Source organism: Mauremys reevesii, unplaced genomic scaffold (genome assembly GCF_016161935.1).
Source record: "Mauremys reevesii isolate NIE-2019 unplaced genomic scaffold, ASM1616193v1 Contig49, whole genome shotgun sequence".
Classification (NCBI taxonomy): domain Eukaryota; kingdom Metazoa; phylum Chordata; order Testudines; family Geoemydidae; genus Mauremys; species Mauremys reevesii.
In genome coordinates this window covers 1-71188 of record NW_024100861.1, presented here as the reverse complement: position 1 = coordinate 71188, position 71188 = coordinate 1, and the positions used below count along the sequence as shown (strand labels likewise).

The 71188-nt window shown below is 49.0% G+C and overlaps 1 protein-coding gene across 3 annotated transcripts; it reads right to left on the bottom strand.

Moving 5' to 3' along the window:
- Positions 1 to 37675: 37675 nt before the first annotated feature.
- Positions 37676 to 67033, bottom strand: LOC120394300 (uncharacterized PPE family protein PPE40-like). 3 transcript variants are annotated; one of them, XM_039518552.1, is made up of 26 exons: positions 66986 to 67033; positions 66642 to 66762; positions 66180 to 66200; positions 64512 to 64568; positions 63454 to 63477; positions 62944 to 63000; positions 62011 to 62034; positions 61095 to 61151; positions 59945 to 59968; positions 59441 to 59497; positions 58576 to 58599; positions 56196 to 56252; positions 55192 to 55215; positions 54271 to 54327; positions 52678 to 52701; positions 51998 to 52054; positions 50903 to 50926; positions 49981 to 50037; positions 48839 to 48862; positions 48165 to 48221; positions 47070 to 47093; positions 41714 to 41770; positions 40924 to 40947; positions 40415 to 40471; positions 39741 to 39764; positions 37676 to 37848 (listed from the first exon to the last, which is right to left on the bottom strand). In XM_039518552.1, the coding sequence occupies exons 1-25, from the start codon at positions 66991 to 66993 to the stop codon at positions 39747 to 39749; spliced, it is 1035 nt and encodes a 344-aa protein (XP_039374486.1). In that variant the 5' UTR covers positions 66994 to 67033; the 3' UTR covers positions 37676 to 37848; positions 39741 to 39746. The 3 variants fall into 3 exon arrangements, with proteins under 3 accessions (XP_039374486.1, XP_039374487.1, XP_039374485.1); XM_039518553.1 differs by lacking the exons at positions 47070 to 47093; positions 48165 to 48221; positions 48839 to 48862 and adding exons at positions 42223 to 42246; positions 43316 to 43372; positions 44258 to 44281; XM_039518551.1 differs by lacking the exons at positions 40415 to 40471; positions 40924 to 40947; positions 41714 to 41770; ... (1 more) ...; positions 48165 to 48221; positions 48839 to 48862 and adding exons at positions 43316 to 43372; positions 44258 to 44281.
- Between the last annotated feature and the right edge of the window lie 4155 nt (positions 67034 to 71188).

The following is a 71188-nucleotide window of genomic DNA, read 5'->3' as shown; positions in this document are numbered from 1 at the left end:
CCCTTGGCAGTCTCTGGGGATGATAATCTCGCTCAATGTCTCTCAGCCCTTTCCGTCCCATCGTCCCCCTGCCATCCAGCTGGGACCTGCAGGCTGGGCGGCTAACGACCCCGGGGTCCTGGCAGGCTCTTGTCTGCAGAGAATGGTGCTGCCTGGGGAAAGGGCTGAACTCTGTGGCCGAGGAACAACTCCCACCTCGCAGAGCACAGACTGGCAGAGCCCCCAGTCTGGGCTGAGACCCATGAGCTGGGCCTAGTGGACCCCACGACCTTCCCCCTCATGGCAAATTTCAGCAATTTCAGGTTCTGCCCCAAATGGGAACCAAGCTGGGTTTTGAGCTAGTGCCAATGGCTAGAGCCAGTCTCCAGAACCTCCTCCTGGATTCCAATGAACTGGCCCCTGCAGCCCGGTCTGTGTCGGCCTCTCTTGGGCAGGGGGGCCGCAGGCTGCAGCAGGCTGGCTCTGGCAAGCTCTAGCCTCCACTGCCCTTCGCCCCTGTCACAGAGCTTCTGGCGATGAGCAGAGAGCGGGCGTCTGCACAGCTTTATTCGGACCCTGCCTGCAGTACCTTTGGCCACCATGGGCTGTTGGCGTGAAGTTGGTTTCTCTTCAGGGTAGATGAAGTGTCTGTTAAGTGGCTCCCCTCTTTTCTCTCGGAGTCAGCCTAGAGTATGGTACTAGCCACTAACCCCTCTGCCCCCAGTGACCCTGTGGGGTCTGGGCTGACCCCCACTCTGTGTGTGCTCTGAGGGACGGGGAGCTGATCTGAATCTCAGAGAGTGACGGGGACCCCGTCTGCCTGTGACAGGGGCCGTCAGGGGAGAACGACTCCAACCTCCATCCGTGTGTTACACAAGCAGCCCACAGAGGAGCCCCTCACTCTCAGAGACCCCATCTGCCTCTGACCTGGGCAGCCTGGAGAGGGGAACCGGGGGGCCCGAGGCCAGTGCTAAGTCTGCACCCACTTGTGCACCGCTAGCAACAACAGGAGATAGGGATGATGGTTCATTTCTACCCCAGGGTTTCTGTGTCTGGGGGGAAGCGGGAATTCTCTGCAATGTCTTTCTGGATGTGATGCCTGTCAAGGACTGACTTGTCTAGGGGCTGCTAGCCAGCAGGTGCCAAAGGGTTAAACAGCCGGCTGAGGGCAAAGCAGGAGAATGAGGGGGTCTGTGCCAGGTCTGGGCTGGGAGGACGGGTCATTAAAGGACTGACAGAAACTCACTGTGATGTTCCCCTGGTATTATCTGGACCGGTGATCTTCCAGGTCACTCCAATCCTTAACTCTGGGAGCCGGCCTTACCCTGCTCTGCTGTGAGACCCCCCACGCCTGGGTTCTCACAGAGGGGGTGTGCCAGAGTGAGGGTCATCGTGTTCAGGATGTTGGAGGTTTTCTCTATGATCTGCTCACTCTGTGTATTTTTCCTGCTTAAGTACAGGGCAATAGTGTGTTAGAATCCTATGCCAAGTCTGTCTGTGTTATTCATGCCTTATCCATAAGGTCAGAAGGGACAATTGTAATCATCTACTTTGACCACCTATATAGCCCATGCCATAAAACTCCCCCAAAATCATTACCAAAGCAAATCTCTCAGAAAAATATCCAATCTTGATTTACAATTTGCCTGTGTAAGGGGACTGTTACCCCCTTACTAACATTCAGTGGGGGTGTTTTGGTTGCTAGCTCCCAGCACTAAAAGTGGAGGGATCGATGGCAAATCAGGACCCTGAGACTAACAGTCCCCAGGAACAATGGCAAGAGGCCAATGCTCCAGGTCAGCCTGATTGACCGGCTAATCAGGAAGACAGAAGGCCAGGGTGAATCCCGTCCTCCGTGTGGGCAGGAATGTGCCGGAGGGGGGGCCGAGCAAAGGAGAAAGCAGGGGCCCAAGCTGAGCTGGAGAGCAGAGCCGGGCCAGATCCAGAGGGGCCAGAGACACAGCGCAGAGAGAGCAGACCCCGTGCTGGGAGCGGAGCTGGAGCCAGAGAGCCAGAGGCACAGCCCAGAGAGAGCAGACCCCGTGCTGGGAGCTGGAGCTAGAGCCAGAGGCACAGCGCAGAGAGAGCAGACCCTGTGCTGGGAGCGGAGCTGCAGCCAGAGGCACAGCGCAGAGAGAGCAGACCCCGTGCTGGGAACGGAGCTGCAGCCAGAGGCACAGCGCAGAGAGAGCAGACCCCGTGCTGGGAGCGGAGCTGGAGCTGCAGCCAGAGGCACAGCGCAGAGAGAGCAGACCCCGTGCTGGGAGCGGAGCTGCAGCCAGCGGCACAGCGCAGGGAGCAGACCCCGTGCTGGGAGCGGAGCTGCAGCCAGAGGCACAGCGCAGAAAGAGCAGACACCGTGCTGGGAGCGGAGCTGCAGCCACAGGCACAGCGCAGAGAGAGCAGACCCCGTGCTGGGAGCGGAGCTGGAGCCACAGGCACAGCGCAGAGAGAGCAGACCCCGTGCTGGGAGCGGAGCTGGAGCCAGCCGCACAGCGCAGAGAGAGCAGACCCCGTGCTGGGAGCGGAGCTGGAGCCAGAGGCACAGCGCAGAGAGAGCAGACCCCGTGCTGGGAGCGGAGCTGGAGCCAGCAGCACAGCGCAGAGAGAGCAGACCCCGTGCTGGGAGCGGAGCTGGAGCTGGAGCCAGAGACACAGCGCAGAGAGAGCAGACCCCATGCTGGGAGCGGAGCTGCAGCCAGAGAGCCAGGTGTAGTGAGCAACTGGGGCCAGCCAAGGGGGGACCTTGGGCAAAGGGCCCAGCGCAGGAAGACACCCCCAGCCAAGGGTCCATGCAGGCCAGGCTGGGAGGGGGACCTTAACCTGCCGGGGGGCTGGCACTGGAAAGAAGGATCCCACCACCCAAAGCCCGGAGGTGTGTGGTCACCACCATTTCAAGTGTCCCACCCACAGCATCCCTGCAGCACAGCCAGGGCCGGAGAAGGAGGCCTGGGGCCTACAAGGAACAGACTGCAAAGTGCCTTGATGTCCAGAGACATTGTTTGTAATGTTCCCTGCCGCAGAGCAGGGTGATGTGTTTCCCTGTAACCGTTCCCATTTATTCTTATTCTTTTCTTTAAATTGATTGTTAAGTAAACAACTTGTATTTGTTAGCCAAAAGGGCCCGCTTCTCCCCGGAGCTTACCCAATTACACCAAGGAGGCACGGAGACAGGAAGACGAGTACCACACCCTTTATTGATCGGTCAGCTGAGCGGGTGTTCCTCTCGGCTAGTGCCAGAGAAAGAGACACACCTTACATGGCCAGATGGGCTTACCTTTATACCCCGAAACAAACAACTTAGCCTACGTTTGTCTACGTCATTTGGTTGACCTATAGACCCTGTACATGTATCTATTAGGGGATAATTGGATGTGCAGGATACATATATCATTTTGTGGGGGCTACAAGAGACATACAGCTGTTGAGGATACATTTGTCATTCTGAAGGGGACACAAGATACATCCGTTGACCCTTTGTACTAGATACTTTGGATGCATACATGTGGACGCAGCTGCATACACTTGGGGAGCCAACATATACTTGGGGAGCCAAACAAAACTGATAAGCGAAATAGCTGACTTAGGTAGATACACGGCCTTCAGTCTAATGAGTTCTGTAAGCTTTCCAACACAGTTTGGACAAGCATAACATAACTTTGGTTTACTCAGGCCTAATACGGAAAGGCTTCATTAGCACTATGATTTTCCAACAACTCCCCCCTTTGAGAATACTCACCAAACCTTTTGGCTGAGTTTTCTCACACTTTGAGGCCAAAAAGCAATGAAGCTCTGCAGAAATATTTACAACTGCTCTTTTAAGCTTAGTCACCCCCAACCCAGGAATGAATGCATGGACAAAAGAGTGGAACCTTGTTCATTTAACAACTAAGGGATCGGGGCACTGACTATAACTCAGGTAGGCATACTCAATGGTTTAATTTCCCAGATGCCTCGGTGAATAATTTAGTCCCATATGCATCCTCCCCATGGACCCGGCAGGATTTGGTATGTGGTAGCCACACCCACCCTAACCGGTTCATATGCTTGGAAGGAGCACTGTAAATGTACACACTTTCATCCAGAAAGTGTCCAAATATGTTTCCATGACCACAGATCAGATGGTACTTCAGATGTGTCTGTAAGGGCAGTGGGCCAAGTCTGGTGCTCAAGATTACTCCAAATGGCCATCAGCTGGTCATTCAGGAAATCCTGGATTTCTAAACATACTAGATCCCACTGCAATGCCTTCCCAGCCTCAGTGATATTCAATACCATCTCTGTCAGTAACTTCTGGGTTATAGAACTAAGGGTGGAAATGACATGTAACTTACCAACTCCAGCCTATACTTAAGATAGCTGAGCTTCAAAAATAAGGCTAGTGGCCTTTTCTAGTTGGCCCAATTTCTTAGCATATTCTTGGCTTTGAAAAATAATTCAGATGACTGCAACACTATTGGCCCCAGCCCACAGGGATCTGGTCAATTCCCCTTTCTCCAGAGGAAATAACCCAGGCTCTTTGTTGTGCTAAGCTAATGGCAGCCCCTTGTGAGCAATCTGGGTATGTAAAAGTGATCTGAAAACTGGATAAAGACAATGTCATTTAAAATCCAATTAGGAAGGGCAATACATACTAAAGGATTTATCCAAAACACAGGGCGCAGCCTGTAGAATAAACCCCAAAATCCAATTAATTCCACATTCCCAAACATGGGTCCCACAAGTTTTTTTCTGCCAGTGTATAATTCCTCGGGTTTCTTCACCAGGGTCAGTTCTCAATGTCCTTTTTAGTCAGGAATTCCTGGACTTTGGCAATGTCAGTGGAGTGAGTGTTTTTTCTTCTTTCCCCAAACAGTTGTAGTTCAGCATTCTACAGGGGAGGGATTAGGAATACACCAGCCTGTAATGGTTTTTGATTCTTCTAGAAAAGTTCAAAGGCACAGTAGGTCTGTCAGCGGACAAGGGAGAGGTTAGCTAGCACGTCACCTTGTCCTTTTTCCCTGCTGTCCAGAAGCACAGTTGAACTAGAAGAAAGAATAGGCTAATCATATAGGAGAGTTCTCCTGATGTGGACGGGTCTTTTTGCAGTGAGAATCATGGGTCCAAGCAATCAGTTTTTGGCATTTCACAGCGGTGTTGGTAATCAGCAGGACTCAATAAGGGCCTTTCCAGCGTGGAGCCAAAGCAGTCTTTTGTTGGTGGACCTGTACATTGATCCGGTCTCCAGGTTCCATGGAGTGGCAGGGCTGCTAGGGTCTTCGGGTAGTGCGTCTTTACCTGTGTAAAAAGGAAACCTAACACATTGCATTAGTGTCTTTGCAGATTGTACAGCCCCCCTTTTCTGGTTGTTAGCCAAGTGTCCTTGAACGAAGTCAGTGTATTTTTTTTTTTTTTTTTTTTTTTTTGGACTGAGCTTGCTAGTTAAAGTTTTTCTCATTTAACTCGTTCTTTTTCCTTTCCCCTTTTTGGCTTCCTTTTTTTAACCTACAAAGGAAACTTTTACTTTTTACTTATACACCTTTTGTTAACAATGAACACATACACATTGCTGTTATACAGTACATTAGTCTTATTATTTAATGTATGCCACATATACCCTTCTACTAAAATAACCTTATTACAGAGCTTTGGAACAACAAGCCAGGACAAGCACACCCACTTTGATGAGTTCATTTAATACAAGCTCTAGTTCAATAGCTTCCCACCATCCCCAGCCCTCTGGCTAGAAATCTGAGGTAGCCAGAAGGATCCCATGTACAATATGGGGAGTGGGTTAACTTTTTATGTCCTTGCTTCCAAAGACTGTTAGTATGCAATTTGGCCAATGCAGTTTTTTCTTTTACTTAAGAAAATACATAAGACTTTAGTATATCACATTTTTCTGATGTATCCAAACACTTTGTATTTTAAGTTGAACAAAACAAATATCTGCATTTCAATTCAAGCCTTCTGCTTTATTTCAAACCAGACCATCCCATGAAAATATTAAACACAACAATTCTGGCCACTTGAGACAGACACCACAAGACAGAACATAGAACACAAAACATAATTTTTACTCTGCCAGTAAATCATGGTATGTTGTATGCTGTTTAGCTGGCATTAGTTTTCTTTGATTATCTGAAAGACAAAAGCAAAGGTCTACCCCTTCTGGGCAGTCAATTATTGCTTAAAATATACAAATACCCTTGTTGATTTTAGGCAAAACAGGGAATTACCCATATTTTCTTGTATATGTTTTATAGGCAGCCCAGGTTTCAGTGGCTTTTACCTTATCAGTTAGATAATTTGCATTAATACAGATGCTTTCTGGCTTGCTTTTACTTTTAACTCCTGCTTTTAAACACTGAAAGAAAACATCACCACTTATAGTGCCTTAGAGCCTAATAAATTTTCATTTACATAGCACTGTATACATTCTTCAGCTAATTCAACAAAATTGTTCATAGCCAAATGATTGCAATCTAATAATTTCTTTGCCTGAATTTATTTACAAACATTTAAAAAAAAAACACCAAGAACTTTTCTCTTTAGCATTTTTACAAAGTTCAACTACTACTCCCTCCAGCAACTACAGAGTTAACTCTTCACTCTCCTTCAAATCACTTGCTCTTTCCTTATATCACTTGCTTTGTCTTTCAACAGCCACTTACCAATTCAAATCGCCATTCCAAATATCCTCCTGAGTATTTGAAATCCCCATGCTTATACTCACTTACTTCTTCCTTCCACGAGACCCTGAAAAGTTTCCAACCTGTTCTCCAAGCTCTCTGTCTGTTGCCCGCCCGCCTGGGCCCGATCCTTTTTTTTTTTTTTTTTTGCGCTGAACCGTTTTTTTCATGGGCTTCTGCCCCCACCCTTCTGGTCTTTTCCCAAAACATTTTATTCACAAGACGACCCGAGTCCTCCCTCGTGAGGCTTTCCACCTGGGCAAAACGCATGGCCCACTGGCGTTAACTATTTAATTGCCTCTTGTAGCAAACACACTGCTGTTACGGCATATGCTGAGCACGAATGGTTACATTTTAACAAGTCCCTGAAGGACTGGTACTTGCTTAGCCAGGGCTTCCTTTTCTCCAACTACTCTATTGCCCAGTCCTGTTACGACTGGGGGTAGATCCTTTCACCTGCCACCCTTCCTGGTCAACCAGGGTGGAGAGAGGAATGCTAAACCCGTCTCCAGTTCTCAGACTTACTGCAGCTGAGAATGGGCACACCTTTAATTATGCAATCCTCAACATATAACACCAACAATACCAAACAGAACAAACATAAAATAACAAGGGTAAAACAAATAGATGGTGTAAATTCTGCAGGGTTCCCCCATTCTCTATTGCTCACCAAACTGTGACAAATTTCTGTTACCAATTTATGCCTCATGTCAGGTGATCAAACTGACACTGCAGGACGTTGCAGGAGGATAGAGAAAATACACCATATAACCAAATTTTAAAGCTTCATTAAAATGATAAAACAACAATGGAGAGCGTTGGGAACGCTTCCACATCACTCATAAAAAATACGAATGCCCCATACTTACACATATCCAGACTGGCCACGTCTGTATATAACATTCAGAAAAGGGGAATAGGTGGACGGGAGATTATCCTGTATACAGCTTGTTCAGAATTTCCAACATGCTTCCGCTCTTGGGAAGGCTGTTCTTTTACACCCTGGATTCTCCTGCGGTGTCTCCTTCAGAGATTCTAGTCCAGGTCAGCTACCTGTGGCTTCTCCAGTGTCACCAAGCCACACCAACACCGGCATCCGTCACAAAGTCAGACTGTTGGATCTCACCAAACAGTTAAGCTTTGCAAATGTAATCTCAGTTCTGTAACTTGTACTGCCTTTGGTTTGCTTGACCTTGAGCATAAAACAACTTTCTCTTTTTATCTCTGGGCGAAGCTGAGTTTTAAATTAACCCGTTTCTAGACAAATTGCTCACACTGTGTCAGAGGCTTTTCTTTGGTGATTAAAAGCTCCTCTGAGATATATGATCTTATCTAGATTAAAGGTACCTTAACCAGAAAGCTTTTACCCACACACCTTCCTATTTGTGGGTTCCTTTACCGTTAGGGGCCCAAGGTCCCAACCCGCACTTCGGGGGCGTTAATCCTCAAACCCAGGAGGTAACGCACTTACCACGCCCGGAGTGGCCACGTCTGGCAGGTGGACTCCCCTCTTCTGGTACTGTCTTGCCTCCGTGTCGTTTGGAGTTCTCTATGGAGGGGGCGTAGCCGTCCCGGCCGATTGCGGCGACCCGGAGCTCGAGCAAACCAATAGCTCAAGGTGGCCACTCTCCTGAGCCGTCCTCGGCCGCCGGTCACCGCCCCCAACAGGGAGAGAAGTCCCGGCGTGGAGTCGCCATTTGTTAGCCAAAAGGGCCCGCTTCTCCCCGGAGCTTACCCAATTACACCAAGGAGGCACGGAGACAGGAAGACGAGTACCACACCCTTTATTGATCGGTCAGCTGAGCGGGTGTTCCTCTCGGCTAGTGCCAGAGAAAGAGACACACCTTACATGGCCAGATGGGCTTACCTTTATACCCCGAAACAAACAACTTAGCCTACGTTTGTCTACGTCATTTGGTTGACCTATAGACCCTGTACATGTATCTATTAGGGGATAATTGGATGTGCAGGATACATATATCATTTTGTGGGGGCTACAAGAGACATACAGCTGTTGAGGATACATTTGTCATTCTGAAGGGGACACAAGATACATCCGTTGACCCTTTGTACTAGATACTTTGGATGCATACATGTGGACGCAGCTGCATACACTTGGGGAGCCAACATATATTTGGGGAGCCAAACAAAACTGATAAGCGAAATAGCTGACTTAGGTAGATACACGGCCTTCAGTCTAATGAGTTCTGTAAGCTTTCCAACACAGTTTGGACAAGCATAACATAACTTTGGTTTACTCAGGCCTAATACGGAAAGGCTTCATTAGCACTATGATTTTCCAACATATTTGCTTTAAATTGTCTGGAATAATCAGTGGGTCAGGGAGGTGCCCAGTGCAGAGAGGGTACCCCGGAGTGGGGACACCTTAGCCCCTCTCCTAGGTGGCCACAGCAGGTTTGGGGGTTGAGCCCCCCCCGGAATCCTGGGCCCAGTCTTGTTGGGGCTACGAGAACTCTGCCAGACAGGATAGTACTTAAGGGCAGGGAGGCCTCTGGGTAAAGGAAGTGGGAGCGAGGACTCAGATCCTTTCGCTAGCCCACTTCACCGGGGTAGCACAGAAGCCAGGAAAGTTCCCCACAATAGCGGGACCATTCCCCCGCTTACACCTGGCATGGAGAATCCACCATGACCCTTGACAAATTGTTCCAATGGACAATTACTTGCACTGTTAAAAAGTGTGTGCCTTGCTTCCGATCTGAGTTTGTCTGGTTTCAGCTATTAGCCATTAGATCATGTTACACCTTCAGGGCCGTCCTTAGGCATAGGCAGAATAGGCAGCCGCCTAGGGCACCACTAGGTCTGGGGGCAAGCCAGGACAGAGGGGAAGCAGTGGAGCATGTAAGAGCAGGCTGCTGGGTCCTAGAGAGAGCCGAATGCAGCACAGTCTGAGGGAGGGGATTGGCTGCTGGGGTCTCTGGGAAGGGGAGGGGGTAGGGGTTGGGGAAGGAGCTCACCTGTGAGTGTGACTCTTTCCCCCCGGCTGAGGTGAGGTGACGCAGGCTCTGCAACCAGTATCCTTTGTTGTCCCCCATAACATCCATTCTTCTCCCCCCTGCCCCAGGGAGCACCCCCTCCTTTCTCCCTCCTCCCCAGGAGCATTCCTCTCTCTCTCCTCCCTCCCCTCCCTCAGGGCTGGGTTGGGTGAGGTGCTGGAGGGTAGGTGGGGGGAGGAGGCTGGCTGCCTGCTGAGGAATGAAAGTGAAAGTAACTCACTTCCTCCACAGTGAGCCAGGATTGGAATGTCACACGGGGCTGGGCTGGGGTTAGCCAGATGTGTGAAAAATCAGGACAGGGGGTTGGGGTAGGGTGAGCAGATATCCCTATTTTATAGGGCCAGTCCCAATTTTGGGGTCTTTTTCTTATATAGGCTCCTTTTACCCCCCACCCCCACCCCTTGTCCTGATTTTTCACACTTGCTGTCTGGTCTTCTGTAACATTTCTGTGCTACCTTAATCTAGATGAAATGATTCTGTGCTGACTTCATTTTGGTCACTTTGTGCTTTACCTAGCAGTAAAACTAGGGTTATATTTTCCCACTGTTTGGAAACCCAGCTTATTAAACTGATTTTGCAGCCAAAAAAGCCAGAAGGATTGCTTTTAATTAAAAACAAATCTTTGTTTCAATACCTCTTCATATAAATTTCCAATAAAATTTTGACAAATTAAAAAAATTATATTATTTGCATCATTCTGTCAAATCAGAATTTTTTCTATAGGGCTACTTCTTTAGTGCTAGTGCATCAGCATGACAGTGTGCTTCATTAAGTTAAACTGGTTTTAATAACGTGAATGTGGCAAGTTTTCCAATACTGTATGCTTATATTTGTGTTGCTAAGAGCAGATCAGGCACAGGGGCACCAGTTTAATAGTCTCGCCTAGGTCACCATAAATCCTAAGGACGGCCCTGTACACCTTTCTCTGCTAGACTGAAGAGCTCGTTGTTAAATATTTGTCCCCCTTGTAGGTACTTATCGGCTGTCATTAAGTCACCCCTTAACCTTCTCCTTGGTAACCAAAGTATATTGAGTTCCCTGAGTCTTGCACTATAAGGCCTGTGTTTTAATCATTTAATCACCCTTGTGATGTGCTACATCCCGGGCCCCCTGAGAGAGTTAAACTGTACGGCTTGTGTTGTGTGTGTAAGCAGAGTCAGGATGAGCTCTACCCTGACATCTGGTGGTGAATTATGGGGAGTGTGTAAAGAATTTCAAAGAGAGGCAAAGATTCGCATTGCAATAGCCCATGGCAGCCTGGGATGGTTATTTTGACAGCTGGGATCCCCAATTTCTTTGTTATTGGGGCAGGAAGGGAAAAACTGCTGTCACCCTAATTATGTGAATGAGGAACTATGAGACTGCTTTATGCCAGAAATGACTCAACCTACATTAAATAGTACTTGCTAGACAAGGGACATGGGTTCCAAAACCCAGTGAATTGAGAGAGGGTGGGAAGTGGTGTTTGTATCTGATGGCATGGGTGCCTTTTGAGGGCTTGGAGCACCAATTGCACATCCTCCTCTCTCCACTGTTGAAGAGCAGAGCTAATTTTGAATCCTTTAGGAGTCCATCTAGAGGCTGCTGACCTGAATTAATGTTGGTCCAATGGTGCACCAGCATGGGGTCTCCCCTGCTACAAGCTGAAACCACTAAAAGCTGAAATTACTGAAAGAGCTGAGCTTACTGAGCCGAGATCATGGAGTGTTGTGTCAACTAGTGGGGGGAGCCTGAACATCTATCGCTAAGCGGCTGGCAGAGTGGAGCAGTCTGCAGCACGTTGGAGCAGCCCATGGAGCAGTGAGCAGTGTGGAGCGGTTTGTGGGGATGGCTGACGCGGTTCACGGGTCGGCTGGAGGAGCGGCACAGCTGGTGGAGTGGAGCCAGTCATGGTGAAGGCTGCAGCAGAACTCCACGGAGAAGCGGAGCCTTCGGCCCTGGCCCACGTAAGGTGGCCCTTTGCACCCTGTGTGGGTGACCCCCCCCCCCCATTTCCACCCAGGCTGGGGGGGTGAAACTCTGCAGATAAACTTTTGAACTCTGGGGTGGCACTGACCAGAGACACAGACTTTTGGGTTGTTGGACTTTGGGGTGATTGGACTTAAGACCCTACGGGGGAAAGGACACTGCCAAATGTACTTGGGGGTGGGTTTTTTTGCTTATGGTTTGTGTATAGTCCTGTTTGTGGTGTCTCTCCAACGTGATGCCGCATTGTTTCCCTTCTTTTAAAAGGATTTTGCTACACTCTGACTCTGTGCTTGCGAGAGGGGAAGTATTGCCACCTAGAGGCGCCCGGGGGGGTGGTATGTAATTGTGCCAGGTCACTGGGTGGGGGCCCGAGCCGGGTTTTCATTCCGTTATTGAAACGGAACCCCTGGATACTGAACCCGGCCCTTGTTGCTGCCAACTCAGAGGGGCAGAAGGGTTACATGTCTTCAGTGGGATTCTGGGAGAGGGTCTGTTTAAGATACAGCGTAAGTTGAGGGGGCAGCACTGATACCGGGGGGTGGGGGTTGGACTGCATTGCAACTCTCAACAGGGGGTGCTTGAGAGAGGATCAGCACCTCATAGGGAGGGACCTCCAGACGGGCAGTGCCTGGGCTCTGTTCAGACCCCAGCGGCTTAAAATATGGAAGGCAGCTGCTGGGACTCCCTGCAGCAATCTGGTGAGTGGCCAAGAGGGGGCGCTCAATCCAAGCTGTGACAGCTGCTCCCTAACAGGTTGTGTGGGTGTTGCCGCTTGTGCTGTCACAATCCAGGAGAGTGAGGAGAGGGGCTCTGGAAGGAGCTACCACTGTTTTTCCCATTAGTGTTCGACAGCTGCCCGTATTGAAATGATCCAAACAGCAGCCCTGCATCCATGTGTTTTGCAAACCATATTGTTCTACTGCCCTAGACTGGGATTTTCAGACAGGCCTAAGGAAGTTGGGTGGCCAGGTCCTTTTACTCCTTTATTCTCCTCTGAAAAATGCCACTCTAATGTCTTTTTTTTTTTCTGAAAAGATTTTGTTTGTCCTGTGAAGGATGAATAGTGCCGGTCCTGGCGTAGAGAGGGGGAGAGGATGAGGATGAGAAGCCAGTGGAAGGGGCTGAAGCCCAAAATAATTTAGAACAAATTAAATCTTCTCATAAGTTTGTGCCATAACTTGTGTCCTTTGAAGAAGCAAGACTGAGGTGCAGTTTCTGGGTTGTTTTGATGGCAGCGAATGCCTGTGTGATGTTCAGGCCAAAAGAGTGTAACTGTTCGGGAAAGGGTTCGTTTTACGGAGTGCAGGGAGACATCTCCAGACCTCTGGGGAGTATCTGCTGGAACATCTACCCTGAAAGGAAAATTGCCACTTGTTCTCCCAGCCACAGCCCTGGGAACTGCCGCTCTGGAGCTCAGTTGACAGACCCTTTTCCTTCCTGCTCCATTGGATTTGTGAGTTGCTCAATTATTTATTGTTTCTCGGTGCTTCCCACCCGAGGGAGAGGGAAGGATACTGGAGAGCACAACCTGTTCCCCCTGCCTCACCTGCACAAAGTTCAGAATTCTCCAACAGAAATGACAGCACTTGGGCCTGGTCTAAACGTGAGGCCGTTCACCTCAACCTAATTCTGTCAGTGTCCACACTGCAGCCTTGTCCCGCTGATGAAAGTGCCCTACTACAGCGACATCATAACCCCACGAGAGGCGTAGCACTTGTGTTGGTGTAGTTACGGTGACGCAGTGTCTGTGCAAACACTGTGTTACTTACATAGGCTGTTTGCTGTCTTGAGCCCGGCTACCCCGGTCCCCCACTCCCAGCCAGGCTGCTGCCCGGAGGCTCCCTGCTTCCCGTTCAGGGAGTCGAACCCTGGGCAGCTGGACCCTGCTCTCACTGGGGGTGATGGGGCGGGGGAGGCAACTGGGCTCCTGGAGGGGAGCTGCACGGAACCGAGAGCTTTGGCTCTCAGCCTCCCACCCTGCCCCTCTCTAGTGTGTGGAAGCGCTCCTGGTGAGGACACGCACCACCGACAGGAGGAGGGTAGTGTGGACATCAGCCACCACAGTAATTACTAACATAGGTCAACTTAGGGCTGTAGTGTAGACGTGCCCTGAGAATGGAGCAAATCCCACGCCAGTCTGGAAGTCAAATTAATTTACCGAGAAACATTTAAAAAACAAACAATCCCAAAGCTTTTATGTGCAGTTGCATTTATTTGTATTTTTGCAAAGCTCTTGGCATTCCCCAGGGCAACAGAGGGACAGAGCTCTTTGTCCCCTGTTACATCGAGAGACACCACAATCAATGGACAGCACAGTAATTAGTTAGAGTCCCAATCAGTCCGATTGATGATTCTCGCGTGGCATTTGATTGGTCAGGAGAGGTGAGAGGCAGCAGCACGGGAAGCGTAATGGCATCGTCGACGGTTCATCAAATCTGGTTTCATCAGCCTGTCTCTTATTAATTCATCATTCCAGGTCCTGCTGGGCCAGGGAGAGATGGCAAACAGCAATTACAGTCCCAGTAACCCACTGGGAATAAGACAAGTACCCTCCCCCATACCCTGAAGGAATTCCACCCCTTTCCATCCCCAGCCAGCTGGGTGCATCTTACATCAGTGCCCTTTGCAAACTGTGTTATTGATAGACTGGGAAAGGGAGTCAGAGAGGAGTCAGAGCCCCACCGATCAGCTCCTCCCTCTGCCCCAGCAGTGGGCAGCGGTGGGCAGGAGGTGCTGGGGGCGAGGGAGTGGGAGCGAGGGTGGTGCACGCGTGGGGGAAGGGGTGAGTCTGGCAAAGCCCCTAGTGCAGACTTCACATCAGCTTAGGTGAGTCACTTCCTCTCTGGGCCTTTCTTTCCTCTCTTTGCCTTCCTTCATTTCGTCTGATCGGTCACTGTTAAATGTACCAACATCACTTTACAGACTGTCAGAGCCTACTGCCTCTGGAGTATCTATGGGCAGAGCACCACCAGCAGGGCTCAATGTGCCCCCAAACCACTAGGCAGACAAGGGCAGGAGTGATTTAGTGCTGCTCTTTCTCCGATCTCGTTGAAATGATGCTGGTTTCGTGACAGTGGCTGAGCCAAGCAGCTACTGGGGTGGGAAATTCCCAGCTACCTGGTTGATTTCCGGCTTCTACTGAAATATTTCTTACATCCCGCATGCTTCATTGGCTTCTATGTTAGGAAACCATTTTTAAAATGGGATAAATTCTTTTCTGATGTAAATGGGCATTTCTCTGTTGACTTCAGTGGTGCAAGGCCGATTTACATCTGCTGGGAACTGCTCCTGGTGTAGTTGAGACCGTGTATATGAATGTCCCTGGTGGTGCTATTATCCCCAGTCCAAAGGTGCAGAATGAGAGGGGTCCCAGTGCATCACAGCTGCCAGTGTGTCTGATTCCGCTGGGAACTGGTTCTTATCATGGCTATAAAGATCAGAGCCCACAGAGACCCAACAAACCGGCTACGGGATAATGGGAGAAATGACGCTGCAAAGAACACCTGGATTAACTCAGACACCCCCTCTGGGATATCCCCTCTGACAACCCCTACTGAAATATCTCGTAGATGCCCCGCTTGGATGCTTCATTGTCTGCCATGGTAGGAAACTCTTTTCAAGTGGGCCCAATTCTATTCTGGTGTAAACTGCCACTACTCTATTGACATAGAGCGAGGCTGACTTCCACATGCTGGGACCTGCTCCAGTGTATAGTTAAGAGTGTTTCACTGTCCATGGTGATACTATTATCCCACGGCCCTGTGGAGCTGAATGCCATGGAGGCAGGGAATATCAAGTTCCGCCAGGGCTGGGGTCGGGTGGAGGAGGGGAGCAGCGAGATCCTCACAGGGCAGGGGTGGGGAGGGAGGAGAGTGAGCTTCCTGTGCCTCCACACCCAAAAAGGTCAAATTTAAATTCCTGCACATGCCCCCCTGCAAAGTGGCAAGTGATTCTTCAGATGGTTCTAAAGAACAGCCCACAGAGATGGAATGTCGCTGCATTAGAGGGGAAATGAAACTGGAAAAAACTACTGATTAACCCTCGGGGATTTGTAGTCTATTGCTCTTTTTGTCCCAGTTCCAGCTGCCCAGGCTATTCCAACTGACACTTCCGCAGGGTTTGGGTCATAAGAGGTGCTACACCCAAACAGCCTGACAACAAAGCAAATGTGATTACTCATCCCAAGAAGGTTTCTAGCTGGGTCTCCCAGAAGCCTGCAAGGAAATTGCGAGTTAATTGCTGCTGCTCTTCTCCAATGCCATCAGAATTCCCTCTCATTGTCCATAGCTTAACTCACACCCACGGCTACACTAGCAGCGCTGTGTCAGTATGGCGATCCCAGCGCATCACTGCACTTTGTCGGTGTAGTTTATTCTAGCTGTCTCTGAGCAAAATGATCTCTATGGCAAATGCACGATTTTGCTGCTATGAAAGTATCTCCACTAGGATAGCTAGCAAAGCCACTTCAGTCTGATGTCAACATCTGTCCCAAACCAACACCGCTTTCCAGCAGAAGTCTGTAGTAGATGTTCCAGATAGCTCTGTGATGGGCAAATGCTCCCACTGCCCTTCTTTCTGTGCTGGGATTAATCTCCAGAGTTTTACAATTTCCCTACTGCTCATGGATAAGAATTTAAGCTGGTTAGGAATTATTATGGATTATTTTCTGATTGACCTACAAGTATTAAAAGTACTGGGTGAACTTCACCCAATAGGATGATCAGATGTCCTGATTTTGTAGAGACAGTCGATATTTGGGGCTTTTTCTTTATATAGGCACCTTTACACCCCGCCCACTGTTCCGATTTGCCGCACTTGCTTTCTGGTCACCCTATCACCTGTAGATTCCTATGAGCCCATAACTTCTGTTCTATTTCTCGAGCATGACTTTCTGAACATATCCCATCGAGATTTGAAGACTTCTCGGTGATAAAGGCCTCTATCTCCATTACCATTTTCTGTTAAAATTTATGTGGCTCAGGTGTGGAAAACATCCCCTACGTGACATAAGTTTTCCCAGCACAGACAGTGGTGTACAGCGCTGTGTTGGTGGGAGAGTCATGCCTGTTGGGTGGTTTCATTACATCACGTATGAGCCTCCGCCTGTATAAAGCGGCTACACGAGATCTTACAGTGGTGAGCTTGTACGCACAGCCATGCCAGCTTGTAAGGTCTCTGGCAGACATTGTGAGAGACTCCATCACATCCCCAAGCACTGCTCCAAAGTAACGAATACTGTTAAAATTAGCACCTTTCTTTCATGCAGTTTGTCTAGCTTCCTGGCTAGATTATTGGATCTTTCTTCCTTTCTTTGGATTAAAGAGCCATTCTCATCAGAAGTCCCTTCCCTGCAGCGGTGTGTATACCAGGATAAAGTCACCTCTTAACTGTCTCTGTGGTCAATTAAATAAATTGCGCTGCTTGTCTTTGACTCCTGGGGCCTCTCTCTCAGCCAGCCTGGACCTCTGAGCTCAACTCTGGAGGCCAATGGCTTCCTATGCTTAATCTGATTTTAAGGTCCCAAACTAATGTAAAAGCCCCAAAGGAGAGTAAATTTGAATACTTACACCTGCAGGTTTTCCTTGGTGTCTCAAATTGTCCATCAACCTGGTACAGGAAAAAGTGTTATTAAAACATTAATTACTTGGCTGCTCTTTCTGGCAGCAGGAAATGAAAATGATGCCCTGACAGGAACTGGACCAGCTGCTGCTTGGGAAACGGGAGCCAGTGTGGGACCTGCAGGGCGAGCCAGCTGGGAGACAAGAGCTGGGGATCTGTTCTGGGCTCTGCTGTTGACTTTCCTAGTGACTTTAGATGAGTTGCTGCCCTGCCTGTGCCTTCTTTCTTTTCTTCTCTTTGCCTTCCCTTCATTTAGTGGATCGTCACAGCTAAATGCACTAGGAATCACTTTACAGACACTCACAGTCATGTCTTTGAAGAGTGCCCACCAGCAGGGCTCAATGTGAATTTTTTCACACTGACTTCTCCTGAATGACACAGGGCAGAGAATCTCACCCAGTGATTCCTGTTCATTCATAACTTCAGTTCTATTTGAGCATAACTTTCTCCCAAAGAGAGCCCATCAAGATTTAAAGACTTTCGGTCATTACAGGCCCTATCTACATTACTCATTTATGTCGGCAAAACTTATGTCGCTCGGGGCTGTGAACAAAATTCTGAGTGACATACGCTTCACCAGCATAAACAGCAGTGCACAGCGCTAGGTTGGAGAGAGCTGGACTCCCGGGCTCTCTCAGCTAACTCGCTTCTGATCGCACTCTCTGAGGCCAATGGGCCTTATGTTTAATCTGGATTTGTATACAATGTAAAAGCCCCAAAGGAGAGTAAATTCTGAATACTCAGACAATCACACTTCATGGCTTAAACTGAGCTCTGAAGAAAAAGAAAACAGTTGATAAAACATTGTTCATTTGCTGCTGCTCTTCTGGCAGCAGGAAATGAAAACATGCCCTGAAAGGAACTGACTCAAATGGCTGCTGGTTGGGAAATGGAGCCAGTGTGGTCTGGTGAAAAGGGAGCTGGGCTGAGACAAGAGCTCGGGGATCTGTTCTGGGCTCTGGCGGCTGACTTTCCCAGTGACTTTAGATGAGTCACTTCCCTCCTCTCTGGGCCAAGTTCTTTTTCTTCTCTTGTCTTCCTTCATTTCGTCTGATCGGTCACTCTTAAATGCAATTCAGAATCACTTGAGCAGACTCTCAGAGCCAACTGCCTCTGAGTATCTATGGGCAGAGCACCACCAGCAGGGGCCTCTGAACAAATTGCCCCCAAACCAAGCTAGGGCAGACAAGGGCAGGAGGATTTAGTGCTGCTCTTCTCCGAGTATCGTTGAAATGATGCTGGTTTTGTGTCAGTGGCTGAGCCAGGTGAAAGCTTCCGGGTGGGAAATTTCCCAGCTCCCTGGTTGATTTCCGTTTGGCTGAAATATTTCTTTACATCCCCACATGCTTCATATAGGCTTTATGTTAGGAAACCATTTTTTAAAATGGGACAAATTCGATTCTAATGTAAATTGGCATTTGTCTATTGACCCCAGTGGCGCGAGGCCGATTTACATATCTACTGGGGAGCTGCTCCTGCTTGCAGCTGAGTACCATGTATATGATTGTCCCTGGTGATACTGTTATCCCCACCCAGAGGTGCAGTAGAATGAGAGGGGTCCCAGTGAATTTGGCAGCTGCCAGTGTGTCTGACTCCACTGAGAAGTGGTTCTATCACTTGATTGTAGAGAGCAGAGCTCAGAGAGGCCCAGCAAAACCATCTACTGGGATAATGGGGGAGAACTGACACTGCAAAGAACACCTGGATTATCTCTGACACCCCCGCCTGGGATATCCTCTGACAACCCCTACTGAAAATATCTCGTAGATGCCCCGCTTGGATGCTTCATTGTCTGCCATGGTAGGAAACTTCTTTTTCAAGTGGGCCCAATTGCTATTCTGGTGTAAACTGTTACTACTCTATTGACATAGAGCGAGGCTGACTTCCACATGCTGGGACCTGCTCCAGTGTATAGTTAAGAGTGTGTTTCTGATTGTCCATGGTGATACTCATATTATCCCACGGCCCTGTGGAGCTGAGAATGCCATGGAGGCAGGAAATATCAAGTTCCTGCCAGGCTGGGGTCGGGTGGAGGAGGGGAGCAGCGAGATCCTCACAGGGCAGGGTGGGTGAGGGAGGAGAGGAGCTTCTGTGCCCCCACACCCAAAAAGGGTCAAATTTAAATTCTGCACATGCCCCTGCAAAGTGGCAAGTGATTCTTCAGATGGTTCTAAAGAACAGGCCCACAGAGATGGAACAAGCCGGCTATTAGTATTAGAGGGGAAATGAAACTGCATGTCATCTGGAAAAACTACTGGATTAACCCCTTTGGGATTTAGAAGCCCATTGCTCTGTTTTGTCCCAGTCCTTGCACAGCTGCCCAGGCTATTCCAACTGACACTTCCGCAGGGTTTGGGCTGCTAAGAGGTGCTGGGATAATCTAAAACAGCCTGACAACAAAGCAAATGTGATTACTCATCCCAAGAAGGCTTCTAGCTAGTCTCCCAGAAGCCTGCAAGGAAATTGCTGGGGAGTTAATTGCTGCTGCTCTTTCTCCAATGCCATCAGAATTCCCTCTCATTGTCCATAGCTTAACCACACCACGGCTACACTAGCAGCGCTGGGTTTTTCAGTATGGCGATCCCAGCGCATTTCACTGCACTTTTGTCGGTGTAGTTTATTCTAGCTGTCTCTGAGCAAAATGATCTCTATGGCAAATGCACGATTTTGCTGCTATGAAAGTATCTCCACTAGGGACATTAGCTAGCAAAGCCACTTCAGTCTGATGTCATTCAACACTAAAGTCAATATCTTCGGTCCCCAAACCAACACCGCTTTTCCAGCAGAAGTCTGTGGTGTAGAGATGTCTCCAGACAGCTCTGTGATGGGCAACGCCCACTGCCCTTCTTCTCTGTGCTGGGATTAATCTCCAGAGTTTTACAATTTCCCTACTGCTCAGGATAAGAATTTGCTGGTTAGAATTATTACTAAGGGATTATTTTCTTGATTGACCTCCTGCATAGCACAGGGCACAGAATCTCACCTAATAGGATGATCAGATGTCCTGATTTTGTAGAGACAGTCGTGATATTTGGGGCTTTTCTTATATAGGCACCTTTACACTCGCCCACTGTTCCGATTTTTCACACTTGCTTTCTGGTCACCCTATCACCCAATGATTCTGCAAGTAGCCCATAACTTCTGTTCTATTTTGAGCATGACTTTTCTGAACATATCCCATCGAGATTTAAAGACTTTCATGATAAAGGCCCTATCTCCATTACCATTTTTCTTGGCAAAATTTATGTGGCCCAGGGTGTGAAAAAACATCCCCACGTGACATAAGTTTTCCCAGCACAGACAGCAGTGTGTACAGCGCTGTGTTGGTGGGAGAGTCTCGCGGCTCGTTGGTGGTTTCATTACATCGATGGGAGAGCTCTCTCCGCCTGCATAGAGCGGCTACACGAGGGATCTTACAGTGGCAGAGCTGCATCGGTACAGCCAAGCCGCTGTAAGGTCTCTGGCATAGACATTGTGAGAGACTCCATCACATCCTGGGTTAATCGCCCAAAGGTTAACGAATACTGTTAAAATTAGCACCTTTCTTTTCATGCAGTTTGTCTAGCTTCGGTTTTAGATTATTGGATCTTTTCTTCCTTTCTTTGATTAAAGAGCCATCTCCATCAGGAAGTCCCTTCCCCTGCAGTTATGTGTATACCAGGATAAAGTCACCTCTTAACTGTCTCTGTGGTCAATTAAATAAATTGCGCTGCTTGTCTTGACTCCCTGGCCTCTCTCAGCTAACCTGGCCTCTGAGCCCACCTCTGGAGGCCAATGGGCTTCCTATGTTTAATCTGATTTAAAGGCTAATGTAAAAGCCCCAAAGGAGAGTAAATTCTGAATACTCACAGACAAATCACCTTCATGGCTTAAATCAGCCTAGAAGAAGAAAACAACTATTACTAAAACATTATTTACTCGTCGCTGCTCTTTCTCTGGGAGCAGGGAAATGAAAATGATGCCCTGAAAGGAACTGGACTCAAATGGCTGCCGGTTGGGAAATGGGAGCCAGTGTGGTCTGGTGAAAAGGGAGCTGTGCTGGGAGACAAGAGCTCGGGGATCTGTCCTGGGTTCTGCTGCTGACTTTCCCAGTGGCTTTAGGTGAGTTCCTTCCCCTCTCTGGGCCTTTCTTTCTTCTCTTTGCCTTCCTTCATTTCGTCTGATCGGTCGCAGCTAAATGCACCAGAATCACTTTACAGACACTCACAGTCAAGTGTCTTTGGAGAGCACCAGCAGCAGGGCTCAATGTGAATTTTTTTCTACACTGACCTCCTGAATGACACAGGGCAGAGAATCTCACCCAGTGATTCCTGTGTCTAGCCCATAACTTCTGTTCTATTTCGAGCATAACTTTCCTAAAGAGAGCCCATCGAGATTTAAAGACTTTCGGTCATTAAGGCCATATCTACATTACCATTTATGTCGGCAAAACTTATGTCGTTCGGGGCTGTGAACAAAATACCCGCGTGAGTGGCTTACGTTTCGCCAGCATAAACAGCAGTGTGCACAGCGCTAGGTTGGTGGGAGAGCCTGGACTCCCGGGGCTCTCTCAGCTAACCTGGCCTCTGAGCCCACCTCTGGAGGCCAATGGGCTTCCTATGTTTAATCTGATTTAAAGACTAATGTAAAAGCCCCAAAGGAGAGTAAATTCTGAATACTCACAGACAAATCACCTTCATGGCTTAAATCAGCCTGGAAGAAAAAAGAAAACAGTTGATAAAACATTAATTACTTGTTGCTGCTCTTTCTCTGGCAGCAGTGATATGAAAATGATGCCCTGAAAGGAACTGGACTCAAATGGCTGCTGGTTGGGAAATGGGAGCCAGTGTGGTCTGGTGAAAAGGGAGCTGGGCTGGGAGACAAGAGCTCAGGGATCTGTTCTGGGCTCTGCTGCTGACTTTCCCAGTGACTTTAGATGAGTTGCTTCCCCTCTCTGGGCCGTTCTTTCTTCTCTTTGCCTTCCTTCATTTACTCTGATCGGTCACTGTAAAATGCACCACCATCACTTTACAGACACTCAGAGTCAACTGCCTCTGGAGTATCTATGGGCAGAGCACCACCAGCAGGGCTCAGTGTGCAGGAGTGATTTAGTTCTGCTCTTTCTCCGATATCGTTGACATGATGCTGGTTTTGAGTCAGTGGCTGAGCCAGGCAGCTTCCGGGGTGGGAAATTTCCCAGCTCCCTGGTTGATTTCCGGCTTCCCTTCTACTGAAATATTTCTTACATCCCCACATGCTTCATTGGCTTCTATGTTAGGAAACCATTTTTTTAAAATGGGCTAAATTCGATTCTAATGTAAATTGGCATTTCTCTATTGACCTCAGTGGCGCGAGGCCGATTTACATCTACTGGGGAGCTGCTCCCTGCTGCAGTTGAGACCATGTATATGATTGTCCCTGGTGATACTGTTTTCCCCACTCCAAAGGTGCAGAATGAGAGGGGTCCCAGTGAATCGCAGCTGCCAGTGTGTCTGACTCCACTGAGAAGTGGTTCTTATCACCATTGTAGAGAACAGAGCCTAGAGAGGCCCAACAAACCATCTACTGGGATAATGGGAGAACTGACACTGCAAAGAACACCTGGATTATCTCTGACACCCCGCTCTGGGATATCCCCCTCTGACAACCCCTACTGAAATATCTCGTAGATGCCCCGCTTGGATGCTTCATTGTCTGCCATGGTAGGAAACTCTTTTTCAAGTGGACCCAATTCTATTCTGGTGTAAACTGCCACTACTCTATTGACGTAGAGCGAGGCTGACTTCCACATGCTGGGGACCTGCTCCAGTGTATAGTTAAGAGTGTGTTTCTGATTGTCCATGGTGATACTATTATCCCACGGCCCTGTGGAGCTGAATGCCATGGAGGCAGAGAATATCAAGTTCCTGCCAGGGCTGGGGTCGGGTGGAGGGAGGGGAGCAGCGAGATCCTCACGGGGCAGGGTGGGTGAGGGAGGAGAGTGAGCTTCTGTGCCCCCCACACCCAAAAAGGGTCAAATTTAAATTCCTGCGCACGCCCCTGCAAAGTGGCAAGTGATTCTTCAGATGGTTCTAAAGAACAGGCCCACAGAGATGGAACAAACCGGCTACTAGTATTAGAGGGGAAATGAAACTGGAAAAAACTCCTGGATTAACCCCTTTGGGATTTAGAAGCCCATTGCTCTGTTTTTTGTCCCAGTCCTTGCACATCTCCCCAGGCTATTCCAACTGACACTTCCGCAGGGTTTGGGCTTGCTAAGAGGTGCTGGGATAATATAAAACAGCCTGACAACAAAGCAAATGTGATTACTCATCCCAAGAAGGCTTCTAGCTAGTCTCCCAGAAGCCTGCAAGGAAATTGCTGGGGAGTTAATTGCTGCTGCTCTTTCTCCAATGCCATCAAAATTCCCTCTCATTGTTCATAGCTTAACCACACCATGGCTACACTAGCAGCGCCGTGTCAGTATGGCGATCCCAGCGTACTACTGCACTTTTGTCGTTGTAGCTTATTCTAGCTGTCTCCGAGCAAAATAATCTCTATGGCAAATGCACGGTTATGCTGCTATGAATGTGTCTCCACTAGGGCCATTTGCTAGCACAGCCATGTCGGTCAGAGGTCAAATATCTTCAGCTCCCAGACCGACACGGCTTTTCCAGCAGAAGTCTGTAGTGTAGAGATGTCTCCAGACAGTTCTGTGATGGGCAACGTTCCCACTGCCCTTCTTTCTCTGTGCTGGGATTAACCTCCAGAATTTGGCAGTTTCCTTACTGCTCGGGATAAGAATTTGAGCAGGTTGAAATTTTTACCAATACATTTTTTTCTAGACTGACCTCCCAAATGACACACAGCACAGAATCTCACCCAATGATTCCTGCATCTAGCCCATAACTTCTGTTCTATTTAGAGCATAACTTTCCTAAAGATATCCCATCTAGATTTAAAGACTTTCAGTAATTAAGGCCCTATCTCCATTACCATTTTTCTTGACAAAATTTATGTGGACCGGGGGTGTGAAAAAAACACCCCCCTATGTGACATCAGTTTTCCCATCATAACCGGTAGCGTGCATAGCGCTAGGTTGGTGGGAGAGCTTCTCCCACCGCTCATTGGGGATGTTTTAATTACATCGATGGGAGAGCTCTCTCCCGTCTGCATAGAGCGGCTACACGAGATGTTACAGTGGTACAGCTGCATTGGTACAGCTGTGCCACTGTAAGCTCTGGTGTAAATACAGCCAGAGACTCTACCACATCCTGGGTTAATCGTGCCAATGATTAATGAATACTGTTAAAAATTAGCACCTTCTTTCTTGATTCAATTGGTCTAGCTTTGGTTTTAGATTATTGGATCTTGTCTTTCTTTTGTGATTAAAGAGCTATCTCCCATCAGAAGTCTCTTCCCCCTGCAGTTACGTGTATACCAGGATCGAGTCACCTCTTAACTGTCTCTGTGGTCAATTAAATAGATTGCGCTGCTTGTCTTTGGACTCCCCAGGCTCTCTCAGTTAGTTTAACTTCTTAGCCCACCTCTGGAGGCCAATGGCCTTCCTATGCTTAATCTGATTTAAAGGCTAATGTAAAAGCCCCAAAGGAGAGTAAATTCTGAATACTCACAGACAAATCACCTTCATGGCTTAAATCAGCCTAGAAGAAGAAAACAACTATTACTAAAACATTAATTACTTGTTGCTGCTCTTTCTCTGGGAGCAGTGAAATGAAAATGGTGCCCTAAAAGGAACTGGACTCAAACGGCTGCTGGTTGGGAAACGGGAGCCAGTGTGGTCTGGTGAAAAGGAGCCGGGCTGGGAGACAAGAGCTCGGGATATGTTCTGGGCTCTGCTGCTGAGTTTCCAGGTGGCTTTAGGTGAGTTCCTTCCCCTGCCTGTGCCTTTCTTTCTTCTCTTTGCCTTCCTTCATTTCATCTGATCGGTCACTGTTAAATGCACCAGAATCACTTTACAGACTCTCAGAGTCAACTGCCTCTGGAGTATCTATGGACAGAGCAGTTGAAAATAAAGAAACCCGTCATGGGCTATTTTTAAAACTAGAAGAAAAGAAGAATCTCGAAGCTCTTTTATTTAATCTTCTCTCTCTTCCTGAGAAGAGCTGAGAGTCTTTCCTGACTCTTACTCAGGTTAGGAGGAGATTTTGAAAAGCTCAGTGAGCAGTTCTGCAGTATCGGACACAGTGTCTTTGTGATGACACGTCACTGGATAAGGAGGCAGGAAAGCTCGGTTCTAGTTCCAGCTATGCCACTGACAACGGCAATGAAAACTAGCAGTGTTTGGATGCTTACCCCCAAGCTCCATTCTGCGCTGCTTTCCTCTGGGCAAAGGATGGAGAGGAGGAGAGCGGCAGCCACGATCTGGAGCTTCATCTTGGATTCTGTTTGGTTCTTCCAGGTCCTGCTGGCTGCCAGGTTTAGCAGCTGTATTTATACATTGTGTCGTATATGACATTACAAGCTTGATTGCCCAAACTTAATGCCGGCATTATCGAGGAGACCAATCGCCTTTATCAATCAGGAAAGGGCAGAGATTTCATTTGTCACTAAACTCCACCATATGGAATCAACTCCCTGCTTCCAAAGGCTGGGAGCCAACTTCAGGCTGAAGAATGAATTGTATTATTCCCCTCTATGACGGGTCTGGAGATGACTCATCTTAGTGTCAGAGTACAGGCCACATTGTGCTTTAGCTGCACCTTTTATTCCCACCCCTACACCTGAAGGCTGGTAACAGGCAGGGAACATGGTTCATAATAAGCTTCATTTGTCTTATGCCCTTTACCCGATTGTAACACCAAGAAAGGCACCAGGGGCCGAGTCTCCAGTTAGTGTGAATTGGCCACTTCTCCATTGGAGTCAATGGGGATGGTTCCCCTTCTCTTGCAAGTCAGCTGTTGCTATGTTGGAGTCACGGAGGCCAGAATCCCAGTTGGTGTAAATTGCTCCATGGAAGCCAATGGGACAGACCTTGCTCCAGGGTAAACCACCGAAGCTCCATTGGAGACACTGGGACCAGTTCCTCAGCTCATGTCAATTGGCCGTTCCCCACAGGCTTCAATGGGGCAGAGCCCAGCTTGTGTAGAGGGGCCATACCTCCACTGAAGCCAGCAGGGCTAAGCTGATCCTTCCCAGCTGAATTCTAGCCCTGAGCCTGTTATTGTTATTGTCTGAGTGGCAGTAATGCTTAGAGGAGCCAACCAAGTTCAGGGTGGCAGAGTACGCACGAGTCTGGGAGTCAGGAGACGTAGGTTAAATTCTCAGCGCAGCCACCGACTTGCTGGATGATCTGGGGCAAGTCAATTCTCTCTTTGAATGCCTGCCCTCGGTCTGTTTTGTCTTATTAGATTCTAAGCTTTTTGTGGCAGGGTGTCTCTCTCGCTGTGTGTGCAATGCTGGCACAATGGGGCCCTGATCTCAGCTGGGCAGAGACTGTGTTTTACTGTGTGTCTGTGCAGCACCTGGCACAATGGACCCTGATCTCGGTCACATCTGGTCGGTGCCGGGTTAATAGAAATTATAACAAAAACCTACAGCAGGGAAGTGTGTGAGAGATCAGCAACTTTGAACAGTCGGCCCAAGTCGGGACGGCTACAAACAGAGCAGTAGTTCTGAACCTATTTATCAATGTGGGGCACATATGCAGTGTGTTACGTGGGCCGAGGTTGAGAACCACTTCCCCAACCTCCCCCCAGACCCCAATGCCCAGTGCCCCCACCCAGAGACTCCTCCACAGAGCGGGGTCAGGAGCGGAGCCCTGGGCATGTGGGGCCGGAGAACTGGGACCCCGGATCCAACCTCACGGCAGGGCAGCCAGGACCCCGGATCCTGCTGTGTAGGGCTGGGCCTTTAGCACACAGCTGGGCCACAGCTGTGTGCTAATTGGGCCGCCTTCAGGTTGAGAACCACTGAAACAGAGTTAGGGTGACCAGATGTCCCGATTTTATAGGGACAATTCTGATTTTTGGGTCTTTTTCTTATATAGGCTCCTATTACCCCCCACCCCTGTCCCGATTTTTCACATTTGCTGTCTGGTCACCCTGAACAAAGTCAGCCAAAATCTGTGGCCAACTTGGGAATGTATTGGCCCTTTATCTTCCAAGCGAGAGGGCTGGACTCTGGAAGAGTCACCAAGGCTATTAAAGGGGATGGGAGTCAGGATTCCTGAGTTCTCTCAACCCTACCATAATTATGCTACGCGTGTTATAGGCAACATTCGAGTGGGTTGGTAGCACCAAGCTAGTTAATATTGAGATGTGAATTGGGGTCGGTAGGAATGGCTGACATGGACTCTCTCTGACACAACCCCGTCTCTGCAGTGCCAGCACCCGCCCCTGCCCCACACAAGCTCTAGAAGGCGATGTGTCCCTTGTCCTCTGTGGGCCCGAGTTGGCGTGAGGAGCATGTTCTGTCATTCAGGGATTTGAACAGGTGCGTATTGTTCCTCCGCTGGGCTGCTGACTTGTTCTGAAGCTCAAGAAGAACAATCCAAAGCCCTTATCTGCCCTTATCAGCAGGAGATGTACAGCTGCCAGAGATGAACAAGGGGAGACATTCCTGATGGGTGGTTTCTAGGAAGAATTCTTGCATCAGAGGAGATGGCGGGGAGATGTCGCCTCACAGAGGGATTTGCCTCCAGTGACAAGTTAAATGTCCCATGAGGCAAAGTCAAAGAGGAGCCTCACAAGATCTTTGTTGCTTTAACATTGTTTCCTGATTGTGACAAATGGGCTGAGATGGACCCAACAGGAAGAGTCTTTGTCTTTCCAGATAGGTGTGTGAGGTCACGCAGCATGAGCTGCTCTGCATTTGTGACCCTGTCCGGGCCAGATCCCCAGCTGGTGTGAATCAGCCACAGCTCCATTGGAGTCATTGGGGCCCGATCCCCAGCTCATCTACATGGGCTGTCACACTTGTGCAGTCAATGGGGCCCGATCCCCAGTTCATGTAAATTGCCCCTTGCTCCACTGGACTCAGCGGGACAGAGCCCGCCTGGGTACATGGCCATACCTCTTGTGAAGTCAGCAGAGCTACGCTGATCTTTGCCAGCCTATGATCTAGCCCTGAGCCTGTTGTTACCATCTGAATGGCAGTAATCTAGAGGACCAGCCAAGTTCATGGAGGCAGGAGAGCTGGGTTTAATTTCTAGCTCAGGTTCTGATCCGCTGGATGATCTGGGGCCAGTCAGCTTCTGTCTTTCCCCTTCTGCCCTCTGTCTGTTTTGCCGTATCAGATGACAAGTTTTTGTGGCAGGGACAATCTCTTGCTATGTGTTTGTGTAAACCAGACACCTCCTAGGTGTGGTGCTTTGTCCTCTAGTGACACTGGAACCAGTTAGAGATTAATGAGTCTGCTCTACAGCCTTAGCTAACAGCCATGCGGCGTAGAGGCTCATGCATTTATCTCCGAGGTCCCAGGTTTGGCATGTTTGGTGACAAGGTGAAGCAACACCCTGGTGTGTCTCCTGCGAGTGAGTCATGGAATTGTAACTCCTCTGCTGGACAATGGCTGGTGATGTCTGTTCACACCCAATCGGGCATTAGCTACCTCCCTTGTTGGTGTTTCTGTGCAGCTAGTATCCGGGCGCTTCCCAAACCCACAGCATATTTTAGTGAAAACCATACAACACAATTCTTATAATTTCATATGCATTGGTGATATACATATTTAGATAGAACAGTGGGTTGCAGCACATCATAACCTGATAGCTCACATGGGATGATTTCTATGCAATATCACAATTATATATAACTGAGGAACATGGGGGTTACAGGGCGCTCCCCTGGAGCTATAGAGTGTCAGAGACACAATGGGGCCCTTATCTCAGCCGGGGCCTCTAGGTGCTAGGTGATCTCAGCTGTCTCTCGCTGTGTGTCTGTGCAGCACCCGGCACAATGGGGCATCAATCTCAGTTGGGGTCTCTAGGTGCTAGGTTAACATAAATTATAACAAATGCTACATCACTGAAGTCAGTGAGAGAGCAGCACCTGTGAAATCCTGGCCTAAGTTGGGACAGTTACAAACCGAGTCAGACAAAATCAGTGGCCAACTTGGCAAAGCGTTGGCCTGTATCTTCCAGACGGATGGACTTTGGAACAGTCTGAACGGCTATTAAAGAGGATGGGAGTCAGGACTCCGCAGTTCTGTCAACTCTGCCATAATTATGCTGCGCACTGCGCAAACACTGAGTGAGAGACAACCCCTGCCGCCAAAGGGTTTACAATGTACGTGGCCAAGGGAAGGATTATTATCCCCACTTTGCAGACTAGGGGAAACTGAGGCTCAGAGCGAAGCAGTAACTTGCCAAGGTCACATAGGGAATCTGTGGGAGAGATGGGAATTAAACCCAAATCTCCAGTGTGGTGATCCTGCCTTATCTACAGCCTCCTAATGTCAGGGCCCAGAGAGGTTGATTCTCAGTGACACAAACCACTGACAGTGATTGCATTTTACAGTCACTTTAAATGTCCCTGTGCGGGGTGGTCACCCTGCTCAGGTCCAGAGGGATTATAAACAGCCCTGGGACGGGGGCTGTGGCTGGAGAAAGCAGCTCTAAAAGCTGGGCTGATTGGGGAAGCAGCCGCAGCTGGGCCACGCCCCGATCAGGCCCCAGCTGGCCTGTATAAAAAGGCTGGGAGCCAGGAACCCAAACAGTCTCTCTCTGCCTGTAGAGGGAGAAGGGCCTGGCTGCAGGGAGCTGGACACAAGGTACCTGAGTGGAGCAGGGCTGGGGAAAGGCAGAGGAGCTGGGGAGCTCCAGCCTGAAAGCCCCAGGCTGCGGCCCAGCACAAGGCCAGCAGGTACTGGGGTTGCAGAGGGCAGCCCAGGGGTAGGCAAACGCAGCAGATCTAAATCCCCTTGCCAGTGCTGAGTGGCTGATACTGCAGCCTGCCCCAGGCGTGGGGGCTAGACAATGGCTGGCAGTGGGCGTATACTGAGGCAAGGTGGGGAGAGAGGGTGGGGGGTCCCTGGGGAGGGGAGACCCTGAGAGAAAGGGGTTACTGCCGGGGGGGGGGGGGGCACCGGGTCCAGGGACAGACACGGGTGGCCAACAGCAAGCGGTAAGGCGGATCACTGGCTGCGCTCTGGGCTGGAAAATGAGCCAATTCCCTGAGAGACCAGCAGGAGGTGCCCCATGGATGAGTCCACACGTCTACGGTTCCCCTTTACCCTGGCAGAGAGGTAAGGGGGCTTTAGTATATCTGAGGGGTGGGTTGGTAGCCCCACTCTAGTTAAGACTGAGCTGTGAATTGTGTTCGGTAGGGATGGCTGACATGGACGCTCTCTGACACAACAAGGAGTCGGTGGCACCTTAACAGATTTATTTGGGCATAAGCTTTTGAGGGTAAAAAAACCTCACCTCTTCTAAACAGCCAGCACCCGCTCCCTGCCCCACACAAGCTCCGGAAGGCGACGTGTCCCTTGTCCTCTGTGTGCCCGAGTTGGCGTGAGGCGCATGTTCTGTCATCCAGGGATCTGAACAGGTGCGTATTGTTCCTCAGCTGGGCTGCTGCCTTGTCCTTATCTGCCCTTAATCAGCACGAGTGGACGGCTGCCAGAGATGAACAAGAGGAGGTGTTCTCGCTGGCTAGTTTCTAGGAAGAGTTCTTGCATCAGGGGTGATGGCAGGGAGATGTCCCATCACAGTGGGATTTGCCTCTGGTGACAAGTTAAATGTGCCGTGAGGCAAAGTCAAAGAGGAGCCTCACAAGCGCTTTGTTTTTCTGTGGTTGTGACATGTGGGTAGTGACAGACACACTAGGTAGGTGTGCGAGGTTATTCAGGGTGAAAGGCTAAGCTGCTCTGTCAGAGCCAGACCCCCAGCTGGTGTGAATGGGCCATAGCTGCATTGGAGTCAATGGGGCCAGACCCCCAACTGGTGTGAATGGGTGTAGCTCCATTGAGTCTGAGGGTGCCGTTGCAGGGGAGTTTGCAGTCTGTGTTAATCTCCCTGACTAGAATCTGTACTTGGGGCAGAGCTGCTCCCTGGGAACTGGGCACTTGTGTTTGAGCTGAGATTACTGATAGAGGGGTTTGTCCGTGTGCTGTTTGTGACCATCTCTGTTCCAGTGCTGGTGTATAGTGTGTAATATACAAGTGGCACTAGGAAGATACCCAGACTCTGGACCACTGATTTCTTCCCCAGTGAGAAGCTGACCTGTGAGGCCCCAACATCTGCTTTTTCTTGGCCGAATGCCCGATGACTTTGGGCAGCTCATTTCTCCTCTTTGTCCATCTGGGTGTGTCCACACTGCAGTCGGGAGGTGTGATTGGAGCACAGGGAGTTGAGTTGTTAGCCACGCTACCACATCTGTGCTAGCTTCAATCTATAATAGCACAGATGTGGTAGCGTGGGCTAGCAACCCAAGTGAGTACCCAGGCTTGCTGGTGACCTTCAAGCTGCCAGAGTCCTCCAAGAAGAAGATAGAGGGTGGGTATTTATGATGGAATTCTGGGAGGCAGGAGGGACAGTTTCGTAGTTGGCAGTTAGTAGGCAGTGATGCACGAAACCATTGAGGCGGTGCTTGGTAGTGGAAAGATAACTGCTGATACTCACCGATCCTGCCCCGTTTGGGTATTTCTGCAACAGTGGAAAGAAAAGATGGGTGCTAATAACATTTGTTTTCAGCAGTCCACGAAGGTATCAGAACTTCTGTCACTTATAGAATTGTAGCAAAGGGACCCCCAGAGGTCATCCAGTCCCCTGCACTCGTGGCAGGACTACGTATTATCTGGACTATTCCTGACAGTGTTTGTCTAAACTGCTCTTAAAAATCTCCAATGATGGCGATTCCACCACCTCCCTAGACAATTTATTCCAGTGCTTAACTATCCTGACAGGAAGTTTTTCCTAATGTCCAAGCTAAACCGTCCTTGCTGCAATTTAAGCCCATTGCTTCTTGTCCTAAGGAACTTAGGAACATAAGAATTGCCTCACCGGATCAGACCTACAGGCCAATCTGCCCTGGTATCCCTCCTGCCTCTCTCACAGCAATGGGGCCATATTCTGGTATCCTGCCGCCTCCTGCCCTGGCCAGCAGCAGCAGTTCTAGGAGAAGGGGCACAAAGCTCCCCCTAGTGGACAATGTTGGAACATCATGGGGGGCGGTTTTCTCCTAACTCCCTTTAGTTAGAGGTTGATCTTACCCCTGAGCAGAAGGGTTTAGATCCCTTCCCAAACTCTTAGTTATTTTTCAGATGTCCTCATTATCCTAACGCTGGATGTTCTCATTATCCATATCAATGACTAGGGCATCTCTCCGCAGCCTGCGGCAGTGAGTCTCTCAGCTAGGGTTGCCAGCCCTCCAGGAATTAAAGATTCATCCCTAATTAACAATGATGTGATGTGATGAAACCTCCAGGACTACGTCCCACCAAAACTGGCAGCTCTGCTCCCGGCCCGGGTCGACAGATGTGGGCTTGCGGCCTCGCACGGCTGTTCTAGGAATAGTTGTGTGCGGATCAGGCGGGAGCTCGGGGTCTGCACCCACCCCTCTCTCTGGCCCTCGGAGCCCAGTCTCCAGCTGGCGCTGCAGTTTCAGAGCTTCGTTTACACAGCTGTCTTCAGAGTGCCGGCCCTGCAACCCCAAGGCTGCTGACCCTGGCTGGGAGCCTCGCTTCCACGGGCTGGGCAGAGGAGTGACTTAGATCCTCAGAGGTAGCTAGGTCTGGGTGTTGGGAGTCCAGGCCCCATTTTCCAAAGTGAATTAGGCACTTAAGAGCCTGATACTGAGCCAAAGGGCATTAGGCTCCTAAAGGGGCAGAAGGGCCAGCTACCCCATGACAGAAGGTGGCTGTATATGAGCTTCCTAAAATGCAGGTACCCAAAAATCACTCATCTCTCTGGAAATTTCTGACATGTTTCTTAGTTGTACAAAGGCCGCTTGAAACACCCTGGCTATGTAAATAGACCATGATGTGGGTGTAAATCACAGGTACGTGGAGCGTCACTGACCATCAGTGCCGCAGGCTGCGCTCTTCATTGCCGTCCCACAAAATCTCATGTAAACAGTTTGAATTGTAACACTGCCACCCAACGCAGTCTGTTGCGTGCGCTCAGCACGTGCCTTTAAAGGAATGTAAGGCTGAATTTGTCCCACAGCATCCAATGCTGCATCGTTAGAGCCAGGCCCGCCGATAGCAATTCCAGGCCCCAGGGCAGAACAGTCAATGGGCATCTTCTGGCTCGGCCAGGGCTTCCACATGCCCTCCCAGCTGCCTTCGCTGCCACCAGTACCACCTCGCGCGTGCCTAGGAGCCCTGTGGCCCACCCGGGCGATTTAAAAGGCCTGGGGCTCCCAGCCAGTGCCGTGGCAGCGACAGTGGCAGGGAAACCCCAGGGTCTTTTAAATCCCCTGGGCACTTGCCCCCCTTGTCCGCCCCCTTTGTCTGCAGGCCTGGTTAGAGCAGAAAACTGAATCAACAACCCTGAGCCTTGCAGATGAATATTGCCTCCTAACGGGCGCTGTCTCTGTAGATAGGCACAACCATAAGGACTTCTGCTAGGAAGCGTTCACTAAACTGCCTCTAAATCCAGTGGCTCTGACCCTTTCCAGAACACTGTACCTTCCAGGAGTCGGATTTGTCCTGTGTACCCCAAGTTTCACCTCCTCAGAAACGACTTGCTTACAAATCAGACGTAAAAATACAAAAGTGTCACAGCGACTAGTACTGAAAAATTGCTACTTTCTCATGTTTACCATATAATTCATTTGGAATATAACTACTGTACTTACATTTCAGTGTACGGTATATAGAGCAGTATAAACAAGTCATTGCCTGTATGACATTTTAGTTTGTACTGACTTTGCTAGTGCTTTTTGTGTAGCCTGTTGGAAAACCAGGCAAATATCCAGATGGGTTGATGTACCCCCTGGAAGATCTCTGCGTACCCTGGTTGAGAATCACTGCTCCATCACCATTCACACAGCATGGCTCTCTGACTCCCTCTGGTGGCTGGACCACATAGCAGCTTATGAGTCTGCTTTGAGCTAAGGGTACGTCTATACTACCTGCCGGATTGGCGGGTAGTGATCTATCTATTGTGGATCGATTTATCACGTGTAGTGTAGACGCGATAAATTGATCCCCGATTGCTCTCTCATAGACTGCTGAACTGCACCTCGGAGGAAGCAAAGTTGATGGGGGAGTGGCAGCCGTCGATCCCGCACCGCGAGGATGCAACGTAACTTATTCTAAGTCGATCTAAGATATGTCGACTTCAGCTACGCTCTTCTCATAGCTGAAGTTGCATATCTTAGATCGATTTCCCCAGGCCAAAGAGAGCTGCTGGGTTCTTTACCCCAAGCAGTAGAGACTCATGCTTTTATATGCTCGGGTACCTTGTAATGGGACATCCTTGGACGGGTCATTACCAGTGGGGATTAGATTTTAACAAAATACATTGTATCAGTCTGAAATGAAAACACATTTAAATGGAATTCAAGTTGAATTCATCTGGCAGCTAATGACAATCCTCTGAAGACCGTTGGTGGCTGTAAGGTATATACTACCTGAGCGAAAAGAGTCATAGCTGTTAAATAAAAGTCAGTAACCAACTAATAAATGTCTGTGTTGCCCCGCCTCTTGAAGGCGCAAATTCACACCTCATAAGTGTGACTAGGGTGACCAGACAGCAAGTGTGAAAAATCAGGGCATAGTGTGGGAGGTAATAGGCACCTATATCAGAAAAAGCCCTGACTATTGGGACTGTCCCTAAAAAATCGGGATATCTGGTCACCCTAAGTGTCAATCACATCTGCATTTTCTTTAGATTTTATGGTGGACCCCAGCTTTTCTGGCAAAATGTTGTTGTGGCTACCTAAAAAGTAGTATGGGAGCACTGCTTCTGCAGTCACTGTCATCTAGCATCCTAAGTTTCAGGAAAGGGGTTCGGGAAGCAGCTACCACATGTATTTCTGATAGGGTTTGATATTGCTCCTGCTAAAAGAATCCAAAAGAGCCCTGCACCCATCTGGTTTGCAAAACACATTGTTCTATTGCAGTGATTTTCAAAGGGGCCTGTGAAGTTATGTGTCCAGATCCACTAACTCCTTTTAGAGATTGCAGCCTTAATGTCTTTTGGGGAAAAGATTTGGTGTCTCACAGGAAGGATAGATGGTGATAGTCAGAGGTAGGCCAGAGGGTGGATGAGGGTGGTAAACCAGTGGAACGGGCTGGAGCCCAAACTATCTTAGAATAAATTAAGCCCTCTCATAAATGTGTCCCTTAACCTGTGTCCTTTGGAGAAGCCAGACTGAGGTGCCGTTTATGGGTTGTTCAGATGGGAGCAAATGCCTATGTGATGTTCAGGTCAAAAGCATGTCAGTATTCTGGAAAGGATTCATTTTATAGAGACACCTGCAGATTTCTGGGGATTATGTGCTGGAACTTCCTTTAAATTATTGTTTTTTGTAAAGCACTTTGAGATCCTCTGAGAGAAAGCGCTAGAGAACGACCAAGTAACAAGCAAAACATTTCCTTTTGGGGAAGGATTGGATCTAAACAGGGTTAATGAAAACCTCCCCAGACCCTGTCACGTTTGCACTGCTACCTAGGCCGTAGCCTTGTGGGTAGGTGGATCATAACAGCAGAGACAAGCACTGTCATTGCCAATGGCTTCAGGGTGCACTCAGTCAGTGCTGGAATTGAGCAATGAGGCAAACCCTCACCCTGTGAGATACCAACGTGAAAGAGCCTTGGAGGCAAGAGAACATCTGATATTTACCACAGCTCTTTTGTCTTCAAACCACGATTTGAGGAGTTCAATAACTCAGACATAGGTGAGGGGTTTGTTCCAGGAGTGGGTGGGTGAGATTCTGTGGCCTGCGTTGTGCAGGAGGTCAGACTAGATGATCATAATGGTCCCTTCTGACCTTAAAGTCTATGAGTCCAGCACTTTATCCACTACCTCTTTTGCAGATTTCTGCAAAATCCAACCTGGAGTTCTTTGTTTCTGCTCTATCACCCATATCATAGCAATAAAGTTGAATTAATTGGCAGAAGCATAGTGGGAGGCCCTGGGTGATAGCGGGAAGTAATTATTCCTCCTGGAAACTGCCACGTTTGGCACAAACATCTCAACCAAAGAGTGCTGCCTTTGGATAACACTGATGGTGCCAGGGATATCTTCTGTGGCCAGTGTCGTGGTGTTAGGTGTATTAGGAAGCGCCATGGAAGGGGCTCCAGGCACAGCTATAAAGACCAGAGAAAACCAGGCCACAACGATATGGACTATACACTAGGAACCAAAACTGCAACCTGCTCAAGGTTACACCAACTTTTTCCACAACCCGTTTGTTAATATCCTCTATCAAAATGCTGTCTCTGCAGGGAGGACTGTTCTGAACACTAGCTACTCTGTCCAAGGAGCGTTATTGCTAGGAATTGGCATAGCAATCAAGTCAGAAAAAAGAAGGGGACTAGAAGAGGCATTTGTGGAAGGTGGGACTAATTCAATACTCCTGGTTGAGAGAAGGATTAAATGTTCTATTTCTCCAGATTAATCTCAACCATCACTGCTTCCTACCTGAATCATTCCTGTGAAGGTCAGACACAGGAACTAAAACTACAAGGTGCACAGGGACAAAGTGTTATTTTCTGAGATTTACTTCATCTCTTAAGAGGTACCTAGGTTTCTCCTTCATCTGCTGATTGTCCTTCAGTAGCCGGGGATGATTCCATTGGTTTACTGTCGGGGGAGATCACAGTGCGTGGAAGCACCTGGGGAGGTCCAGTAATTACAGTTGTGGGGACCCGACTTCACTGAAACTCAGTGACCCCCCAGGTTATAAAGCAAGAGTTTACGGGAGTTTCCACTCACAACAGACTCACCATGGAGTAGATACTGATATCTCCCCAGTTGGGGCTTTTCTGGGAACAACTCTCCCCCACTGGTGTCATTGCCTTGGGAAGGAGAATTGTTGATGGGTCTGGCACAAGGATACCTAGGGGGCATGGAGATGGCACAGTGTACGATTAAAAGTCAAATAAGAGAGAGAAGATTCTGAAAGTCCAGCAGGGACCATTGTGATCATCTCGTCTGACTTTCTGCATAACATGGGCCAGAGAACCTCACCGAGTCATTTCTGCCGGACGGCCTGCACAAGGCTCAGCTCTCACTCGGGGCAGGGATTGTTCCTCACCGTGTGTCTGTGCAGCACTCGGCACAGCCTCCCATGGACTAGGGCTGTCTCTCTCCATAACGGTGCTGGGCCAGGTGCAGCGGGGCCCTGATCTTGGTTGGGGCTACTACCATGAATAATCGTTTATTCTGAGTGATTGTGAGGCTGTGGTCACAGAGTGGGGCAATTTTCATTGTGCTGCCATGGTGGTGGTGGGGGGTCCCTTTTCAAAAGCTTGGGAAACCGCTGCTCAAAAGCAGTTAGGACACTAGATGAGGATCTGAGTGGAAACAGGTTTATTTGCATTATTGCAGAGCCATTTGAGGGGCAACGGAAGGGTAAGAACTGCGACCTACAGTCAAATCATCGAACAGGGCAAAAGCAAATTCCACCGGAGCGTGCTGTGTTTTTCATGTTCAGGCTGAGATGGGTGAGAGCACGGGACAGAAAGCGTCAGGGCAGTTGTTGTGGTGGGTTTCTGGGAGCCTAGTACTGGGAGATAAGAAAAAAAGAAACATCCATCAGGACCAAAATACAGTGGGACCCCAATAAATTATCATAGATTTGAAGACCAAAAGAGACCAGTATGAACATCTAGTCTGAGCTCCTGCATTATACAAGCGAGAGAACCTCACCCAATAATTTCTGCATTAAGCCTGTAACTTCTGTTTGAGCTAGAGCATATATTTTAGAAAGATATCCAGTCTTGACTTAAAGACTTCAATCCACCACTTACCTAAGGAACTTGTTCAAATAGCTAATTCCCCTCCCTGTTAAAAAATGCACCTTATTTCTAGTCTGAATTTATCTTGCTTTAGCTTCCATCCATTAGGACTTCTTATGCCTCTGCTAGATTAAAGAGCTATCTACTACCAGAAGTCTCTTCCCAGAATAGGTAATTATATGCCAGGATCAAGTAATCTTTTAACCTTCTCTTGGATAAGCTAAATAGATGAAACACCCTGAGATGGTTTTTTCCAGGCTTTGAATCCATCCCAGGGCTCTTCTCCAAACCCTCTCCAATTATCTCAACATCCTTTCTAAAGTATGAACACCCGAATTAGACATAGTGGGGCCAATTCTCTACTGATGTAACTTCATTTAAAGTTAATGGAAAGTTTGGTCCCGTATTCCATTGCTGGCCTCATCAACTTCAGCTCCCTGCTACTGTAACATTGCAGTTGCTAGGCTCTGGTGAGAGAACCTCAGAGCAAAGGTAGTTTCTGATTCATAGATATCTAGGGCTCCTTTGTTATTGTAGAAGGAAAAAACGATGTGTTCTTCCCATTCAGATGACCTGATGCACATTTAATGTAATAGCAAAGGACTCAGCCAAAGCATCCTTCATAGGAAACAATTTACCTTGTCTGCATTCTGGGTGATTTTAGAGGACCCTCTGAAAGAGATTTCATGGGTACCCAAAAGAAATTATGGGACATGTCTCTCTAGTGGACTTGTGGGAGAAGAGGTCATCCTCCGATAAGGCCGTGGGAAATTGTCATGAGGCCCCTGCTGCCAGCTCATTGTATATTCTAGAATTCCTGGGACATCTCCCAGCTGCAATAAATTCCAGGTGATTTCAGAGGAACTTTTTGCGAAATGTTCCATGAGTACTGAAGGGAACTGCAGAGATGTCAACATCCCATCACCCCTGGCAATCTCCCATAACCTCCCTGGAGCTACTGAGGGTTCACTAGGAGACTGTTTGAGGTAACGCCCAGCAGCAATGACTTCTGGGTGCTACAGAAAGCTTTTTGTGTTCTGTGTCGTGGATACTGGGGGGTGGGGTGGGAGAGGAGGTCAACCTCCCGTAAGCCCTCTGGAGCAGGTGGTGTTTCCAAAGCGCCTTTGCAACATTGGAAAACACAGTCAATGCTCCTTACCTGGCAAATGTTACCAGACAACAAACCAGTGAAAACATGGTTGATTCACTAGATCTGTGTGAAGACAAATGACATGGAGAGGTAATCGCTGCCACTTCCACTGTTGCCTTTAAAGCTGTTGTCACTTACGGTATTGCTGTTGAAACTACCGAAGCCCAGCAAGCTGCGGAATATTTATGATGTGTATTTATAATTATGTATCATTGAGTCATTTGGTTATCAGATGACTCAGGGAAGCTATGGACTATTTAAACCAGCTGGGGATCTGGCTCCAACATTATTCTCATCCACTGCAGGAAAGGAATATAATCCTTGCAAAAGTTCATACTTCCAAAGGCTGCATAAATTATTTCAACACACCGAATTGATGAGATACAGGGCAACAGAAGTTGCCTAGAGCATTTTGCAAGCAAAGGGTTAGGCTGATAGTGAGCAGCGATGCAGGATACTCTTGAGGCAAAATATGATAGTCAGAAAGCAAAAATAATTGCTGATACTCACCGCTGACTAGAATTGGTTGTTTTTCTGCAACAGAAAGAGAAATTAGGGGTGCACACTGTTCAACTCCCCACCAGGGTAGCAGAGGTTGTAGCATCTAGTAACTTCAGAATAGGCCAAAGGAACTGTGGGACACTTCATGCCTGTCCAGTGGACTTGCAGGAGAAGAGATCATCCACCCATGAGGCCATGGGAAATTCTCATGAGGCCCCCAGTGGGGATGGGGATGTATCCCAAACTCTTGGGATATCTGCCAGGTGCAATGCATTGTGGGTGTTTGTCAAAGACCCTCCTGCAAGATATTTCATGGGTGGCCAAAGGAATTGTGGAGAGGATAATGTCCCATCAACCCTGGGAATCTCATATAAGCCAACCAATTATGTGCTCACCTGGGGACCCCTGATTAACTCCCAGTAGAAGTGCCTTCTGAGTGATGCCAAAAGGCCTCCTCTGGCCTGTCTCATTGCTACCCCGGGACTGTGGGAGAGGAGGTCAACCTGCTATAAGCCTCTGGAGATATTTATAAGCCCTTTGGAGTGGGAGGACTTTCCATGCTGCCTTCGCAACATGGGCAAACGCAGACAATGCTCCAGGCAGGCAAATGTAACCAGACATCCAACTAGCTGAGACGGGGTCCATTCACTACATGGCATGGGGAGGGAATCTCTGCTACTTACGCTGTTGTCATCAAAGCTGCCATCGCCCACGTTGCCGGTGTCTACGCTACCGGAGCCCTGCAAAATGGGGAATATTTATTATGTGTAATGTCGTAACACCTGTAGGGCTCCAACGGATATTCCATCAGCCCAGTGGGGCGATGGACAATTTATAGGATGTGGGGATGTGGCATACTGATTCCAGTGCTTCTCTGGATAATTTACACCAGTGGGAACCTGACCTTGTTGATTTCTCTGAAGCTATGGTAAATTTACATCAACTGGGGATCTGCCCCAACATCATTCTCATCCACTGGTGGAACCCAAGAGAGAATCCTTGGTAAAGCTCCATCATCCCAAACCTGTAAATATGTTATACCAAGTCCACCTGATGAGATAAAAGGGGTCAGGACGGCTGTAGCCTAGAGGGTTTTGCAAACAAAGGGTTGGGCTGTTAGTGAGCAGTGATACACAACACTCTTGAGGCAAAGCATGATAGTCTGATAGCAAAGGTAACTGCTGATACTCACCACTGACCAGAATTGGTTGTTTTGCTACAACAGAAAGAGAAGTTAGGAATGCACACTGTTCAACTCCCCACCAGGGTAGCAGACGTTATACCATATGCCACACCAGATCTGACCAATAGACCAATCTACCCTGATGATCCTCCCAGGGGTGGAGCAAAGGAATGAGCATCCCCAGTCCTCTCTCCTAAAAGGCCCAGTATTCCAATGCTGGCCTCATTAATGACATAGACATGGGTACTATCTCCTTGTTGCTGTTCTGAAAGTACTACATGGTACTCATGGTAACATTTTAACTCTTATGCTATGGTGAGATCCCCTCACATCTAAGTAGGTTTCTTATTCACAGATATCTGGGTCTCCTCTATTCCTCGGGAAACAAGCCACATATTATTCCCACTTAGATGACATGAGGGAAATTTAATCTAATGGCAAAGGAGGCAGCCAAGATACCCTTGATAGGACACAATTGACCCTCCCTTCCTAGGACAGTTGCCAAGAGCAGTGCTCCCAGTAGAAGTGCCTTCTGAGTGATGTCAAAAAGCCTCTTCCGGCATGCCTCATTATTAACCCGGGGACTGTGGGAGAGGAGGTCAACCTGCTATAAGCCTCTGGAGATTTTCATAAACCCTGTGGAGGGGGAGGACTTTCCATTCTGCCTTCACAACATGAGCAAATGTAGCCAATGCTCCTCGCAGGCAAATGTTACCAGACATCAAACTAGCTGAAACGGGGTCCGTTCACTGATGTGTCTGAAGCTACATGGCATGGAGAGGTAATCTCTGCTACTTACGCTGCTGTCGTCAAAGCTGCCGTCTCCCACGTTGCCGGTCTTTACGCTACCGGAGCCCTGCAAGATGGGGAATGTTTATTATGTATATTGTGTAACACTTATAGGGCTCCAATGGATATTCCATCGACCCAGTGGGGCCTTGGATAATTTATAGCATCTGGGGATGTGGGTATTGATTCCAGTGCTTCTATGGACAATTTACACCAGTGGGAACCTGGCCCTGTTGATTCCACTGAAGCTATGGCAAATTTACATCAACTGGGGATCTGGCCACAACATCATTCTCATCCACTTGTGGAAACCAAGGAATAATCCTTGGTAAAGCTCCAACATGCCAAGGCTGAAAATTGTAATACCAAGCCTGACCTTTAGGATAAAATGGGTCGACGGCAGTAGCCTAGAGGGTTTTGCCAACAACGGGTTGGGCTGTTACTGAGCAGCGATACAAAATATTATTGAGGCAAAGAATGATAGTCTGATAGATAGGAAAAATAACTGCTGATACTCACCACTGACCAGAATTGGTTGTTTTGCTACAACAGAAAGAGAGGTTAGGAATGCACATTGTTCAACTCCCCACCAGGGTAGCACAGGTTGTACCATGTAGTACTTTCAGAATAACCACAGCAGATCAGACCAATAGGCCAATCTACCCTGATATCCTCCCAGGGGTGTAGCAGAGGAATCGGCTCCCCTAGTCCTCTGGCCCAAAAAGGCCCAGTATTCCAGTGCTGGTCCCACTAATGACATAGACATAGGTAACAGCTCTCTGTTGCTATTCTGAAAGTACTACATGGTGCGCATGGTAACATTTTAGCTCTTGTGCTATGCTGAGACCCTCACATCTAAGTCGGTTTCTTATTCACAGATCTCTGCATCTCCTTTATTATTCCACAAGAAACAAGCCACATGTAATTCCCACTCACATGACACAATTTACCCTCAGTTCCTAGGACTCTTGCCAAGAGCAGTGCATTCCATGTGATTTCGGAAGGATCTCTTGTGAGAGATTTAGTGGGTGCCCAAAGGAAATGTGGGATACTTCATGCCTGACCAGTGGATGTGTGGGAGAAGAGATCATCCTCCCATGAGGCCATGGGAAATTCTCATGTGGCCCGCCAGTTGGGATGGGGATGTATCCCAAAACTCTTTGGATATCTCCCACATGCATTGCCTTGTGGGTGATGTCAAAGACCCTTTTGCAACATAATTCATGGGTGCCCAAAGGAATTGTGGAGAGAACCACCTCCCATCAACCCTGGCAATCTCATTTAAGCCTCCCAAATATGTGTTCACCTGGAGAACCTCTGAGGTAGCTCCCAGTAGAAGTGCCTTCTGAGTGATATCAAAAAGCTTCTTCTGTCCTGTCTTATTGCTACCCTGGGGAGTGTGGGAGAGGAGGTCAAACTGCTATAAATCTCTGGAGATTTTCATAGGCCCTGTGGAGTGGGAGGACTTTCCATGCTGCCTTCGCAATATGGGCAAATGCAGCCAATGCTTGTCGCAGGCAAACACTACCAAACATCAAGCTAGCTGAAACAGGGTCCATTCCCTGATGTGTGTGAAGCTACATGGCATGGAGAGGGAATCTCTGCTACTTACGCTGTTGTCATCAAAGCTGCCGTCGCCCACATTGCCAGTGTCTACGCTACCGGATTCCTGCAAGATGGGGAATGTTTATTATGTGTATTGTGGTAACACCTGTAGGGCTCCAACAGATATTCCATCTACCTGGTGGGGCCACGGAGAATGTAATGCATTTGTAGATGTGGCATATTGATTCCAGTGCTTCTTTAGACAATTTACACCAGTGGGACTCTGGCCCCATTGGCCGGGCCGTCCTTAGGAATTCTGCGGCCCTAGGCAGTCCCCCCATAGGGGGGTGGGATTTTGGGACCCCAATCCTCCGTGGGGGGGAGTGGGTCCCAGGCCTTTAATGGGGGGGCTGGCTTGGGGGGCAGAGGGGAACCCCACTCCAGCACTCACCAGTGGCACAGCTGGGACCGGATTGCTGCATTCCCGCTGCTGGTGAGTGCAGGCCCAGCCTGGCTTCAAAACTCAGGGGAGTGGGGGCAGGGCTGGTCAGGAGAGAGAAGAGGAGGGGCTGGGGCAGAGCAGGGGCAGGGACCCTGGGGAAGAGCCAGAGCAGGGGCTGGAGCAGATGCAGTTGCGTAGAGCACCAGGAAATTTGTTGCCCCACATTTCCTGGTGCCCTACGCAGCTGCGTACTTTGCATATGGGTAAGGACGGCACTGCCCATTGATTCCAGTGCAGCTATGGGAAATTTACAACAACTGGGGATCTGGCCACAAAAATCATTCTCATCCGCTGGTGGAAACCAAGAGATAATCCTTGGTAAAGTACCGACATCCAAGCCTGCAAATTTGTAATACCAAGCCTGACCTCTGGGATAAAAGGGGTCAGGATGGCTGTAGCCTAGAGAGTTTTGCTAACAAAGGGTTGGGCTGTTAATGAGCAGTGATACAGAATACTCTTGAGTCAAAGCATGATAGTCCGATAGGAGAGATTACTGCTGATACTCACCACTGACCAGAATTGGTTGTTTAGCTACAACAGAAAGAGAGGTTAGGAATGCACACTGTTCAACTTCCCCAAAAGGGTAGCAGAGGTTGTACCATGTAGTACTTTCAGAATAGGCACACCAGATCTGACCAATGTTACCCAGGGTTCTTGCAACCCAAAGTTCTTGATAACTTTTACTCTGTGCGAAGTGGTGTCAGGAAATAAATCAGGGGAGACACAGCCATCCGACCAATGGATGGCTGGCACAAACAGGACCACACGAGAGTGCTTTCACTTAAAGCTCAACTTTACTTAGTCTCAAGTACTTACACACATCCGCAAGGGATTAGTAACACACCCCCAACCCTCGATAATTACCAACCCTGAGTGTCTCTTGAGTGGCACAATGGCAGCCCGTCTGCTCATGGGGAACACAAGAGGCATCCAGAGGGAAGGACCAGTCCTGAAGAGTCCCCACCCCCTATCTCAAGCTTTTCCCCCTTATTTATACATTAGTAATAGAATGACACGTCCCTTAAAGAAACCTTGTTAATAAGCAGTTTCAATAATCAAGCAAGAGGTTCCTTCTGATTATTGATTAACCAGGTGTGGGTTTTTCCAGAGTTTGCAGCCTTGAGATGCCAATAGACATTCCTGGGGCATATCCTATTCCTGGGGCATATTTTAAAATGCATGTATCAGCAATTTCAACACAAGTCTTAACAGGAATGACACCGGGTCAAGCTGCCCTTGCTGTGGCACCCAAAACTCCACCCCACACCGCCTTGGTCAAGCTGAGACGGCTGAATGGCCAATTTACAGCTTGCTGACTAGGTCGCCTTTAACAATAAGCCAGAGTGGTTTTTGGCACTTTACTGGTTTGCCAAAGTCTTCCCATACAACCAATAGGCCAATCTACCCTGATGATCCTTTCAGGGGTGGAGCAGAGGAATGAGCGACACTAGTCCTCTCTCCTAAAAGGCCCAGTATTCCAGTGCTGGCGCATTAATGACATGGACATGGGTACTATCTCCTGGTTGCTATTCTGAAAGTACTACATTGTACTCATGGTAACATTTTAACTCTTATGCTATGCTGAGATGCCCTCCCATCTAAGGAGGTTTCTTATTCACAGATATCTGGGTCTCCTCTATTATTCCGCATTAAACAAGCCACATATTATTACCTCTCAGATGTCATGAGGCAAATTTAATAGCAAAGGAGACAGCCAAGATACAGGTGATAGAACACAATTCACCCTCCCTTCCTAGGACTGTTGCCAAGAGCAGTGCATTCCGTGTGATTTCGGAAGGATCTCTTGTGAGAGATTTAGTGGGTGCTCCAAGGAAATTTGGGATATTTCATGTCTGTCCCATGGACTTTTAGAAGAAGAGATCATCCTCCCATGAGGCCATGGGAAATTCTCATGAGGCCCCCAGTTGGGATGGGGATGTATCCAAAACTCATAGGATATCTCCAAGGTGCAATGCCTTGTGGGTGATGTCAAAGACCATCTTGCAAGATAATTCATGGGTGCCAAAAGAAATTGTAGAGATGACAACCTCCCATTCACCGAGGGAATCTCAATTAAGCCTCCTAAATATGTGTTCGCCTGAGACCCTCTGAGGTAGCTCCCAGCAGAAGTGCCTTCTGAGTGATATCATAAAACCTCATCTGGCATGCTTCATTGCTACCCCAGGGACCATGGGAGAGGGAGGTCAACCTGCTATAAGCCTCTGGAGATTTTCATAAGCCCTGTGCAGTGGCAGGACTTTCCATGCTGCCTTCGCAACATGGGCAAATGTGGCCAATGCTCCTCACAGGCAAACATTACCAGACATCAAACTAGCTGAGACGGGGTCCATTCGCTGATGTGTGTGAAGCTACATAGCATGGAGAGGTAATGTCTGCTACTTACACTGTTGTCATCAAAGCTGCCGCCTCCCACGCTGCCGGTGTTTACGCTACCGGAGCCCTGCAAGATGGGGATTGTTTATTATGTGTATTATGGAAACACCTGTGGGGCTCCAGCAGATATTCCATCTACCCGGTGGCCACGGAGAAATTAATGCATTTGGGGATATGGTGTATTGATGCCAGTGCGTCGCTAGACGCTGGTCACCAGTGGGAACCGGGCCCACTGGCCGGGCCGGCCCGAGCACTTCGGTGGCCCGACGCCACCCCCCCATGGGGGGTGGGGTTGTGGGGCCCCAGGCCTCCATGACGGGGACCGAGTCCCAGGCCTCCAGGAGGGGGGCTGGTTTGGGGAGCAGAGGGGAACCACACCCCTGCATTCACCAGTGGGGCGGTTGGGACCGACCATTGCACTCCTGCTACTGGTATTCAGACCCAGCCGGCTGCAAAACTCAGGGGAGTTGGGGCAGGGCTGGTCATGGGAGAAAAGAGGTGGGGCTGGGGCAGAGCAGGGGCAGGGGCCCTGGGGAAGAGCCAGAGCAGGGCCTGGAGCAGCTCGCAGCTGCATAGCCCCAAATTTCCTGGTGCCCTACGGAACTGTGTTTTTGCGTATGGCTAAGGACGGCCCTGCCCGTTGATTCCAGTGCAGCTACGGGAAATTTACGTCAACTGGGGATCTGGCCACAACATCATTCTCATCCACTGGTGGAAACCAAGAGAGAATCCTTGGTAAAGCACTGACATCCAAAGGCTGCAAATTTGTAATACCAAGCCTGACCTCTGGGATAAAAGGGGTCAGGACGGCAGTAGCCTAAAGGGTTTTGCTAACAAAGGGTTGGGCTGTTAGTGAGCAGGGATACAGAATACTCTTGAGACAAAGCATGATTGTCCGATAGGAGAGATTACTGCTGATACTCACCACTGACCAGAACTGGTTGTTTTGCTACAACAGAAAGAGGAGTTAGGAATGCACACTGTTCCATTCCCCACCAGGGTAGCAGAGGTTGTACCATCTAGTAACTTCAGAATAGCCACACCAGATCTGACCAATAGGCCAATCTACCCTGATGTCCCTCCCAGGGGAGGAGCAGAGGGGTGAGCAACACTAGTCCTCTCTCCTAAAAGGCCCAGTATTACAGTGCTGGCCTCATTATTGCCATAGATATAGGTAAAAACTCTCTGTTGCGTTTCTGAAAGTACTACATAGTGCTCATGGTAACATTTTAGCTCTTATGCCATGCTGAGATCCCCTCACATATAAGTCGGTTTCTTATTCACAGATCTCTGGGTGTCTTTTATTATTCCACAAGAAACAAGCCACATGTAATTCCCACTCACATAACACATTTGACCCTCCCTTCCTGGGACTGTTGCCAAGAGCAGTGCATTCCGTGTGATTTCGGAAGGATCTCTTGTGAAAGATTTAGTGGGCAACCAAAGGCACTGTGGGATACTTCATGCCTGTCCAGTGGACTTGTAGGAGAAGAGATCATCCTCCCATGAGGCCATGGGAAATTCTCATGAGGCCCCCCAGTTGGGATGGGGATGTATCCCAAAACTCTTGGGATATCTGCCACGTGCAATGCCTTGTGGGTGATGTCAAAGACCTTCTTGCAAGATAATTCATGGGTGCCCAAAGGAATTGTGGAGAGGACAACCTCCCATCAACCCTGGCAATCTCATTTAAGCCTCCCAAATAAGTGTTCACCTGGAGACCCTCTGAGGTAGCTCCCAGCAGAAGTGCCTTCTGAGTGATATCATAAAACCTCATCTGGCCTGTCTCATTGCTACCCCTGGGACTGTGGGAGAGGAGGTCAACCTGCTATAAGCCTCTGGAGATTTTCACAAGCCCTGTGGAGTGGGAGGACTTTCCATGCTGCCTTCGCAACATGGGCAAATGTAGCCAATGCTCCTCACAGGCAAAGATTACCAGACGTCAAACTAGCTGAGACGGGGTCCATTCGCTGATGTGTGTGAAGCTACATAGGATGGAGAGGGAATCTCTGCTACTTACGCTGTTGTCGTCAAAGCTGCCATCGCCCACATTGCCGGTCTTTACGCTACCAGAGCCCTGCAAGATGGGGATTGTTTATTATGTGTATTGTGGAAACACCTGTGGGGCTCCAGCAGATATTCCATCTACCCGGTGTGGCCACGGAGAAATTAATGCATTTGGGGATATGGTGTATTGATTCCAGTGTTTCTCTAGACAATTTACACCAGTGGGAACCTGGCCCATTGGCAGGGCCGTCCCTAGCAATCCTGCGTGCTCAACCCAACCCACGGGGTGGGGTTGTGGGGCCCCAGGCCTCCATGAGGGGGAGCAAGTCCCAGGCCTCCATGAGGGGGGCTGGTTTGGGGAGCAGAGGGGAACCACACCTCTGCATTCACCAGTGGGGTGGCTGGGACCGGATCATTGCACTCCTGCTTCTGGTAAATTCAGACCCAACCAGTGCAAAACTCAGGGGAGTGGGGGCAGGGCTGGTCATGGGAGAGAAGAGGTGGGGCTGGGGCAGAGCAGGGGCAGGGACTCTTGGGAAGAGCCAGAGCAGGGCCTGGAGCAGCTCGCAGCTGCATAGCCCCAAATTTCGTGGTGCCCTACACAGCTGTGTACTTTGCGTATGGGTAACGACGGCCCTGCCCTTTGATTCCAGTGAAGTTATGGGAAATTTGACTGCTGATACTCACCACTGACCAGAACTGGTTGTTTTGCTACAACAGAAAGAGAGGTTAGGAATGCACACTGTTCCACTCCCCACCAGGGTAGCTGCAGTTGTACCATGTAGTACTTTCAGAATAACCACAGCAGATCTGACCAATAGGCCGATCTACCCTGATGATCCTCCCAGGGGTGGAGCAGAGGGATGAATGATACTACTCCTCTCTCCTAAAAGGCCCAGTATTCCAGCGCTAGCCTCATCAATGCCGTAGACATAGGTCATAGCTTCCTTGTTGCTATTCTGAAAGTACTACATGTTGCGCATGGTAACATTTTAACTCTTCTACTTTGCTGAAATCCCCACACAGTTGAGTAGGTTTCTTATTCACAAATATATGAGTGTCCTTTATTATTGTGCAAGAAACAACCCACATGTTGCTCTCATTCGGTTGTCAAGGTGCATATTTAATCTAATAGCTAAGGAGTTGGCCAAATTACTATGGATAGGACACTATTTACCCTCAGTTCTTAGGACTATTGCCAAAAGCAGTGCATTTTGGAAGGATCTCTTGTTAGGGATTTACAGAGTGCCCAAGGGAATTGTGGGACACTTCATGCCTGTCCAAGGGACTTGTAAAAGAAGAGATCATCCTCCCATAAGGCCATGGGAAATTCTCATGAGGCCCCCCAGTTGGGATGCGGTTGTATCCCAAAACTCTTGGGATATCTGCCACATGCAATGCCTTGTGGGTGATGTCAGAGACCTTCTTGCAAGATAATTCATGGGTGCCCAAAGGAATTGTGGAGAGGACAACCTCCCATCAACCCTGGCAATCTCATTTATGCCTCCCAAATAAGTGTTCTCCTGGAGACCCTCTGAGGTAGCTCCCAGCAGAAGTGCCTTCTGTGTGATATCATAAAACCTCATCTGGCATGCTTCATTGCTACCCCAGGGACTGTGGGAGAGGGAGGTCAACCTGCTATAAGCCTCTGGAGATTTTCATAAGCCCTGTGGAGTGGAGGACTTTCCATGCTGCCTTCGCAACATGGGCAAATGTAGCCAATGCTCCTCACAGGCAAACGTTACCAGACGTCAAACTAGCTGAGACAGGGTCCATTCGCTGATGTGTGTGAAGCTACATAGCATGGAGAGGTAATCTCTGCTACTTACACTGTTGTCGTCAAAGCTGCCGTCGCCCACGTTGCCAGTGTTTACGCTACCGGAGCCCTGCAAGATGGGGATTGTTTATTATGTGTATTGTGGAAACACCTGTGGGGCTCCATCAGATATTCCATCAACCCGGTGTGGCCACGGAGAAATTAATGCATTTGGGGATATGGTGTATTGATTCCAGTGCCTCTCTAGACAATTTACACCAGTGGGAACCTGGCCCATTGGCAGGGCCGTCCCTAGCAATTCTGCGGCCCTACGCAACCCCCCCTCATGGAGGGTGGGGTTGTGGGGCCCCAGGCCTCCATGAGGGGGAGCGAGTCCCAGGCCTCCATGAGGGGGGCTGGTTTGGGGAGCAGAGGGGAACCACACCCCTGCATTCACCAGTGGGGCGGCTGGGACCGGATCATTGCACTCCTGCTACTGGTAAATTCAGACCCAACCGGCTGCAAAACTCAGGGGAGTGGGGGCAGGGCTGGTCATGGGAGAGAAGAGGTGGGGCTGGGGCAGAGCAGGGGCAGGGACTCTTGGGAAGAGCCAGAGCAGGGCCTGGAGCAGCTCGCAGCTGCATAGCCCCAAATTTCCTGGTGCCCTACACAGCTGTGTACTTTGCGTATGGGTAAGGACGGCCCTGCCCATTGATTCCAGTGCAGCTACGGGAAATTTACGTCAACTGGGGATCTGGCCACAACATCATTCTTATCCACTGGTGGAAACCAAGAGAGAATCCTTGGTAAAGCATTGACATCCAAAGGCTACAAATTTGTAATACCAAGCCTGACCTCTGGGATAAAAGGGGTCAGGACGGCAGTAGCCTACAGGGTTTTGCTAACAAAGGGTTGGGCTGTTAGTGAGCAGGATACAGAATACTCTTGAGGCAAAGCATGATAGTCCGATAAGAGAGATTATTGCTGATACTCACCACTGACCAGAACTGGTTGTTTTGCTACAACAGAAAGAAGAGTTAGGAATGCACACTGTTCCACTCCCCACCAGGGTAGCACAGGTTGTACCATCTAGTAACTTCAGAATAGCCACACCAGATCTGACCAATAGGCCGATCTACCCTGATGTCCCTCCCAGGGGAGGAGCAGAGGGGTGAGCGACACTAGTCCTCTCTCCTAAAAGGCCCAGTATTACAGTGCTGGCCTCATTATTGCCATAGATATAGGTAAAAGCTCTCTGTTGCGTTTCTGAAAGTACTACATAGTGCTCATGGTAACATTTTAGCTCTTATGCCATGCTGATATCCCCTCACATATAAGTTGGTTTCTTATTCACAGATCTCTGGGTGTCTTTTATTATTCCACAAGAAACAAGCCACATGTAATTCCCACTCACATAACACATTTGACCCTCCCTTCCTAGGACTGTTGCCAAGTGCAGTGCATTCCGTGTGATTTCGGAAGGATCTCTTGTTAGAGATTTAGTGGGCAACCAAAGGCACTGTGGGATACTTCATGCCTGTCCAGTGGACTTGTAGGAGAAGAGATCATCCTCCCATGAGGCCATGGGAAATTCTCATGAGGCCCCCCAGTTGGGATGGGGATGTATCCCAAAACTCTTGGGATATCTGCCACGTGCAGTGCCTTGTGGGTGATGTCAAAGACCTTCTTGCAAGATAATTCATGGGTGCCCAAAGGAATTGTGGAGAGGACAACCTCCCATCAACCCTGGCAATCTCATTTAAGCCTCCCAAATAAGTGTTCACCTGGAGACCCTCTGAGGTAGCTCCCAGCAGAAGTGCCTTCTGAGTGATATCATAAAACCTCATCTGGCCTGTCTCATTGCTACCCCTGGGACTGTGGGAGAGGAGGTCAACCTGCTATAAGCCTCTGGAGATTTTCAGAAGCCCTGTGGAGTGGGTGGACTTTCCATGCTGCCTTCGCAACATGGGCAAATGTAGCCAATGCTCCTCACAGGCAACCGTTACCAGACGTCAAACTAGCTGAGACGGGGTCCATTCGCTGATGTGTGTGAAGCTACATAGCATGGAGAGGTAATCTCTGCTACTTACGCTGTTGTCGTCAAAGCTGCCATCGCCCACATTGCCGGTCTTTACGCTACCGGAGCCCTGCAAGATGGGGATTGTTTATTATGTGTATTGTGGAAACACCTGTGGGGCTCCAGCAGATATTCCATCTACCCGGTGTGGCCACGGAGAAATTAATGCATTTGGGGATATGGTGTATTGATTCCAGTGCTTCTCTAGACAATTTACACCAGTGGGAACCTGGCCCATTGGCAGGGCCGTCCCTAGCAATCCTGCGGCCCAACTCAACCCCCCCACGGGGGGGTGGGGTTGTGGGGCCCCAGGCCTCCATGAGGGGGAGCAAGTCCCAGGCCTCCATGAGGGGGGCTGGTTTGGGGAGCAGAGGGGAACCACACCCCTGCATTCACCAGTGGGGCGGCTGGGACCGGATCATTGCACTCCTGCTACTGGTAAATTCAGACCCAACCGGTGCAAAACTCAGGGGAGTGGGGGCAGGGCTGGTCATGGGAGAGAAGAGGTGGGGCTGGGGCAGAGCAGGGGCAGGGACTCTTGGGAAGAGCCAGAGCAGGGCCTGGAGCAGCTCGCAGCTGCATAGCCCCAAATTTCCTGGTGCCCTACACAGCTGTGTACTTTGCGTATGGGTAACGACGGCCCTGCCCTTTGATTCCAGTGAAGTTATGGGAAATTTGACTGCTGATACTCACCACTGACCAGAACTGGTTGTTTTGCTACAACAGAAAGAGAGGTTAGGAATGCACACTGTTCCACTCCCCACCAGGGTAGCTGCAGTTGTACCATGTAGTACTTTCAGAATAACCACAGCAGATCTGACCAATAGGCCGATCTACCCTGATGATCCTCCCAGGGGTGGAGCAGAGGGATGAATGATACTACTCCTCTCTCCTAAAAGGCCCAGTATTCCAGCGCTAGCCTCATCAATGCCGTAGACATAGGTCATAGCTTCCTTGTTGCTGTTCTGAAAGTACTACATGGTGTGCATGGTAACATTTTAACTCTTCTACTTTGCTGAAATCCCCACACAGTTGAGTAGGTTTCTTATTCACAAATATATGAGTACATAAGAACATAAGAACATAAGAAAGGCCGTACAGGGTCAGACCAAAGGTCCATCTAGCCCAGTATCTGTCTACCGACAGTGGCCAATGCCAGGTGCCCCTGAGGGAGTGAACCTAACAGGCAATGATCAAGTGATCTCTCTCCTGCCATCCATCTCCATCCTCTGATGAACAGAGGCTAGGGACACCATTCTTACCCATCCTGGCTAATAGCCATTTATGGACTTAGCCACCATGAATTTATCCAGTCCCCTTTTAAACATTGTTATAGTCCTAGCCTTCACAACCTCCTCAGGTAAGGAGTTCCACAAGTTGACTGTGCGCTGCGTGAAGAAGAACTTCCTTTTATTTGTTTTAAACCTGCTGCCTATTAATTTCATTTGGTGACCCCTAGTTCTTGTATTATGGGAATAAGTAAATAACTTTTCCTTATCCACTTTCTCAACAAATGTCCTTTATTCTTGTGCAAGAAACAACCCACATGTTGCTCTCATTCGGTTGTCAAGGTGCATATTTAATCTACTAGCTAAGGAGTTGGCCAAATTACTGTGGATAGGACACTATTTACCCTCAGTTCTTAGGACTATTGCCAAAAGCAGTGCATTTTGGAAGGATCTCTTGTTAGGGATTTACAGAGTGCCCAAGGGAATTGTGGGACACTTCATGCCTGTCCAAGGGACTTGTAAAAGAAGAGATCATCCTCCCATAAGGCCATGGGAAATTCTCATGAGGCCCCCCAGTTGGGATGCGGTTGTATCCCAAAACTCTTGGGATATCTGCCACATGCAATGCCTTGTGGGTGATGTCAAAGACCTTCTTGCAAGATAATTCATGGGTGCCCAAAGGAATTGTGGAGAGGACAACCTCCCATCAACCCTGGGAATCTCATTTAAGCCTCCCAAATAAGTGTTCTCCTGGAGACCCTCTGAGGTAGCTCCCAGCAGAAGTGCCTTCTGAGTGATATCATAAAACCTCATCTGGCATGCTTCATTGCTACCCCAGGGACTGTGGGAGAGGGAGGTCAACCTGCTATAAGCCTCTGGAGATTTTCATAAGCCCTGTGGAGTGGGAGGACTTTCCATGCTGCCTTCGCAACATGGGCAAATGTAGCCAATGCTCCTCACAGGCAAACGTTACCAGACGTCAAACTAGCTGAGACGGGGTCCATTCGCTGATGTGTGTGAAGCTACATAGCATGGAGAGGTAGTCTCTGCTACTTACGCTGTTGTCATCAAAGCTGCCATCGCCCACGTTGCCGGTGTTTACGCTACCGGAGCCCTGCAAGATGGGGATTGTTTGTTATGTGTATTGTGGAAACACCTGTGGGGCTCCAGCAGATATTCCATCTACCCGGTGTGGCCACGGAGAAATTAATGCATTTGGGGATATGGTGTATTGATTCCAGTGCTTCTCTAGACAATTTACACCAGTGGGAACCTGGCCCATTGGCAGGGCCGTCCCTAGCAATTCTGCGGCCCTACGCAACCCCCCGACGGGGGTTGGGGTTGTGGGACCCCAGGCCTCCATGAGGGGGAGTGAGTCCCAGGCCTCCATGAGGGGGGCTGGTTTGGGGAGCAGAGGGGAACCACACCCCTGCATTCACCAGTGGGGCGGCTGGGACCGGATCATTGTACTCCTGCTACTGGTAAATTCAGACCCAACCGGCTGCAAAACTCAGGGGAGTGGGGGCAGGGCTGGTCATGGGAGAGAAGAGGTGGGGTTGGGGCAGAGCAGGGGCAGGGACTCTTGGGAAGAGCCAGAGCAGGGCCTGGAGCAGCTCGCAGCTGCATAGCCCCAAATTTCGTGGTGCCCTACACAGCTGTGTTCTTTGCGTATGGGTAAGGACGGCCCTGCCCGTTGATTCCAGTGCAGCTACGGGAAATTTACGTCAACTGGGGATCTGGCCACAACATCATTCTCATCCACTGGTGGAAACCAAGAGAGAATCCTTGGTAAAGCACTGACATCCAAAGGCTACAAATTTGTAATACCAAGCCTGACCTCTGGGATAAAAGGGGTCAGGACGGCAGTAGCCTAAAGGGTTTTGCTAACAAAGGGTTGGGCTGTTAGTGACCAGGGATACAGAATACTCTTGAGGCAAAGCATGATAGTCCGATAGGAGAGATTACTGCTGATACTCACCACTGACCAGAACTGGTTGTTTTGCTACAACAGAAAGAGGAGTTAGGAATGCACACTGTTCAACTCCCCACCAGGGTAGCAGAGGTTGTACCATCTAGTAACTTCAGAATAGCCACACCAGATCTGACCAATAGGCCAATCTACCCTGATGTCCCTCCCAGGGGAGGAGCAGAGGGGTGAGCAACACTAGTCCTCTCTCCTAAAAGGCCCAGTATTACAGTGCTGGCCTCATTATTGCCATAGATATAGGTAAAAGCTCTCTGTTGCGTTTCTGAAAGTACTACATAGTGCTCATGGTAACATTTTAGCTCTTATGCCATGCTGAGATCCTCACATATAAGTCGGTTTCTTATTCACAGATCTCTGGGTGTCTTTTATTATTCCACAAGAAACAAGCCACATGTAATTCCCACTCACATAACACATTTGACCCTCCCTTCCTGGGACTGTTGCCAAGAGCAGTGCATTCCGTGTGATTTCGGAAGGATCTCTTGTGAAAGATTTAGTGGGCAACCAAAGGCACTGTGGGATACTTCATGCCTGTCCAGTGGACTTGTAGGAGAAGAGTACCGTGGATAGGACACAATTTACCCTCAGTTCTTAGGACTCTTGCCAAAAGCAGTGCATTTTGGAAGGATCTCTTGTTAGGGATTTACAGAGTGCCCAAGGGAATTGTGGGACACTTCATGCCTGTCCAAGGGACTTGTAGAAGAAGAGATCATCCTCCCATAAGGCCATGGAAAATTCTCATAAGGCCCTGAGTTCGGATGGAGATGTATCACAAAACTCTTGGGATATCTCCCAGGTGCAATGCCCTGTGGATGATGTGAAAGACCTTTTGCAAGATAATTCATAGGTGCCCAAAGGAATTGTGCAGAGGACAACCTCCCATCAACCCTGGCAATCTCATATAACCTCCCAAATATGGGTTCACCTGGACACGGGGTCCATTCACTGATGTGTGTGAAACTACATAGCATGGAGAGGTAATCTCTGCTACTTACGCTGTTGTCGTCAAAGCTGCCATCTCCCACGTTGCCGGTGTTTACGCTACCGGATTCCTGCAAGATGGCGAATGTTTATTATGTGTATTGTGGTAACACCTGTAAGGGAATGTCTACACTACAGGATTATTCCAATTTTACAGAAACCGGTTTTTGGAAACAGATTGTATAAAGTCAAGTGCACGCAGCCACACTAAGCACATTAATTTGGTGGTGTGCGTACACAGACCAAGGCTAATGTCGATTTCCGGAGCATTGCACTGTGGGAAGCTATCCCATAGCTATCCAATAGTTCCCGCAGTCTCCCCCATGCATTGGAATTCTGGGTTGAGATCACAATGCATGATGGGGCAAAAACAGTGTTGCAGGTGATTCTGGATAAATGTCGTCAGTCAATCCTCCTGCCGTGAAAGCAAAGGCAGACAATCATTTGGCACCCTTTTCCCTGGATTGCCCTGGCAGGCGCCATAGCACAGCAACCATGGAGGCTGTTTTGCCTTTTTTCACTGTCACCGTATGTCTACTGGATGCTGCTGACAGACGCGGTACTGCAGTGCTACACAGCAGCATCCCCTGGCCGTTGCAAGTTAGCAGAGACGATTACCAGTCATATTGTACCGTCTGCTGCTGTCATGGGTGCTCCTGGCAGGCCTCGGTGAGGTTGGCCGGGGGCGCATGGACAAAAATGGGAATGACTCCCCAGGTCATTCCCTTCTTTAAGTTTTGTCTAATGGAATGCCTAGAATATCAGGCAAGCCTACTAAAGAGCCCCAGAGATCCCGCAGAAATGATGAGCTGCATGCCATTCTAGGGGGTGCCCCTGCAACAACCCCACACGTTGCTTCCCTCCTGGGCTACCGTGGCAGTGTCCCCCCATTTGTGTGATGAAGTAATAAAGCGTGCATGAAGAAACAGCACTGACTTTATTGCCTCTGCAAGTAGAGATAAAAGGAGGGAGGGGAGGCAGCCTCCAGCTGCTATGATATTCCAGGCAGGACTGAATCTCCAGGAGACAAAGCTTAAAGAAGGGAATGACCGGGAGTCACTCCCATTTTTGCCCAGGCGCCCCTGGCCGACCTCACCGAGGCCTGCCAGGAGCATCCATGACAGCAGCAGACGGTACAATATGACTGGTAACCGTCTCTGCTAACTTGCAACGGCCAGGGGATGCTGCTCTGTAGCACTGCAGCACCGTGTCTGCCAGCAGCAGCCAGTAGCCATACGGTGACATTGGAAAAAAAACGAGAAACTATTTTTTTCCCTTTTCTTTCACGGGGGTCGGGGGGAGGGGGCTGACGACATATACCCTAAACTGCCCGCGACAATGTTTTTGACCCTTCAGGATTTGGGAGCTCAGCCAAGAATTCAAATGGTTTTCGGAGAGTGCGGGAACTGTGGCATAGCTACAGTTGTCACTCACTCCCCCCTCCGTGAGGGTCCATTTGATTCTTTGGCTTTCCATTATGCTTGTCTCAGCTCCTTAAGTTTCACGCAGCACTGTGCTGAGTCCCTATTGTGGCCTCTGTCTATCATAGCCATAGAGATTTTTTCAAATGCTTTGGCATTTCGTCTTTTGGAATGGAGTTCTGATAGAACAGATTCATCTCCCCATACAGAGATAAGCTTCAGTATCTCCCGTAGGGTCCCTGCTGGAGCTCTTTTTGGATTCTGGGACTGCATGGTCACCTGTGCTGATCAGCGCTCCACGCTGGGCCAACAGGAAATGAAATTCAAAAGTTCGCAGGGCTTTTCCTGTCTACCTGGCCAGTGCATCCAAGTTCAGATTGCTGTCCAGAGCAGTCACAATGGTGCACAGAGGGGAACCCCACCCCAGCACTCATCAGCATCGCAGCTGGGACTGGATCCTTGGACTCCTCCTGCTGGTGAATGCAGGCCCAGCCGGCGGCAAAACTCAGGGGAGTGGGGGCAGGGCTGGTCAGGGGAGAGAAGAGGAGGGGCTGGGGCAGAGCAGGAGCAGGGGCCCTGGGGAAGAGCCAGAGCAGGGCCTGGAGCAGCGTGCAGCTGCATAGCCCCAAATTTCCTGGTGCCCTATGCAGTTGTGTACTTTGCATATGGGTAAGGACAGCCCTGCCCATTGATTCCAGTGCAGCTACGGGAAATTTACATCAACTGGGGATCCGGCCACAAAATCATTCTCATCCACTGGTGAAAACCAAGAGAGAATCCTTGGTAAAGCACTGACAGCTGAAGGCTGCAAATTTGTAATTCCAAGCCTGACCTCTGGGATAAAAGGGGTCAGGACGGCTATAGCCTAGAGAGTTTTGCTAACAAAGGATTGGGCTGTTAGCGAGCAGCGATGCAGAATACTATTGAGTCAAAGCATGATAGTCTGATAGCAAAGATAACTGCCGATACTCACCACTGACCAGAATTGGTTGTTTTGCTACAACAGAAAGAGAGGTTAGGAATCCACACTGTTCTACTCCCCACCAGGGTAGCAGAGGTTGTACCATGTAGTACTTTCAGAATAGCAACACCAGATCTGACCAATAGGCAAATCTACCCTGATGATCCTCCCAGGGGTGGAGCAGAGGAATGAGTGCCATTAGTCCTCTCTCCTAAAAGGCCCAGTATTCCAGTGCTGGCCTCATCAATGCCCTAGACATAGTAATAGCTCCTTGTTGCTACTCTAACATTTTAGCTCTTATGCTATGCGAGATCTCCTCACAGCTAAGTAGGTTCCTTACTCACAGATATCTGGGTCACCTTTATTATTCTGTAAGAAAAAACCCACATCTTGCGCCACTTCGATGACATGATGCAAATGTAATCTAAAAGCTAAGTAGTTTGCCAAGGTACCCTGGATAGGACACAATTTACCCTCAGTTCCTAGGACTGTTGCCAAAAGCAGTGCATTTTGGAAGGATCACTTCTTAGGGATTTAGTGGGTGACCAAAGGAATTGTGGGACACTTCATGCCTGTCCAGGGGACTTGTAGGAGAAGAGATCATCCTCACATGAGGCCATGGAAAATTCTCAGTTGGGATGGGGCTGTATCCTAAAACCCTTGGGATATCTCCCAGGTGCAGTGCCCTGTGGATGATGTGAAAGACCTTCTTGCAAGATAATGCATAGGTGCCCAAAGGAATTGTGCAGAGGACAACCTCCCGTCAACCCTGGCAATCTCATATAACTCTCCCAGATATGGGTTCTCCTGGCCACGGGGTCCATTCACTGATGTGTGTGAAGCTACACAGCATGGAGAGGTAATCTCTGCTACTTACGCTGTTGTCGTCAAAGCTGCCGTCTCCCACATTGCCGGTGTTTACGCTACCCGAGTCCTGTAAGATGGGGAATGTTTATTATGTGAATTATGGTAACACCTGTAAATCTCCAATGGATATTCCATCGACCCTGTGAGGACTTAGATAATTTATAGCATCTGGGGATGTGGCTACTGATTCCAGTCCTTCTCTAGAAAATTTACACCAGTGAGAACCCCATTGATTCCACTGAAGCTATGGCAAATTTACATGAACTGGGGATCTGGCCACAACATCATTCTCAGCCACTCGTGGAACCCAAGGAATAATCCTTGGTAAAGCGTCGACATGCAAAGGCTGCAAATTTGTTGTACAAAGCCTGATCTCTGGGATAAAAGGGTTCAGAACGGCTGTAGCCTAGAGAGATTTGCCAGCAAAGGGTTGGGCTGTTAGCGAGCAGCGATACAGAATACTCTTGAGGCAAAGCATAACATTCCGATAGCAAAGATAACTGTTGATACTCACCACTGACCAGAACTGGTTGTTTTGCTACAACGAAAAGAGAAGTTAGGAATGCGCACTGTTCAACTCCCCACCAGGGTAGCTGAGGTTATACCATCTAGTACTTTCAGAACAGCCACACCAGATCTGACCAGTAGGCCAATCTACCCTGATGATCCTCCCAGGAGTGGAGCAGAGGGATGAGTGACACTAGTCCTCTCTGCAAAAAGGCCCAGTATTCCAGTGCTGGCCTCATTAATGACGTAGACATGGGTACTATCTCCTTGTTGCTATTCTGGAAGTACCACATGGTACTCATAGTAACATTTTAGCCCTTATGCTATGCTGAGATCTCCTCACATCTAAGTAGGTTTCTTATTCACAGATCTCTGGGTCTCCTCTATTATTCCGCAAGAAAGAAGCCAGATATTATTCCCACTCAGATGACATGAGGCAAATTTAATCTAATAGCAAAGGAGGCAAGCAAGATACCCTTGATCGGATACAATTGACCATCCGTTCCCAGGACTGTTGCCAAGAGCAGTGCATTCCGTGTGATTTTGGAAGGCTCTTTTGTGAGAGATTTAGTGGGTGCCCAAAGGAATTGTGGGACACTTCATGCCTGTCCAGTGGACTTGTAGGAGAAGAGATCATCCTCCCATGAGGCCATGGGAAATTCTCATGAGGCCCCCAGTGGGGATGGGCATGTATCCCAAAACTCTTGAGTTAGCTCCCATGTTCAATGCCTTGTGGGTGATGTCAAAGACCTTCTTGCAAGATAATTCATTGGTGCCCAAAGGAATTGTGGAGAGGACAACCTCCCGTCAACCCTGGCAATCTCATCTAAGCTTCCCAAATATGTGTTCAGCTGACGACCCTCTGAGGCAGCTCCCAGTATAAGTGCCTGCTGAGTGATGCCAAAATGCCTCTTCTGGCCTGTCTCATTGCTACCTCGGGGACTGTGGGAGATGAGGTCAACCTGCTATAAACCTCTGGAGATTTTCATAAGCCCGGTGGAGTGGGAGGACTTTCCATGCTGCCTTCACAACATATGAAAACACAACTAATGCTTCTTGCAGGGAAATGTTACCAGACATCAAACTATCTGAGACAGCGTCCATTCACTGATGTGTGTGAAGCTACATGGCATGGAGAGGGAATCTCTGCTACTTACGCTGCTGTCATCAAAGCTGCCGTCGCCCACATTGCCGGTCTTTACGCTACCGGAGCCCTGCAAGACGGGGAATGTTTATTGTGTTATTGTGGTAACACCTGTAGGTCTCCACTAGATATTCCATCGACCCGGTGGGGCCACGGAGAATTTAATGCATTTGGAGATGTGGCGTATTGATTCCAAGTTTCTCTAGACACTTTACAGCCGTGGAACCCTGGCCCATTGGCAGGGCCGTCCCTAGCAATTCTGCGGCCCTATGCAGCCCCCTCATGGAGGGGAAGGGTGGTGGGGCCCCGTCCTCTGTGGGGGGGAGCAGGGCCCAGGCCTCCAGCGGGGGCAGAGGGTGGGGCTGGCTTAGAGGGCAGAGGGGAACCACACCCCAGCACTCACCAGTGGGGCAGCTGGGACCGGATTGTTACATTCCTGCTGCTGGTGAATGCAGGCCCAGCCCGGCTGCAAAACTCAGGGCAGGGGGGCAGGGCTGGGCAGGGGAGAGAAGAGGTGGGGCTGGGGCAGAGCAGGGGCAGGGACTCTGGGGAAGAGCCAGAGCAGAGCCTGGAGCAGCGTGTTGCCCCACATTTCCTGGTGCTCTACGCAGCTGTGTACTTGGCGTATGGGTAAGGACGGCCCTGCCTGTTGATTCCAGTGAAGCTACGGGAAACTTACATAAACTGGGGATCTGGCCACAAAATCATTCTCATCCACTGGTGGAAACCAAAAGATAATCCGTGGTAAAGCGCCGACATGCCAAGGCTGCTAATTTTTAATACCAAGCCTAACCTCTGGGATAAAAGGTTTCAGAACGGCTGTAGCCTAGAGAGTTTTGCTAACAAAGGTTGGGCTGTTAGCAGCGATACAGAATACTCTTGAGGCAAAACATGATAGTCCGATAGCAAAAGTAACTGCTGATACTCACCACTGACCAGAATTGGTTGTTTTGCTACAAAAGAAAGAGAAGTTAGGAATGCACACTGTTCAACTCCCCACCAGGGTAGCAGAGGTGGTACCATGTAGTACTTTCAGAATAGCCACACCAGCTCAGACCAATAGGCCAGTCTACCCTGATGTCCCTCCCGGGGCTGCAGGAGAGGAATGGGCACCTCTAGTCCTCTTTCCCAAAAAGGCCCAGTATTCCAGTTCTGGCCTTATCAATGCCCTAGCCATAGGTCATAGCTTCCTCATTGCTACTCTAACATTTTAGCTCTTATGCTATGCTGAGATCCCCTCACAGCTAAGTAGGTTCCTTATTCACAGATACCTGGGTCGCCTTTATTATTCTGCAAGAAAAAACCCACATGTTGCTCCCACTCTGTTGACATGATGCAAATTTAATCTAATAGCAAAGGAGGTGGCCAAGATACCTTGGATAGATCACAACTTACCGTTAATTCCTAGGACTGTTGCCAAAAGCAGTGTATTTTGGAAGGGTCTCTTGTTAGGGATTTAGTGGGTGCCGAAAGAAACTGTGGCTGTCTAGGGGACTTGTAGGAGAAGAGATCATCCTCCCATGAGGCCATGGAAAATTCTCAGTTGGGATGAGGCTGTATCCTAAAACCCTTGGGTCATCATCCCATGAGGCCATGGGAAATTCTCATGAGGCTCCCAGTTGGGATGAGGATGTAACCTAAAAATTTGGGATATCTCCCAGGTGCAATGCATTGTGGATGATGTGAAAGACCTTCTTGCAAGATAATTCATAGGTTCCCAAAGGAAATGTGGAGAGGACAACCTCCCATCAACCCTGGCAATCTCATAAAAGCCTCCAAAATATGGGTTCACCTGGAAATGGGATCCATTCTCTGACGTGTGTGAAGCTACACAGCATGGAGAGTTAATCTCTGCTACTTACGCTGTTGTCGTCAAAGCTGCCATCTCCCACGTTGCCGGTGTTTACACTACCGGAGTCCTGCAAGATGGGGAATGTTTATTATGTGTATTGTGGTAACACCTGTAGGTCTCCAACAGATATTGCATTGATCCTGTGAGGCCTTAGATAATTTATAGCACCTGGGGATGTGGCGTATTGATTCTAGTGCTTCTCTGGACAATTTACACCAGTGGAAATCTGGCCCCATTGATTCCACTGAAGCTACTGCAAATTTACATGAACTGGGGATCTGGCTGCAACATCACTGTCATCCACTCATGGAACCCAAGGAATAATCCTTGGTAAAGCGCTGACATGCCAAGGCTGCAAATTCGTTATACCAAGCCCGACTGATGAAATAAAAGGGGTCTGGACGGCAGTAGCCTAGAGGATTTTTCTAACAAAGGGTTAGACTGTTAGTGAGCAGCGGTACAGAATACTATTGAGGCAAAGAATGAAGGTCCAATAGCAAAGAGAATAACTGATACTCACCACTGACCAGAATTGGTTGTTTTGCTGCAACAGAAAGAGAAGTTAGGAATTCACACTGTTCAACTCCCCACCCGGGTAGCAGAGGTTGTACCAAGCAGTAGTTTCAGAACAGCCACACCAGATCTGACCAATAGGCCAATCTACCCTGATTGAAGCAGAGGAATGGGCACCCCTACTCCTCTCTCCTAAAAAGGCCCAGTATTCTGGTGCTGGAATCACTAATGCCATAGATATAGGTAACAGCTCTCTGTTGCGTTTCTGAAAGTACTACATGGTGCTCATGGCAACATTTTAGCTCTTATTCTATGCCGAGATCTCCTCACAGCTAAGTCGGTTTCTTATGCACAGATCTCTTGGTGTCCTTTATTATTCCTCAAGAAACAAGCCACATGTAATTCCCACTCAGAAGACACAATTTACCCTCAGTTCTTAGGACTGTTGCCAAGAGCAGTGTATTCCGTGTGATTTCGGAAGGATCTCTTGTGAGAGATTTAGTGGGTGCCCAAAGGAACTGTGGGATACTTCATGCCTGTCCAATGGACTTGTAGGAGAAGAGATCATCCTCCCACGAGAGCATGGGAAATTCTCATGAGGCCCCCCAGTTGGGATGGGGATGTATCCCAAAACTCTTGGGATATCTCCAAGGTGCAATGCCTTGTGGGTGATGTCAAAGACCATCTTGCAACATAATTCATGGGTGCCCAAAGGAATTGTGGGGAGGACAACCTCCCATCAACCCTAGCAATCTCATATAAGCCTCCCAAATATCTGTTTATCTGGAGACCCTCTGAGGCAGCTCCCAGCAGAAGCTTCTTCTGGCCTGTCTCATTGCTACCCCGGGGAATGTGGGAGAGGAGGTCAACCTGCTATAAGCCTCTGGAGATTTTCATAAGCGCTGTGGAGTGGGAGGACTTTCCATGCTGCCTTCGCAACATGGGCAAACGCAGCCATTGCTCCTCGCAGGCAAATGTTACCAGACATCAAACTAGCTGAAACGGGGTCCATTCATCGATGTGTGTGAAGCTACATGGCATGGAGAGGTAATCTCTGCTACTTACGCTGTTGTCGTCAAAGCTGCCATCTCCCACATTGCCGGTGTTTACGCTACCGGAGCCCTGCAAGATGGGGAATATTTATTATGTGTATTGTGGTAACACCTATAGGGCTCCAACGGATTTTCCATCATCCTCTGGGGCCTTGGATAATTTATAGCATCTGGGGATGTGGCATAGTCATTCCAGTCTTTCTCTTGACAATTTACACAAGTGGGAACCTATCCCAGTTGATTACCCTGAAGCTATGGCAAATTTACATCAACTGCGGATCTGGCCACAACATCATTCTCATCCACTGGTGGAAACTAAGGAATAATCCTTAGTAAAGCTCCGACATGCTGTTGATTCCAATGATGCTATGAGAAATTTACATCAACTGGGGATATGGCTCCAACATGCTGGAAACCAAGAGATAATCCTTGGTAAAGCTGTGACATCCCAATACTGTAAAGAAGTCCCTTGCATAGATAATTTTTCCAGAAAAGGATTCAGCTCTTAGTTAGCAGTGGTGAAGAGAACCATTGAGGCAAAGTATGATAGCCCGATAGCAAGGATGACTGAGTCACCACTGACCAGAACTGGTTGTTCTCCTCCAACAGAAGGGAAAGTTAGCAAAGCGTACTGTTCAACTCCCGACCAGGGTATCGGGGGTTGTATCACTGAGTAATTAAAGAATTTCCACACCTGATCAGAACAATGGGCCAGTCTATCTTTACATCCCTGCCTAAGCCGGGGCAGAGAAATGAGTCCATCTAGCCTGGTTTCTAGCTGCAGTGCAGTGTGTGTGATTACAGAAATCCCCCCTCTTGAGATATTTGATGGGTTCCCAAGGGAACTGGGGGTTGTCAAACTCCCATCAGCCCCTAGCAATCTCCCATAAGCCTCCTGTAACCTACTCTGTGTTCACATGGGATGGGGACCTGCTCCAAGCAGCAGTGTCTTCTGGGTGATATTGGAAATTCGCTTGTGGCGTATTTATAGCAGAGCAGGGGAATTGTGGCAGAGGTGGTCAACCTGCCATAGGCCTGCGGAGATTTTCATAAGCCTCCTGCAGCAGGTGGCATTTCTAAATTGCCTCTGTACCATGGAAAAACTGCAGGAAATGCTCCTTGCTTGGTAACCTTTATCAGACAAGAAACCAGCTGGAGCAGGGTTGATTGACCTGATATGTATAAAGCTACATGACGGGAGGAGGGAATCACTGATATTTATGCTGTTGTCATTAAAGCTGCTATCCCCAACTTTGTCATTATTGAGGCTACCAGAGCCCTGTAAGATGAGGGGTATTTATTATGTGTATTACGGTAACTTCTAGAGGCCCCCACCTGATTATCCATTGACCAAATGGAGCTACAGACAATTTACATCATCTGGGGGAACTGGCCTCCTTGACTCCAGTAGATCTACGGGGCATTTCCAACAGCTTGGCTCTGCTCCCAACATCATTCTACCCCATCCTGGAAACCTATAGATAATCCTCAGAATAAACCCAGACATCCCAAGGCTGCATGATTTGTTTCACCAAGCCAGATTAATGGATAAAGCAGGGCAGGAAGGCAGTTGCCAGAAGGTTTTCCCGGAATACGGCTGTGCTGTTAGTGAGCAGCGATGTAGGATACTGCCGAGGCAAAGCATGAAAGTCTGATAGCAAAGAGGACAGCTGGTACTCACCACCGACCACAACTGCTTTTTCTGCAACAAGAGAAAGAAAAGTTAGGAGTGCATGCTGTTCAGCCCCTCACCAGGCTACCAGAGGTCACGTCATGCAGTAACTTAAGAACTGCTGCTCCCGATGAGACCGATGGGCCAGCATAGCCTGATATCCTGCCGGGGCTGAAACAGAGGAATGGGCCCCTCTAGTCTGGTATCCTGCCTCCTACATGGGCCCGTTTTGCAGTGCTGCCCTCATGGTGTGTCTGTGCAGCACCTGGCATAAGGGTCCCTGATTCCAGTTGGGTCCACGTCTGTCCCTCACTCTCTGTCTGTTGAACACCCGGCACAATAAATCCTCACCAGAGTGTGGGCAGGGACTGTCTCTCCTGTGTCAGGGCAGCGCCCAGCAAAACGGGGTCCTGATTTCAGATGGGCCCTCTAAGTGCTACTGTAATACAAATAATAGGTACATCATCTCACCAATGGAGCTGCTGTGGGGCTCTCCAGGGAGAGGAGCCCGATGAGGAAAGCGGCCACGTACGACACCTTCATCTTTGCGTCTTTCCTCTCTCTGGAGCGGGGTTGTTTCTGGCCTGGCACGCTGAGTGGGAGATGGCAGGGCTGAGCACTGTATTTATACTGTATGCTGGGCTGGGCACTGCACACCTCATTGTTCCAACCCCTGATAACGTGATTGCCGTGAGAGCCAATTGCTTCCTTCTCCTCCCCTAGTCCCTCCCATTCCTCCTTCCCCCGTCACACCCTCATTCCCTCTTAATCTTTCCTCCACCACATCTTGCTGTAGCCCAGACTTTCATACTCACTTTCTCATTCTGCAGCAGCCCCAGGTTTTTGAGACTCAGAAGAGGCTGAGCGAGGTCAGGCCGCAGGAAACAGGTCACAACCCGAGTGGTCGTTGGCCTGGAGCACACATCTGAAAATGGGAAGTAGGTTCCTAAGTCACCCAGGCACTTTGTGTTGATATAATTGAAGTGGTACAACTCTCCTAATGCTATTGCTTATTACCATATGGGATTATTATGTAAGCTGTGTCTACATTACTGCCTACGTCGGCAAAACGTATGTCACTCAAGGGTGTGAATATTCCACCCCCGAGTGACATACGTTACACTGACATAAGCGCTAGTGTGCACAGTGCTATGTCAGTGGGAGAGTTTTTCCTCCCGACGCAGCTTATGCAGTGGGAGTGTTTTTTTTATGCTGATGTATCAGAAGGAAAATGCTGACGTTTGGGGTTGAAATGAAACATTCTGATGGGTTGAAATGGAATTTTTCATTTCGAGTCCACATTTAGAAAGAAAATGAAATTTTGATTCAAAAATGAAAATGTCGATTTGAAATGATATTTTTGTTTTGAAATCAGCCTTTGGCCATGGAAAAAAATTGAAGTAGATGAAATCAGGTTTTTCAACAGGAAACTTCTTTGGTGCAAAATTTCTAAGTAGCCCCACCTGGGATGGCCTGACTTCCCACTGTCTCCCGGTCTGAGGGTGGGACGGGAGCTCCCCTTACTCCTATGATAGGCACAGGCCAGAGCTATGGAGCCCGACTGTCCTAGCGGTTTCACAAACAAGTTGGGTGTGTCCGTTAATCCACAAATCTGAGGGAAGCCTCTGGCACTGACTCAGCGAGCAGAAGGGAAGGTGCAATGTTCAATATTTACACTAAATGTTTATCTTTGATAGGCTGAAATTGTTGTTTGTGGACAGTTGCCAGATCAGGTCCCCAGCAACTTGCACTGAAGTCACAGAGCCAGATCGCCAGGCAGTGGAAATCAGCGTAGCTACGTTTTAGGCAGTAGGGACAGATCCCAGATGGTGTAAATCAGTGTCACTCCATTAGCATTAGTAGGCAAGATTTCAGCTGGTGTAAGTTGACTGTAGCACCTTTAAAGTGAACAGATCAGAGCCCAGCTGGTGAGAATCAGCCACAGTCCCCTGGGGTCAGTTGGGTGATATCCCAGCTGGTGAGAATCAGCCACAGTCCCCTGGGGTCAGTGGGGTGATATCCCATCTGGGGTGAATCAGCCACAGTCCCCTGGGGTCAGTGGGGTGTTATCCCCATCTGGGGTGAATCAGCCACAGTCCCCTGGGGTCAGTGGGGTGATGTCCCCGTCTGGTGAGAATCAGCCACAGTCCCCTGGGGTCAGTGGGGTGATATCCCAGCTGGTGAGAATCAGCCACATTCCCCTGGGGTCAGTGGGGTGTTATCCCCATCTGGGGTGAATCAGCCCCAGCTCTATTGACATCAACACCTATTTGCACCCCCTGAGGATCTGGCCCAGTAGGTTTTATGGGTGCTCATCTGCAGGCAGGATTTGGCCTGCCATATTGATAAAGACCTTATCAACTACTGGGTGGCGAGAGAACTGGAGCAGTGAACAGGGGAAGGACGGCTCTGCCGGACAGTTCTCCCAAGAAGTCAGCAAAACAGCTAGTAAAGGACAGCTGGGGCCAGACGGCGCCTGCACTTTGATAAAGCTTCTCACAAGAGGCGTCTAACAAACCATAAGCACTTGCCCGTTGAGTGGTAGGGCCCAGCTTCTCAGTGGCTGGTGTAAATCAGGGTCACCCCACTGGACTCAATGCCAATTGGCCCCAGGTGAGGGTCTGTCCCCTACGTTTCTGGGGTAGGTTGGAACCAGGACATCAGACCCATTCTGGGAGGAAAGCTGAAGTCAGGCAAGATGCCCAAGAGACGCACCTTGGCAGGGGTCCATGAAATTCAGAGGCCCAGCTTCCTGGCTGGTGTCAGCACGTGCCTTTCACAATGAGCAAGAGCTTACAGGCTCAAAGACCAGGGCAGGCAAAGGGCTGGAAACAGAGGGGGAAATAACGTCTTGCTGATCCACATGGAGGCTCGGTGCATAGCAAGCTGGGGTGTAAGCTGCAGAGCACTGTCTTGCCTGTGTGGACCCTGCTGCCCTGGGCTCTCTGACATTGGAAACACCAGGACGTCAAAGTGCCCTGCAGAAGTGTTAGAGCACAGTAGCAGGGTCCGCACGGCCACTTTGTGCCCAGCAAGCTAGTGTGCTCTAGATGTTTACGCCGGCTTGCCATGCATTCAGCTCTGTGTGGACAAGCCCTTCTCAAAGTCACGTCACAGAGCTGTGCTAGAGCCAGCAGGAGAACGTAGCTCTCCAGCCTGTGAAGCCAATGGCTGTTGCCTAGATCATGCTGTTACTTCGGCAAATAAATGTTCAGGCCCAGATTCCCAGCTGGTGTAAATCAGCTATCGCTCCACTGGAGTCAGTGAGCCAGCTCTCCAGGGAGTGTGTATCCTTCAGCGGAGTCAAGGAGGGCAGAGCAGAGCTGGCATAATTCCAGGGCTCGTAACACTCTTTCAGCCATAGAGTATCTGGCCCAGGGAGTTAATTTGGGAATTCACTCAAGGCGAGAGTAATGCCAGTGTTTAGGGTTGGCACAAAGACCTTTGCACCATCTAATAAATCCCATGCAGATTTATTAGATGGTGCAAACCCTCATTGCACATTGAAAAAGGCAGCCATGTCTGGTGATTAGACCAGATCTTTAATGGGTGTAAACCAGCGCCTCTCCATTCACTCCACTAGAGCAATGCCAATTTACAACAGCTGCAGATCTGGCCCGTTGATGCCAGTGAAGTGTGTGTGTCTCGCTGTGTCTGGGCAGCATCTGGCACAACAGGGCTCTTGTCTCAGCTGGGGCAGGGACTGTCTCTCGCTGTGTGTCTGGGCAGCACCTGGCAGAACAAGATTTGAACAGCAGACGGGACCCTTATGATCATGCAGTCTGACCTCCTGCATGACAGAGGCCAGAGAACCTCACCCAATAATTCCTGTATCAAGCCAGTAAGTTCTGTTTGCACTAGAGCAGATCGTTTGCAAAGGGACCCAGTCTTGATTTAAAGACTTCCACATGCTGGAGAATCCACCAGGTCTCTCGAGAGATGGAAAGTCCACCACTTTTTGACCAATCACATACCTTCGTTAGCTCCTTCTGAAGTTCCTCACAATCTTCTCTACACCCAACAAACCAATGTGTGTTGTTGGTAAATAGTGTCATCTCATTGTCCACGCCTCCCTCTTCCAGACCAGTCTGACAAATGATACTTAGCTTTTAAAAGGAGCATTTCCTCCCTGTCACTTTACAAAAGCAGGTCACTTTGGGGAGCCTATTTTACAGGTGTGCCGAGAGAGAGGGCCAAGGACATACAGTCAATCAGTGGCAGAGCTGGGAATGAAACCCAGGAGTCCTGACTCCCAGGCCTGCTGCTGTAGCCACTGGCCCCACTTCCCTTCCCGGAGCTGGGAATAAAACCCAACAGTCCTGGTTGTTACTCCTTGCGGATGACACCAAGTTGGGAGGTATTGCAAATTCGGAAAAGGAGCGGGATATCCTCCAGGGAGATTTGGATGACCTTGTAAACTGGAGTATTAGTAACAGGATGAAATTCAATAGTGAGAAGTGTAAGGTTATGCATTTAGGGATGACTAACAAGAACATTAGTTATAAGCTGGGGACGCACCAGTTAGAAGTAACGGAGAAGGAGAAGGACCTAGGAGTCCTGGTTGATCGCAGGATGACTATGAGTAGGCAATGTGATGTGGCCATTAAAAAAGCTAATGCGGTCTTGGGATGCATTAGGCGAGGTATTTCTAGTAGGGATAAGGAGGTGCTAGTCCCATTATATAAGGCGTTGGTAAGACCTCATTTGGAGTATTGTGTGCAGTTTTGGTCTCCCATGTTTAAGAAGGATGAATTCAAACTAGAACAGGTACAAAGAAGGGCCACTAGAATGATCCGAGGAATGGAAAGCCTGTCGTATGAAAGGAGACTTGAGGAGCTCGGTTTGTTTTCCTTAACCAAAAGAAGGATAAGAGGAGATATGATTGCACTCTTTAAATATATCAGAGGGATAAATACCAGGGAAGGAGAGGAATTATTTCAGCTCAGTGCTAATGTGGACACCAGGACAAACGGATATAAATTGTCAGTCAGGAAATTTAGGCTTGAAATTAGAGCGAA

Bases quoted from the DNA above. Each gene is read 5' to 3' on its own strand.
- LOC120394300 (XM_039518552.1), bottom strand. The intron at 56,253-58,575 runs GTGAGTATCGGC...GCCATCTTGCAG, and splicing joins ACAACCAATTCTGGTCAGTG to GAATCCGGTAGCGTAAACAC. The intron at 40,472-40,923 runs GTGAGTATCAGC...CCCATTTTGCAG, and splicing joins ACAACCAATTCTGGTCAGTG to GGCTCCGGTAGCGTAGACAC.